Consider the following 60,758-nt stretch of genomic DNA (forward strand, 5'->3'; position numbering starts at 1 on the left):
TGTGAGCATTAAAACATGACATTGTCATAACATTTAAAAATGGTAAAATGTAACATTACTCTAACATTCAGACATCAGAAACGTTCTTAGAACGTCAAGAAAACTGGACACTTTTTGCGTTGGCGGAACGTTTTTGGGAATTTGGGAGCTTTCGGGGAGCGTTCTTGGAGCTTTTTTCTGTAAGCTGGGATTGCAAAAAGTATACAAGAATACAAGAATAAGAGCAAACAATTGAAGAAAATAGAAAATATATGTATAAATAAAAAAAGTATTAAAAAATTATAAAAAAAACAAAAGGAAAAAAAACATTATATATATTTTTTAAAACACACACAAATGAAAGGGGTTAGTACAAATAAAAAAGTACATCTGATACTATTGTAAACCACTGAGAAACCTTGTCTTAGATTTTTGTTGGGGTCAAGTTAAGCCCTATTTGCAGCTGACTATATATAATGTCTATTTCTGCCACTTGCATAAGTTGGATAAAGAGATGGAAATTCATGTTTAATGTATGATAAATTTCCTCATAGCTGTGGATACAACTTTTATGACCTGATTGAAAACAATCATGTTTATGCCCTTTAAAGTACGCTTTATTTCAGAGACAAGTGACAAACAGAGCAGTGCTTCATGTACTGTTTTTGCACATTTAATTTTGAAACCACTAACAGATAAAAAAACTTAACTTCAACTTCTAATACGTGTGCAAATCTTTATGATCTTTCAATCTTAAAATGCGATAAAGTTCAGAGATAAATGACAAACAGAGCAGCGTCTTCTCTCTCCAGTACAGCAGGAGGCACTGCAGCTCTTTAGTATACAGATAAACCCACTAAAGAAAGAAAGAGCGAGCTCGCTTGTGATGTGTTTGTGTATCCTCAGTGTTTTTCTCTCTTAAGTGTTTTATTGAGTGTAAACCGAGTCTTTTCTCTGTGTTTTTTCGTGTTGATGATGGATGTGATGTGCTGTAAATCAGGAACTGATCAGGACTTACAGGATGATGAATCTACTGATCAAACCTCCACAGAGTCTCTGGATTCTGTCTGTAATGCTGGAGAACAGCAGCAGATCCTGCAGACCAAACTCAACATGTTTTCAGTCAAACCGGAGGACAGTGGGAACCAAATGCAGATTATAACAGAAGCCACAGCAGATAAATATGAAGACAAACATCATGATGGCCATGATTTTATTCTCTCAGGTATGTCTCCTCAATTATAGTTTGTATTTTAATTCATGTCATTGTTTGATAAAATGGAGTTTAAAGTCACAAACAAAAAAAGGTCAAAAATCTTAAAAGAGAGACATCTTTTTTAGGCATGTTGGCTTGTAAAAAAGACACAAAAGGTTGTTTAACTCATTCTAGAAGTGTTACCATATTTAATGCGATTTGGGAAATTTTAACAATTGTAGGTTAATAGTGGGAAAGCTATGATCGATTGTTTAAAAGCACCCTGGTTATAAACACATGTATGGTTTAATAGATTTAAACAGGGATTAACAATATGAAAATTAAAGAAGTACAACTGTCATAGTTTTAATAAACTTTACAAATCTTTTTAATCGGATGCTGCCATTTTTTTATCACTATACATGACGTCAAATGGTTGCAATAAAGCTTGTTTTATTAACGCTACAGTGAGGTAATCCCAGATAGCATGCAACTATTGAAACAATGTTAAAAATCGTTGATTTGTCAATGTTAATACCATTGGATCAATATCACGTTTGCACCCTCCATTAATATTGAAAAAATATGAAATTTTCAACAATCACCATTTACGTGATCAGTGTTTGCTTTGGTTGGGCCCTTTACTCTTGTGTTTTAATGGCAAGTTTTCTTTGGCTGCTGAATCAGTGTGTTAAAATACATTTGCTATTGCAAAGAAAACAAAGATCTAATGTTATCAACTAGTTTATATTGTAGATATACCTAAATAATATTAGCAAAATACAGTTAAAGATGTGTAAGAAATGGATATTACAGTACTTGTTGGAAACAGTGTCAGGTCTGTTATTTTGAGGATTACAAAAACACATTACTGAATCGATCTCTGACATCATGAATCGGTCTATGAATGTCATCAATGGTGAGGATCAACAAAAGAAAGCTTTATGCTGCAATGCATGCTGGGTATCATTGTAGTACTAAACTAATTTAAAACTCCCAGCATGCATTGCAGGGTCAGTGCAACAAACACACACTGATGAACTTGCTGAATAAAAAGACTGATAAAGTCATTTTCACTGACCATCAAAGAAACATTTTTAATTGACGCTAGAGTTTAAGAGGCACAAACAACAGCCTATATATAATTTAAATGAAATAGAGTAAATAGAATAACATTTAAATAAAATATTATATAAAATAATAAATATAACACTTAAATGTTTACATTTTTCAAATAAACAAAATTAACAATAATATCTAAAACACCACAAACGAGGTTAATAGTACCTAACATTCGCTATAACAACCGCCTCACTATATATTATGCCTTACGTAAATAGCATAACAAAAGTTAATAGGCTTGTTTGAGATGAGCTAAATCTGACACAAACATAGGTTTGTGAATAATAACAATTAACTTGCAAATAATATTAATAATTGAAGATTAACAATTAACATTGCATTCATAACATTAATCTAACAAAGCTGGCTACTGTACATCATATGCATTGCTATAGTTTAAATATTAAACACTGAACAGTGACATTATACACTTTTGCAAAGGCTAGCAGGTGGTTTAACAACGGTGCACTGTCTGGGCATGTACCACGCAAATGCGCATGAGTTTGTTTACTCTTACACATAAAACACTTTAAATTCAGACGTTTAACAATATAATTACACTAATGACATAAATATGTAGAAATGACAATGGCATACGTGAAATATAAGCGTAACAGAAGTAATTTACCACGTTAAACCGTTTAAATATTAATTATTAAGCTTAATAAACCAATTCACGTTATGATGGCAAATATAAGAAAGAGAAGTCAAACAGAACACAGGTTTGGTCATTACCGAAGTCAAATAAGATCCACTTACTTCGCATTTACGCACAAACACACATAACATTAAAGAAATTGTCCTTAAAGCAACAGCAAAAGTTCGCGTCTGTATCAGCGATCCGGCTCAACTCAACTTTGCGTTCTGTGGGCGGGATGCTCGCCTGCACATAGATCGCGGGCACTGATTGGCTGCTGTGCTGGATGCTGTGTGTCAATCAATCTCTGCAAGAAAGAGATCTTATTAGCGAACTTTCATAACAACTATAATAACAAGTAACAGCCTTTTTAACATTGCCATAATAATTAAATAATTAATATTTATATTTATTTTATGTTACTTTTGATGAATGATTTTTTTCAACCACTAGCTAAGTGACTTTAGGGGGCCCTCTGCTGGCCACGAGGCCCTTTGCAATCGCAAGGGTCGTTTAGTGGCTGGGCCGGCTCTGGGAAGGGAGATGTTACTGGGTATCCTGTTGTACTGCTTAGGCAGCAGCTCCACCTTGTGGGGACTTTATGTATGTATACCTGGGAACAGGAAGTCTTCAGTGTTGTGCTATGAGTGCATGTGAGTTGTGCAAGATATAAACAGATAAACGCACTGTTCTTGACAGCCGTTTGTGTAGCGTCTTTATTAACCGACATACAACAATCACTTTCCTCAAATTCAAAATATCCAAACAATGGAGTAGACTTATATGACCCTTTTTGGGAATTAAACATACATATTTCGTTCGTTCAAGGTGAATGACTGTAAATCTCGTGATGCTAACGTATTTCTACCATAACACAGACTGCGCTTGCAAAGAAACACTCTGTTTACTCTGACTCCGCCCATAACAAATACATTGCTTGATTCTAGACCGTGTGTTTTGTGCTTGGTCTTTGCACATTAATCGCGACGATTGTCAATAATTAATCGTGGGGCACACATATCGTTATCATGATAAAAATACGATTAATCGTCCAGCCCTAGTGTAAATAAAAAATAATTTAATTGTTTTATGTTTCTTTCAGATGTGAAGAGTGAATTATGTTTGGATGAAGAAATAACATCCTCGACCCTTTCCTGCATCACCGGTGGAGAGACATTGAGCTCACAGAGACATTTAGAGAGAAAACACACAGAACAGAAAATCTGCACCAGATCTGAGATCAGCTTTACTACCTTACAAGAGAAGAAACTTCATTCAGAAGAGCACAGAGAGAAGAAGTTGTTGTTTCACTGTCAGCAGTGTGGGAAGGATTTTGACTTCTTATCTAAGCTACAAGTTCACATGAGGACACACACTGATGAAAAGCCTTTCAACTGCACTGAATGTGGCCATTACTTCAGAACCAAAGCAAATCTTGATTCTCATCAGAGAATTCACACAGGAGAAAAACCATACGAGTGTCCTCACTGTGAGAAGAGATTCATACAAAAATCTAATTTGAGGAAACATGTGTTTACACACACCAAAGACAGTCCGTATCAGTGCAGTGAATGTGGAAAAACCTTTAGTGATTCAAGTCAATTAAAATCACACCAAATACTACACACTAAAGAGAAACCCTTTCAATGTTCACACTGTGATAAACGGTTCAATCGTAAAACTAATCTTACAGCCCATCAGATACTTCACACTGGAGAGAAACCTCATTACTGTGAAGTCTGTGAGAAGAGTTTCAGTCGACGTGAACATTTAGTGAGACATCAGAGAATTCATACAGGTGAAAGACCTTACAAATGCTCTCAGTGTGAGAAGACGTTTGCTCATTCGTCTAACTTTAAAGCCCATCAGAGAGTTCATACAGGAGATAACCCTCATCACTGTAGTGTCTGTGAGAAGAGTTTTGATCATAGAAGCAGTTTAGTGAATCACCAGAGAACTCATACAGGTGAAAAACCTTACAAATGCTCTCAGTGTGAGAAGACGTTTGCTCATTCGTCTAACTTTAAAGCCCATCAGAGAGTTCATACTGGAGAGAAACCTTACAAATGCTCTCAGTGTGAGGAGACGTTTTCTCAGTCAGGTTCCTTAAAAGCCCATCAGAGACTTCATACAGAAGAGCACAGCGAGAAGCAGCAGCTGAGGTTTGACTGTGAGCAGTGTGGAGAGGATTTTGGCTCCTTATCTCATCTGAGACTTCACATGAGGACACACAATGCTGAAAAGCCTTTCTACTGCACTGAATGTGGCCATTACTTCAGAACCAAAAACAGTCTTGATTCTCATAAGAGAATTCACACAGGAGAAAAACCACACGAGTGTCCTTACTGTGAGAAGAGATTTAGCCAAACATATAATTTGAGGACACATGTGTTTACACACACCAATGAGAGACCGTATAAGTGCAGTGAATGTGGAAAAAATTTTAGGGATTCACGTCAATTAAAATCACACCAAACAATACACACTAAAGAGAAACCCTTTCAATGTTCACACTGTGATAAACGGTTCAATCATAAAACTTCTCTTACAGCCCATGAGAGACTTCACACTGAAGAGAAACCAAATCATTGTCATGTTTGTGAGAAGAGTTTCAGTCGACGTGAAAATTTACTGACTCATCAAAGAACTCATACAGGTGAAAAACCTTATCATTGTAGTGTTTGTGAGAAGAGTTTCAGTCGACGTGAACATTTAATGAATCATCAGAAAACTCATACAGGTGAAAGACCTTATCATTGTAGTGTTTGTGAGAAGAGTTTCCGTCGACGTGAACATTTAATGAATCATCAGAGAACTCATACAGGAGAAAAACTTTACAAATGCTCTCAGTGTGAGAAGATGTTTACTCAGTTAAGTAACTTAAAAATCCATGAGAGAGTTCACACTGGAGAGAAACCTCATCACTGTAATGTTTGTGGAAAGAGTTTTGATCATAGAAGCAGTTTAGTTTCACACCAGAGAATTCATACAGGTAAAAAACCTTTCAAATGCTCTCATTGTGAGAAGACATTTGTTTATTCATCTAACTTTAAATCTCATCAGAGAGTTCATACTGGAGAGAAACCTTACAAATGCTCTCAGTGTGAGGAGACGTTTTCTCAGTCAGGTTCCTTAAAAGCCCATCAGAGACTTCATACAGGAGGGCACAGAGAGAAGCAGCAGCTGATATTTGACTGTGAGCAGTGTGGGAAGGATTTTGGCTCCTTATCTCATCTGAGACTTCACATGAAGACACACAATGCTGAAAAGCCTTTCTACTGCACTGAATGTGGCCATTACTTCAGCACCAAAGCAAATCTTGATTCTCATAAGAGAATTCACACAGGAGAAAAACCATACGAGTGTCCTCACTGTGAGAAGAGATTCAGCCACAAATCTAATATGAGAACACATGTGTTTACACACACCAATGAGAGACCGTATCAGTGCAGTGAATGTGGAAAAAATTTTAGGGATTCACGTCAATTGAAATCACACCAAATACTACACACTAAAGAGAAACCCTTTCAGTGTTTACAATGTGATAAACGTTTCAATCGTAAAACTAATCTTACAGCCCATCAGATAGTTCACACTGGAGAGAAACCTTATCACTGCTCTCAGTGTGAGAAGACATTTATTAGGTCATCTTCCTTAAAAGACCATGAGACAGTTCATACAGGAGATAAACCTCATCACTGTAGTGTTTGTGGGAAGAGTTTCAGTCGACATAACAATTTACTGTCACACCAGAGAACTCATACAGGTGAAAAACCTTACAAATGCTCTCAGTGTGAGAAGAGGTTTACTCATTCATTTTCTTTAAAAACCCATGAGAGAATTCATACTGGAGAGAAACCTTACCACTGTAGTGTTTGTGGAAAGAGTTTCAGTCGACATAACAATTTACTGTCACACCTGAGAACTCATACAGGTGAAAAACCTTACAAATGCTCTCAGTGTGAGAAGATGTTTGTTCGATCAGGTAACTTAAAAGCCCATCAGAGAGTTCATACTGGAGAGAAACCTTACGTCTGCTTGACCTGTGAGAAGAAATTCACTCATGCCAAAAGTCTTTAAAACCATCAGAAGAAACATACTGATGAACAAATACACTGAAATCATCATAGCATCTAAAAGTCCAGACTGACCGTGTGCAGAGATGGGCATAAATACATGGAAATGTATTTCAAATACAAATACAAAATACTGTGAGGAAAAATGTATTTAAATACAAATACAGTATTTTGTATTTTGAAAATACACAAAATACATGTGAAATTGGTGATTCTGTGCAAGTATCCCTATTAGGCTGAAATCTATCTGGGTCTATTTCTGAATGCCAAAAACCATTTAGATATGTGCAACGGCTTAAAAACTTTCATTTTATTTTCCCCTGCCCTGTAGGAAATAAAAAACTAGAAAAAAAACTAGGTAACACTTTACTTGAAGGGGTGTGCAAAAGACTGACATGACACCTTCATAATCATACATGACTGTGTCATGAACATGAAGAAGATTTTATGCACATTTATAACAACTGCCATTAAGTTATGTAATTTTTAAAGGAATATTCCATTTTCTTAAAAGAAAAATCCAGATTTACTTATTACCATAATTTACTTATGGAATATTCCTTTAACAGCAAAGATGACATTGTTTGAGATATCTTTGTTATGACAACTTGACACATAGACCGATACAGCACAACTTGTTATAAATCATAAACAATCATTATCAAACTTAAGAAACTACCTAGCTTTGTGGGTTAACATTACATTAAACTGTGATTTAAATGTCATTAAGTGTTAATACTATGTCAAATATTATTAATACTCGGTCAAATAAACATTATGAACTGAAGAATATTCATGATGCTCTTATAAAACTATTTAACAGAGTATTAACACTTAATTACATTTTAATGACAAATTCATTTTGTATCACTGGTAAAAAGTGGTCAGTTATGTTGTCTTGGTTAATGTCAAGTTGTCATGACAAGTTATGATGTATGGGTTAATGTCAAGTCAACTGTGTGCTGATTCCACCACTTGCCGCGTCACGTGTGAAAGGGCCTTTAAAGGAAAACACCAGTTTTTCAATATTTTACTATGTTCTTACCTCAACTTAGATGAATGAATACATCTTTTTTCAATATGTGCACATCATCTTTGCACAGCGTGTCATGAATGTGTTAGCATTTAGCCTAGTCCCATTTATTCCTTAGGATCTAAACAGGGAAGAATTTAGAAGCCACCAAACACTTCCATGTTTACTCTATTTAAAGACTGTTACATGAGTAGTTACACAAGTAAATTTGGTGGCACAAAATAAAACGTGATTTTTAAGTGAATAAAAAATGAGAACTATATTTTATGGCGGAAGAGCACTTAGTCTGGCGCAGTAACATCATCAGTCCTGTGAAGATGTTACTGCGTGCTGAGGTCGAAATGCTGCAAACTAAGTGCTCTTCCTCCATGCATTGAAAATAGATAGTTATTATGTATTAATTTGTCCATTGTTGGTATTTGATAAATCAATGTTACTTGCGGTAATTTTTGAATATTATGAACATGTATAGTATGCCTGTATGTATGGTTGTGCACATATACTACTAGAATAATGTTTCTTAATGAGGTATTATTATTACCATTATTTATTTTATGTTTTTTTTCTCTTTTTCTCTCTTTCTTTTTCCATTGTTATAATTGAAGACGTAAGCATTTTGTTCGGTTTGTATAAATTCTTTAATAGACTGGGGTGGGGTTCAATAAGTTTTACTTCTCCCCACTCCATTTCAAGCATAAGTGCTAGTTATTATTATTATTGAGTATTCTTCCATTGTTATACTATTTGCTTGAAAAAAATAAATAAATAAAATGAAATGAAATTAATTTGTCTAAGAACATAGTAAAATATTTTAAAATGGTGGTTTTCCTTTAAGTCAAAAGTGTAGGCCTATTTGTCAGCGTTCCACACTCTGTCTCAGTCGTGCAACTTGCAAGTGTGAATTTGAATTTCCTTTCGTGACAGTTATAATAACACAAATCACATCACACCCAATAATTCAATCGCTCTTGCTTTTTTCCTACTCCAACATTTCAATTATTGCCCACTAAAAGCTGTACAGATATATATGCTTACCTAAACTCTGGTGTCTGGTCTGAACTAGTTGATGCATGAAAACAGCACCCTGACTGGTTGACTGGCTCAAAGTATTTTGAGTATTTTAAAAATACAAAAATACTTATCTTAAATGTATTTAAATACAAATTACATTTAATTTTTTTCAAAGGCTTTAAAATACAAAATACTATTTTGTATTTCAAATACGTATTTTAAATACATGTATTTGAAATACTGGCCATCCCTGCCATTAGAGACCAACAAAAACCAATACACTGTAGTGTGTTTTGGGCCATATTCCATCAGAACCAAAAACATTCCTAATAAAACCAATAGAATTTCTGTAATGGTGTCTATAGTTTTTTTTTAACAGGGATAGTTTCCAAAACCATAGTTAAACCATGGTTGGTGTAGTAAAACTACACTTTTACCCCAAAAACATGGTTAATTTTCTTAAGGGATAAAAGACAGCTGAATACAAACTCATAGGAGAAAAATAAAAACAACTTTTAATAAGAGGAAAAGTCCCTGTATGTATTCTGGTTTGGTGCTGGTTTATTCGCATAAGTTGAATAAAGAGATGGAAATTTATGTTTAATGTATGATAAATTTTCTCATAGTTGTGGATACAACTTTTATGACCTGATAGAAAACAATCATGTTTATGCCCTCAAAAGTACACTTTATTTCAGAGACAAGTGACAAACAGAGCAGTGCTTCATGTACTGTTTTTGCACATTTAATTTTGAAACCACTAACAGATAAAAAAAACTTAACTTCAACTTCTAATACGTGTGCAAATCTTTATGAGTTTTCAATCTTAAAATGTGATTTATTTCAGAGACAAATGACAAACTCTTCTCTCTCCAGTACAGCAGGAGGCGCTGCAGCTCTTTAGTCCGCCAATAAACCAACAAAAGAAAGAAAGAAAGAAAGAAAGGTCTAGATATACAGCAATACATAGACCAAACGTATTATAGTGCAGTACAAATATATACTGAGGGTTCAAAAGATCCAGAATCCGGGAAAACAGCAGTAGCAGTATATATACCACTCTTTAATATCAGAATATCAAAAAGAACTTCAGATCATATTTCTGTATTCACAGCAGAAATAATAGCAATATGTCTAGCACTACAGTGGATAGAAGAAGTACAACCAACAAGGGCAGTGATTTGTACAGATTCTCTTTCAGTTTTGTATAGCTTGGCAAGTGGAACATCATCAGCAAGGCAAGATATGACTTTTGAAGTAATGCAAAGTCTTTACAGATCTAGACAGTATGGATTATTGGTAAATTTTGTTTGGATTCCATCGCATATGGGGGTGGAAGGAAATGAAGAGGCTGATAATTTGGCCAAGCAAGCATTAAATCATCCACAAAAGGATATTGAAGTGGCATTAAGTAAGACAGAAATTAAAGTGATAATAGCGAAACAAATACAGGAAATTTGGCAGAAGGAATGGAATGAAGAAATAAAGGGTAGACATTTTTACGGTATTCAAGGAGAAGTTGGTTCAGTGAGAAGAAGATTCAGAAATAGGAAAGAGGACGTTTTAGTCACAAGAATGCGTTTAGGACATTGTTTATTAAATAAATGTCTTCAAAGAATTGGTAAGCATGACAATGGAAATTGTGATAAATGTGGATTAGCTGAAACTGTAGGACATGTGCTCATAGAATGTGAAGCTTATGAAAGAGAGCGTATCAAGTTAAAACAAGCTTTAAGAAATATTGAGATTAATGAGATGACACTTCCTTTTCTCCTAGGGAAAGGAACTAAGCAATCAAAAATATATCACGAGTTAATTATATTTTTAAAGGAAACAGGATTATTTAATAGGATGTAAAAATCACTTCTGTGTAAACTCTAAAATTTATATATATATTTTTTTTGACAGAGTAGGTTAAGTTTAAATCTTCCTTTCAAATATGCGCTTCACACTCCTTTCCAGTAGGTGGCGGGAATGCACCTTTTAAGTTGGTTTGCCAACCGCCATAAAACCCTAGAAGAAGAAGAAGAAAGAAAGAAAGAAAGAGCGAGCTTGTGTTCTGTTTGTGTATCCTCAGTGTTTTTCTCTCTTGAGTGTTTTAAACAGAGTCTTGTCTCTGTGTATTTTAGTGTTGATGATGGATGTGATGTGCTGTAAATCAGTAGGAACTGATCTGTCCATGCTGGATATTGATGATTTCATGACAGAAATCTCTCAGCTGAAGAAAGAGGTGGCGTTACTGGAGACAAAGCTGAGGTTAAGAGGAGATGAAGGACTGAAGAGAGAGGTTTGTACAGCTTAAACATCCTTTACCTGAATCAGACAACATCAAATCATTTCTAATCTTACTCTGTGTGTGTTTGTTGTGAATCTTCCACACAGGACTCCGAGCTCAGTCTGACTTTACTCTGTTATACTGAGTCAAAGCACACAGACGCTCAGGACACTACAGTGTGTGACAGTAATCAGGACTTACAGGATGATGAATCTACTGATCAAACCTCCACAGAGTCTCTGGATTCTGTCTGTAACGCTGGAGAACAGCAGCAGATCCTGCAGAACAAACTCAACATGTGTTCAGTCAAACTCATCGACAGTGGAAACCAAACGGAGATTAGAACAGAAGCCACAGCAGATGAATATGAAGACAAACATAATGATGGTCATGATTCTATTCTCTCAGGTATGTCTCCTCAATAATAGTTGTATTTTTTTTCATGTCATTGTTTGATAAAATGGAGTTTAAAGTCACAAACCAAAAAAAGAAGGTCAGAAATCTTAAAGGAGAGATTGACATCTTTTTGAGGCATGTTGGCTTGTAAAAAAGACACAAAAGGTTGTTTATCTCATTCTAGAAGTGTTACCATATTTATTGCGATACCTAGGTAAAGTTGGTTTGATATTCAGACATTCGGACCTCCGGGTTCAATAACTTTCTAAGTATACATTCAAGAAGGTTATTCTTAGCAATTTGTAATGACCAATTCTTTTGACTACAACCTACATTATGCACAATCCCTTAAAATATCCTAGTATCGTCGTTGTAATGTCCTGCTTTGTTGCGAATGTCTGTTGAATGTCGAACTGCGTTGTGTAAAAAGCTTAGGGACCGTCTACAAAGTGACATTTTCCTTCTTTAAGTGTGATCACTATGAGATTAAAGCGATTTTATTTCAACTGTACATACCTATCAGCAACTATCAGCTTGATTTTCTCTCTGCTAATGCTTTAAATATTTGTTTTGCAAAAATTACATTACAATAATCCATCAAATGTCTAGAAAAAGAAAGATATCAGCATGAAGAAGAATAGTTATTTGTAAGTAATCCAGACAAGTGGAAAGTCACGTGTAACCTCAAGTACAAAGATAATCTATGCATTTTGCAAATATTTATATATTTCTGTTTGGCTTAAAATGAAGATGCACTGTGTTGGTTTTATTAATCACAGTTTCTGTTAAATAAGTTTTTAAAGAAGAAGCCTGATCACTCTAAAAATGTTCTGGACCTTCGAGAACATTCTACTGGCACATTTGATGTTTAATTAACTTCTAAATTTTGGTTGTAAGTGTGGTAAAGAGCATTTATATTATTAAAACATGTAACAGTGTTCTTTACATTTTCTTGTATTACTTTTATTACTTTACAAAATGCAATTGTCACAGTTTTATAATCTCCTGCCATTAATTGATTTTTGAAAATTTGCTAAACAATCTCTGTCCATGGGACTGAATCCATCATGTTGTTGACAATTACAATTGTAAAAAATTCAAAACTGTGGCATTAAACTGTATGTATATTTGAATGAGTACTTATAATTATTTTTCTACAACATTTCAACAATTTCTACAAATTGTTTATAGTCAACAATTAGTTGTAGTCAGACTAGCATTTTTACTAGCAACGATACAGTTCAATAGCTTTTTAAACATTTAATGTATTCCTTCAAATAATTTTTTATCTTTATCTATACCCTAAATAACATGCTACACTTCTAAATGCAAACTTATTTTATTTAAATGTCCAACACATTTCTCTATGGAATTTCCCTATGCAACATCATCTTTTTAATAGCTCTAGAAACACAGGCCTTACTGCTCAAAACCAAGTTGTAAAATCATCATTGTACACCAAAGAACGTACCACATCTTTGAAATGTACTATTAGTTCTTTGGGAAAGCAACATTTTTGACAATTACGTTTTCCATGGGTTTTCTCTATGCAACACAATCTTCCTCAATAATGGTTCAAACAAGTGACAAACTGACACAAAACAGTTTGGGACATCTTTATTTGAACCCCAAGAACATATTACAACTCTAAAATGTACAAAGATTTTTCTTATAATGTATTATATATGACAGCACATTTCTCTATGGGATGTTCTCTATGCAACTTGATTATCTTCAATAGTTTTTGGGAATGAGTGACATACTGCTACAAAACAGGAGAGAAAATCATCATTGTACTTCAAAGAACATATTACAACTCTCAAATGTACAATTATTTGCTTGGAATATATTATTTATCACAGCACATGTCTTTATAGGAGTTCTCTATGCAATATAATTTTCTGTAATAGTTCTTAAGAACAGGAACATGCTTTTCCAAAACAAGATGAAAAATGTGTTTTGGACCCTGAAGAACATATTACAACTTTTAAATGTACAATTATTTGCCTCAGTTGTTTCATATACAAATCAAAGGACGTCAACCCAGTCTTAATGCAGGCCAGGATAACATGAGGAATTAGCTGACTGGTGCTTTTGGCCACCAGGTCATGGTGGTCACCACTGTATTTTGCAATATGGCGTTTTACAATGTCAAACACCTTTTTTTCCCATGGCAGTTTGTTTTCCATGACTTCTCAGTCTTGATCTTTGTTACTCTTATATGAGCCATGCCTCTTCAGATTTTGTTAGATTTCTTTATTATACTACTTCTAAAGGGAAATAGTGCAATGTAGGTGTCAAAAGTAAGTTTAGAATTTCTGGACAAAGGTACAGATTGTATTCACTTGACATTGGCTTGTGTGACTGCCGTTCCAGGATCTCTTCAAACAGCTGAAGAAAAATGCCGTTAAAGGCGGAGTCCAAGATGTTTGAAAAACGCTTTGGAAAAGAAGACATGCCGACTAACAAAACACACTTATAGCAAATCAAATCAAATAAAATCAAATGCCGGGTTGCGTATGTGTGGGGCGTGTCTATCAACAGAAGGTCCAGATTCTATTGGGGTAGGGGCGTGTTTGTTTAGGTGATTTCAAATATCAACATTTGCTTTCAAACATCATGGACTTTGCCTTTAAAGACAAAAAACAAAACGCATTTCAGCAGTCTTATTCAATAGAGTATCTCTTTTATATGCTTTATTCTTATTTTCTCATTTCATGTTTAAAGGGGCTCTGGCATGAAAATCTGACTTGTTCCATGGGGGGGGGGGGTGAAAATGTGATATGCACCTTCAAATTACTAAAACTCTGGAATTCTTTGGTCTAGAAGCATATTGGTCTTGTTTTAAGTGCTATAATTGGGTACCCAGTGCTTCTATTGAAGAAGTTTATTTTAATCCCAATCTACATGAATATGAGTTTACCATTATAATCACATGCAAGTTGTTTACCATGAAGTTATGCATTATTTGTGTCATGTGTTATGCTGTGTGTGGGTCAGGAGTTTGTTTGCCATGGGATTGCTATTGCAACCCAGCTGTGTGTATTCATTTAAAGAACCATCTGGACCAGCTGTGTGTATTCATGTGTCAGGGCACAAAGGGTTTTAGTATTAGCAAATAGCCAAGGGTCAAATAGTTAATGGAAAGGAGACACTGGTCTGAGGGATGTTATTGTGGTTCTTGCCTGAACAGAAACATATTGTTTTAAGCATGAGGGAGGGAACAAAGACCTATTTATTTACCAAGCCCTGGCTCAGAGGGTCAGACTGGTTTTGGAGGATCCTCCCAGGACTTCACTCTGGTTCTGGGAGGATTCACCAGGGCAGGCTCGGCTTTTTATTTGACCGGAAAATAAAAGTCTATCTCTTGAAATCAAAACCTTAGACTGAAGATTGTTTCATTTGAGGAAAAGGAAAACCACAACACTATCAACCTAGAAAATGTTAAAAAGATCAACCCAGTTACTTAGTTTTGGTAAACTGTCATAAATAATCAATTCTAAGCAAATAATTTTATATTTGAGAGTAGTAATATGTTCTTTGGAGTACAATGCTGATTTCCCATCATGTTGAGCAGTGACCCTACTGTCTCCAAAGCTATAGGAAAAAAATAGAGTTGCATAGAGAATTCCTACAGAAAACTGTTATTATGAATTAGACATATTAAGCAAATAATTATACACATTTTCCAACTTGCTTTGGAGTAGGTGCCTCCTTCCAAAACCCATTGAACTAGATCACATCTCACTGAAGTGAATAGAACACGGTGCTCAAAGACCAAAAGATCTGAGGCATAAATTGTTTACAAAACATTTTATCATTTTATTTTTAATTAGTTAGAATTGAATGATAATTAAATAAACATTATGTTCGATGACATGCTTTCTGTGTAGTCAATAACATGATGAGTTCAGTACCATGGACAGTGAAATACTGTAAATATCAAATAATAAAAATGCACAACACAAAAAATTAATACTGTGAGAGTTTTATGTAATAAATAATTTAAAGAAGATCTCATACAACAGGAAAATATAAAAGATGGTATACCCTGTCATTCAACATTTAACACATGAAGAACACTGTTTCGTTTTATTATAATGCTCACAACTCTTTATTACACCTAACAAAAACAGATAAGAACTCGAAAAACTGGGGTGTAACTTCTTCTGTATGGTTCAAATTAGGATTTCATTGGAGCACTCAGTCCGTCTTTTCCAAACCTATTGAACTTCTTTATGACATTAATAAATCAACACAACACAATGGCAGAAACAAATCTTCATCTAAGGCAAATAGTTATACAATGAAAAGCTCACTGGACATCCTCTGAAACGTTTTTAATCAATACAAGCAGAAATTTTCAGTTCACAATAATTTTAGCAGGTTGTTGTAAAAGTATCATGTAATTTTTTAGGCTGTATCTTTGCCAAACTTAGGCCTATTGACACGAAACTTAATACTTGAGATGCCAGTCAGAAACTGAGGGTGCATGCACAGTTTCGTTGCAGCGCCACCTAGTGGCCAGACGAATGTTTTATACGCCTATAACTTTGGCTGTGATCGACATATTTACAAGGGACTTGTTTCCTCTGAGTTTTGAATAGTTGCCGAGTCCAACGATACCAAACATGCCAGAATTCGCCTTACGGTTAGCCCTGCGCAGCAAAATAGCGCTTAAAAAACACGATTGAATATCTCCGCGAGCGTTTTTCCGATCGACTCGAAAACACCATAGGAAGAAACTTACCTTACCTTCTGAACAAAAAGTTCTATTGGCATTATATTAAAATTTCCATCAGAAATGGCCGAAAATTGCAAAAAACTAAAAATTACCTTTAAATTTTGTGTTGTTTACACATAAATGGTTATAACTCTGCAACAAAATGAGATTTTAACACCAGATCTGATACACTGATGTATGAGCACATTCTGAGGCCAAACAAAAAAATTGTATGCTTGCACCACTAGATGGCCTTATAATTGAACAAAATCTTTGATATCAAGCCAGCCCTATGGCCATACAACTGTTTCTTCACTAAATTAAAGTGTATAGTCATAAAACTAGCTAGATGTAACACAATCATGACCTAATTCTGCATGCACAATTTTGTCATTGCACCATATACTGGTTTTGGCTTGACCCCGGTATTGCTGCTTGCAGCTATATTTGCTTTTTGCAACCAAACTCTTCATATAGGGTTGTCTACCCACAAACTCCATGTAAGCTCAAAACAATAGGTTAATGTTCAGGCTTGAAGAAACACATGACATCACTTTTGTAAGGGTCACCTGAAGAAGCAAAGAAATGCAAAAAAGTGCTGCATGGGGTGTAAAATGCTCTTCTCGGTGCTCTTTGGATGCAAGGGATAATTCTAATCAATTTATAAGAAAAATCCAAGGCACTCGAATGTTGTAGAAATAGTTAAAAAGCCTTTATTTCACATGGCTTTATGTTTAAAAACAGGTGACAAATACACCTACGCGTTGCGGCTAACAAGCCTTCGTCAGAGCTGATAGCATTCCATTCATACTTAAATAACATCAATATAAATTTGAAGTTGAGTCTTGACTTTTCATGTACCGAGATTAACTTCTTGGATTTAAAAATCTCTAAAGATCTTAATGGAGTGTTGCATACCACTATTTTAAGAAAAGAAACGGATAGAAATACTATATTAAGATCAGATAGTTTTCATCCGCCATGGATAACTGATAACATTCCCTTCGGACAATTTCAAAGGTTGAGAAGAATATGTGATAAAGAAGTGGATTTTAACATCAAAGCTCAAGAGATGACTCAAAGATTTCAGGAACGAGGGTACAAAAATAGTGTGATCAACAAAGCATATAATAGAGCAAGTAATATCAGTAGAGATGAGTTGTTAGTAAAAAAAACACAAATCAAATGATTCAGATAATTCTGTTTATTTCGTGACACAATATAGCACAGAGGCGAACAGAATTAAGAACATTATAAAACGTAATTGGGAAATTGTGCTGAGTGATCCTTATCTAACCTTAGGAGTTGAATTTAAAATAATATCATTTATTAATTGCAATACCTCGTTTGTGGTGTAAAGGTTGGAATGCCCGTGTGGTTGCTTCTACATAGGGATGACTACGAGGAAATTAAAGATCAGATTATCGGAACATAAAAATGCAATTAGAGTTTGTAATCCGCTTTACCCAATGGCTCAACATTATAAAAATGCAAATCATGGTAGTCCGAGCACATTAAAGATTATCGCCATAGAACATGTTCCTAGAATGACAAGAGGAGGAGATAGGGTTAAAAGGCTTTTACAAAGAGAGTCCTTTTGGATATATACATTGAAAGCAACAACATTTCCAGGTTTAAATGAAGAATTGGACTTTGTACCCTTTTTGTGATATATGTGTGGAATTATAATACTTTGTATTTTGAGTCGGACATTATTGAACTGTGGAATTTATATAGTTTTTTTTCTCTCTGTATGGTGTTTTGATGAGTATTGTATTGGCTGTGTCTTTGGTGTGTGGGTTACATTGAGCTTTCTCTCTTTAGGCTTCCTTACATATCGCGACCAGGTGATCGCTATTGGACTAATTGACTGCCGTTCAAATGAACTTGTGTTTGCATTTGTTTGTTACACCCTGACGAGGGCTTGTTGGCCGCAGCGCGTAGGTGTGTTTGTCACCTGTTTTTGAACATGGGGCCATGTGAAGTGGAGGCTTTTTGACTGTTTCTGCAGCATTCGAGTGCCTTGGATTTTTCTTATAAATTGGTCACCTGAAGAAGTTTGTTTTAATCCGGTAATCTTTGAAGCCTGCTTAATAATCTTTGACCCTTGACATTTAAACTATGCGGTAGACCTTCACAATGTATGCCTAACTTCTCCAACACATGATTGCAATGCATATTGGTAAAAGGACAACCTAAATACATAATGGTAAACTAATTGATACACATAACTGGTTATATTCATATAGATTATACTTGATTTCTTTATATAAATCCTTTTTCATGACATCCGATAGGTATTCGCAGATTTAATGCCTCACGGTCAGATTGTGAAAGATGTACGACTACAAAATTGTGGATTACTCACTGCATTGAATTTAATATTTTGTCGTTCATGACTAGTTATGTTTTTAGCTGTGTATGTTACCATAATTTGGTTTATTTGATGTGCAATGACCCAGGAATGACAGCTTTCTCTGTGTGAATATAGGAATCTCAATTAATCCTTCTTTGTGTAAATAAAAAATCATTTAATTGTTTTATGTTTCTTTCAGATATAAAGAGTGAATTATGTTTGGATGGAGAAAAAACGTCCACGACTCTTTCCTGCAGCACCGGTGGAGAGACATTGAGCTCACAGAGACATTTAAAGAGACAACACACAGAACAGAAACTCTTCACCTGCAGGAGATGTAAGATCAGCTTTACTACCTTACAAGAGAAGAAACTTCATTCAGAAAAGCACAGAGAGAAAAAGAAGAAGAAGAAGAAGAAGAAGTTGTTTCACTGTGAGCAGTGTGGAGAGGATTTTGGCTCCTTATCTCATCTGAGACTTCACATGAGGACACACAATGCTGAAAAGCCTTTCTACTGCACTGAATGTGGCCATTACTTCAGAACCAAAGCAAATCTTGATTCTCATAAGAGAATTCATACAGGAGAAAAACCATACGAGTGTCCTCACTGTGAGAAGAGATTCAGCCACAAATCTAATTTGAGGACACATGTGTTTACACACACCAAAGACAGTCCATATCAGTGCAGTGAATGTGGAAAAACCTTTAGGAATTCAAGTCAATTAAAATCACACCAAATACTACACACTAAAGAGAAACCCTTTCAATGTTCACACTGTGATAAACGGTTCAATCGTAAAACTACTCTTACAGCCCATCAGATACTTCACACTGGAGAGAAACCTCATTACTGTGAAGTCTGTGAGAGGAGTTTCAGTCGACGTGAACATTTAGTGAGACATCAGGAAACTCATACAGGTGAAAAACCTTACAAATGCTCTCAGTGTGAGAAGACATTTGCTTATTCATCTCACTTTAAAGACCATCAGAGAGTTCATACTGGAGATAACCCTCATCACTGTAATGTTTGTGGGAAGAGTTTTGATCATAGAAGCAGTTTAGTGAGACACCAGATAATTCATACAGGTGAAAAACCTTTCAAATGCGCTCATTGTGAGAAGACGTTTACGGAGTCAAGTCACCTTAAATCTCATCAGAGACTTCATACAGGAGAGAAACCTTACAAATGCTCTCAGTGTGAGAAGACGTTTGCTCATTCATCTCACTTTAAATCTCATCAGAGAGTTCATACTGGAGAGAAACCTTACAAATGCTCTCATTGTGACAAGATGTTTTCTCAGTCATGTTCCTTAAAAGCCCATCAGAGACTTCATACAGGAGAGAAACCTTACGTCTGCTTGATCTGTGAGAAGAAATTCACTCATGCCAAAAGTCTTCAAAATCATCAGAAGGAACATACTGATGAACAAATACACTGAAATCATCATAGCATTTAAAAGACTTTCCAGACTGACCGTATGGTTCTATTTTAACCCCAATCCCATGCAACAATGGCTTGAAATAATGAAAAAAATTGAGTAACCAATACTGAAACTGGCACGAAAAAGAAAGTGGCGCCACAGACACGTGAAAATGCAGTCACATTCCTATCTTACCATATCTGCGCTACTCACCTGACCAACGGTGAGCTCGAACTGCCAGAAGCTGGCGGAAGGCTCGATATCTAGGACCAGTGCTGTGATTGGCTGAAACGCTCAGGGCACGGGGAGTGCCTTCCAGGCAGCGCTGCCTTGAAGGCTTCGTTGAGGGCTTAAAACACCAACGAGGCAGGAGGTCACCTCCTGCTGAAAAATTGTGCTAATTAGCAAATCCAGGTGATTGAAACAAAATACTGGAGATTACTTTTACTCATGGCACATTTTACACCTCTGTCCGCAACAACCCCGAAAAACAGACCAGAAACGGCTTTGGCCCGATGTGCGTTTGGCCTCAGGGGCCTCATTTATAAAGCGTTTTTACGCACAGATTTGATCTTAGACCGTGCGTATGCTCAAATCCACTCCAACGCTCAGATTTATAAAACTCGTCTTTGAAATGGAAAAGTACTTACCTCCACGTCAGGTTCCGAGATGACGTAAGTGTTGCCAGATCTCGCGAGACAAATAAGCAACCAGGCCTGTGAAAACTTTTGGGAGTACTGTGACTCGGCGCAGTAACACTCTCCCTCTCCCATTATGAGAGGGAGAAGGGAAGCAGACTTTTCAGGCGAGTCGAAGTACTCCCGAAAGTGCTATTTCGCCATAAAATATAGTTCCTCTTTTAAATCCGCTTAGAAAAGCGCTACGTTTTATTTTGCACCACCAAACTTGCTCGTATAACTACTCGTCTTAAATAGGAAAAACGTTGATGTGTTTGGTCACTTCTAACTTTATCTCTGATTGGTAGCATTGAATGAATGGGGCTAAGCTAAATGCTATCGAAGCGTCGCAGCGCGTTCCAGCGCTTACGTGCACGCACACAGATGATAGAGGGATGTATGAACTCTTCTTAGTTAAGGTAATAATATAGTTTAATATTGAAAATGAGTAGACTATTCCTTTAACTTGAGTGATGTCAATAAAGTTTCCATGTTAGAATTTAGAAATATTAAAAACTTAAGCAAACGACAACAAATATGTTTTCTTATCTTACCACTCGCCATTGTAGTAGTCAGAGAATTTGGCCTTTGATAATTTAATATTTATATGCTAATGAATTAAATTAGGGGCGTTTACAAGGTGGAGTTCTAAGAGCATTCAGCTGCGCACAATTTTAAGATCATCTGTGATTTATAAACTGCACATCTGGAAAAGAGGCGTACGCACGTTTTTTTGTGCGTACGCTCCTTTTCTCAGAATCACACTTACGATCATTTCAGAAATGGTCTAAGATATAATGTAGGACAGTTCCTACGTCGCACTTTTATAAATGAGGCCCCAGGAACGAGTCCGGCTCTATCGTTTTGCGGTTGCGGTCCTGCTCCGTTACAGCATCCAGTGGCTATCTGGGATTTGATGGTCTTATCTTAAAGCCGAAAGTAAACGCGTTTTTCTCATAAAAGGTCTGCATTCGTTAAAAATAAGCAAATGAAATATATTTCAAATCAATTTTTCTTTTCCAGACTTATGAGGTAAATAGCTGTGTAAAAACCGGGATAGTGTATAGGCAGCAGGTTGTTATCCTAAATAAGCCCCTTTAGTGTGAATGATACATGAGCAGAGTATCTGGAGTTATTTCTGCCATCATAACCTGCTGCCTTTACACTCTCCCTTACATATATATGCATTTTATTCTATCTAGTTATTCTATTCTACATTATTTTTTCTTAATATTATTGAAATCTTATGGTGCCGCTGTATTGTCTTTAAATGCTGATTTGAGTATCCGATGGACTATATAGCAAGATTTTTATTAACCTCATTATAATGTTGTAAAACAAGTGTCCACTCACTGTTTTTGATATAATAACACCTCCTAAATCTGCTTCTCAGACAAAGTTAGTCAGAGCATTGACAATGCAACTAAGATTATTCAATAAAGCATCTTTATTTTATTCAACATCACTTCATCTCCTGTCTGCTGTTTTTCTCCTCATCTGTGTCTACCTCATGGTTGATTTGAAGTATTAACTCTCACAACAGTGCGATCATAAAAAACACCTGCAAGGCCTGAAAGAGATTAAGCCTTAGCCAAGTAAGCAAAAGTAATGTAAGCATACTTTCCATGAAAAGTAACTAAGTAACGCAATTAGTAACTTTTTTGGAGAGTAACTTAATATTGTAATGCATTACTTTTAAAAGTAACTTTCCCCAACACTGTTAGCAACTATGGTATTGGGAAATGCACCCCTGATCGGTACAAAATGTAACTAGTTTTTTCTAGGTTTGCCACCTAAACATACCAGGTAAAGCTAGACTTCATTCAACAATGTTAAATTGTTGAAAATTAAAAACTCAAAGGGATAGTTCACCCCAAAATTAAAATTCTGTCATCATTTTCTCACTCTTATGTTGTTACAAATCTGAATACATTTCTTTGTTCTGATGAATGCAAATGAAGATATTTTCAGGAATGTTTGAAACCAAACCATAGTATTCATTTTTCCATAATGAATAGAGCTCATGAACGGTTTGGTTATAAACATTTCTCAAAATATCTTCCTTCGTGTTCATCAGGGGGTATTCCAAAATGTTGGTTATGTGACATACCTGGATATGTTTGAATTCGAAAAAGTCTTTTATAGGTTGAATAAACTCTTATCAGGTGTTTTGGAACCGACTTGATCAGGGTAAGCAGATTTTGGTTTGATCAACCAAAAGTTCAGGGTTTTGCTGAGGGCATCCATAGGAAACGAATGGAAAATGACAATTTCAAGCATTTATTTTATTAGTCCAATAACCATCAATAAATGCAACACAATGCAAATTTTGCATACACATAAATGAAGGGGTGAACATGTACCAACATTCACACACACACATCCACAACTAAAAGAGTCTATAATAGTGCACTTTAAAAAATTTTCAAATAAAAAATAACTACTCGCATTCATACAATAAAATTGAATGAGACAACAACTGAGCTTTCATTTAAATTGGTGAGAAACCACTGTGCCATGCATTCAGACGCGCACACGCGAGAGATCAAAGTCCCAATGATTTGATGATGCTTTCAGATTGAAGAATTTTGCGTTCATTTCTTTCATGTGTAATCAATGGCCGATGTGTCAAATACATGCCATTACTTATATATTTATATACTAAATAGATTTTCTATTTAATCTTATTGCTGTACTCGAGCACTGTCATTGTTCTTGTACTACATGAAGCAGAATAAATAGTGTATTATTACTGTGTGATACTTATAAATACCAGTTTTAATAAGCGTGTGACAGCTCCAATTATAACCATTAAAACAGGAAACAGGAGCTGGATACTGAGCCGTGGATGTTGAAATCAGACAGGAGGAGATGTCTTAATACACTTGATAAAAATCTCATATGTAAATAAAGTAGTACCCTGCTATTATAAGGAACATACAGAAATGCTAAGATACAACAAAAGGGTAAATATAATCATCATTAAAGTAACCACATAGTTTTTTTAAGACTTATGTGGATTCAGACTTCATGAGCACACCACCAAAAGGAAAATTCTTGGCCAAAGCCGAATAAAATGAAAAACTCAGCTCAAGGCCAAATGCTGAACGTTTTTTCATTTTCCTAATTATTTTGCCAATTTTCTCACCACTGCACAAGTTAAATTTTCAGAATGTCCTTTTAACTATATTTATTTCACATTATTTAACAATGTTTTTTTTTTACATTTCAGCAGTCATTAGAGTCGCATACAGAACGAGCACGTATTCTAAGAGATTCACTCAGCACTCTGCCAGCAACACAGAACCGCCTGTGGACACCTGTCTGTAAATAATGCTGGGAAAAACTATACATTTTTTGTGTTTTTCATCCTCACATTGGAGACCCAAGTACATGTACAACATTTGGTTTCAATACATGGAAGCATTCCTGAGATATGAACTACTTCCTGTTTTGGCGGCTTTGACGCACATTTTGTTTGGCCTGTTCCGAAAATCAAAAATCCTTTAGTAGCTTTTGTGAGGCTTGGTCCAAGGATTATGTGAATCTGTGAACCTGTGAATCTTTTTTGGTTTTCTGTTCAATCCAATATGGCAAAATAAAACATGGATCCGTGACGTCATGTCTTCAAGCAACTTGGACTGGCACTGCCCGAACGTTTATTTTGCAGTTTATATCCGCTGTAGCCTAAACTAAAATTCAAAATTTTACTGTGATTTCTCCTGCTTTTATTAGTGTAGAGCTGCTTTGAAACAATTAAACAAAATTTAATTGAATTGCTTTTTTCTTGTTTGTGTTTATTTGTTTAGTCCATCTTAGTGATTTCTGTGTTTTATTACCCGTTGCTGAATCAGAGCAATGCTGGTGAAAATAACATTGCTACTCATTCAGTTTTCAACTTCTTTGCATTTTCAATTCTATTACTAACGCTGCGTTTTATAATTGTAACCCATATTTAGGGCTGCACTGCAGTAATAATACATTTAGTGTTATAATTGAAATGTGTGTGTGTGTGTGTGTGTGTGTGTGGGAACCCTTTTTGTAGGTCTCTACCCCTCAAGCTGTAGGTTTCATTTTCAAAAGATAGACTTTTATTAACCAGACAAATAAAAGCAGACCAGTCCTGCATAAACACATGGTGGTCTCATTCCTGGGACTGTAGGTTTTTTGTCCCTACCCAATGCATGCTGGTAATTTTCCTATACACACAATGGTACACTATGTGATACATATAACTGGTTATATCCATATAGAAAAACATAATGGTAAAGTATTTGATACCCATATTCGGACTAAAACAATATATATATATATATATATATATTATAATATACCAATGTGAGTCTGACGCTGTTGAGTGTCTTTTCTCTCCAGTACAGCAGGAGGCGCTCTGCAGCTCTTTAGTCCGCCGATAAACCCACTAAAGAAAGAAAGAAACCGCTCGCGTGTGATGTGTTTGTGTATCCTATTTTAGTGTTGATGATGGATGTGATGTGCTGTAAATCAGTAGGAACTGATCTGTCCATGCTGGATATTGATGATTTCATGACAGAAATCTCTCAGCTGAAGAAAGAGGTGGCGTTACTGGAGACAAAGCTGAGGTTAAGAGGAGATGAAGGACTGAAGAGAGAGGTTTGTACAGCTTAAACATCCTTTACCTGAATCAGACAACATCAAATCATTTCTAATCTTACTCTGTGTGTGTTTGTTGTGAATCTTCCACACAGGACTCCGAGCTCAGTCTGACTTTACTCTGTTATACTGAGTCAAAGCACACAGACGCTCAGGACACTACAGTGTGTGACAGTAATCAGGACTTACAGGATGATGAATCTACTGATCAAACCTCCACAGAGTCTCTGGATTCTGTCTGTAACGCTGGAGAACAGCAGCAGATCCTGCAGACCAAACTCAACATGTGTTCAGTCAAACTGGAGGACAGTGCGAACCAAACTGAGATTAAAACAGAACCCACAGAATTAAAAATTGAACCCACAGATGACGACTATGAAGACAAACATAATGATGCTCATGATTTTATTCTGTCAGGTATGTCTCCCCATTAACTGTTGTGTTTTAGTCATAAATATTTAACCAAAAGACAAAAAACTTAAAAGGGGATTATAAAATCTTTCTGAGGCATATTTTCTTTAAATAAAAGACACAAAGTTGTTTATCTTACCAAAAGTTGATACCAAAAGATAGGGATGGCTAACGATTAATCGCAATTAATCTTTATGATAAGTCCAGTAAAAATAGAGCATGCTCATACTGACATATTAATAAAAGTAGATTCATGAGACCAAATACTGCTGGTTTGATCAACCCCAAACAAATAAAATCTAATTTTTGAACATCAAACACGGATACATTAGAGCCAGTGGAAAATGATAAGTGTCCGAGATCAGGCTGCACTTATAAAAAAATAATCTTTAAAAAAACGGATAATGTCCTGGCAGAAAATTAGTACTGATTATGTTCACAGACATTTCCTTTTATTAAAAAACTGAAAATTCTGTAGATTTACAGAACATTGTCTGTAGTCTTTAGGACACTTCAATCCTTCAATGACAATCAACAACAAAGCTTCATGCCGCAATGCATGCTGGGTACCAGGATTGTAGAAAACTCTTTCTTATCATTTACTGTCACCATTGTGGAGATTTGTATCCAAAGTGTTGATGTCTCTCTGAAGCAAAAAAACAACAACTGACACATTACAGCAATCTTATTCAATAAAGTGTCACTTTCAGTTCTTTATTCTTATTTTATCATTTCGTATTTAAATGTTAGGCAGCATAACATAAAAGCAATCAAGCTTAGAAGACATCATAGATTTTTTTCCTCCTTCAAGCAACGAACAAGTTGCTACTGCTAAAAGCAAAATAACACTTTTGTAATGGTTAAAAAAGCAGAGTTAGTTTGTGAAGGTCAAGGGACAAATGCCTAGCTAAAGGGAACACTAATCACCATAATGGTGACTTTTTAGATCATAGATCATAGAGTGTCACTTTTATATATTTTAGTTAATTATTCTTATTTCAGCATTTCATGTTTAAGTAATAGGCAGTCAAACATTAAACAATCAAGCTTAGATGACATGATAGATTTTTCTCCTTCATCAAGCAATGAACAAGTTGTCTTAAAAAAAAACACTTGCAATTGCTAAAAGAGCAGAGCTAGTTCAGTGAAGGTCTAGGGAAAAATTCAGAACTAAAGGAAACACTAATCACCATAATGGTGACTTCAAATGAATCTAAAACAAATGCAAACTGGAGATTTATTGAAATATATTTTGTAGTAAATATCCATTTGACTTACACGTCACGTCAGAAAGAAGATTTGTCTACTGTTGTGGTTTTCCTTTTCCTCAAATGAAACAATCTTCAGTCTTAGGTTTTGATTTCAAGAGATAGACTTTTATTTTCCGGACGAAACAAGAAGCCGAGGCCGCCCTGGTGAATCCCCCCAGAACCAGAGTGTGGTCCTGGGAGGATCCTCCAAATCAGTCTGACCCTCTGAGCCAGGGCTTGGTAAATATATAGGTCTTTGTTCCCTCCCCTCATGTTTAAAACAATATGTTTCTGTTCAGGCAAGAACCACATGACATTCCTCAGACCAGTGTCTCCTTTCCATGACCTATTTGACCCTTGGCTATTTGCTAATACTAAAACCCTTTTGTGCCCTTTGACATGAAACATGAATACACACAGCTGGTCCAGATGGTTCTTTAAACTACTATGAAACAAATACTGCATAACACATGACACACATTGCATAAACTCACATATTCCTGTAGATATAATGGTAAACTGATATTCATGTAGATTGGGATTAAAATAAACTTCTTCACTACTAAGTCACATGTGTGGATGCTGGAATAGTTGAACACTTGTATTTTGTTCTGACAGTAGTTGTTTAGAAGTTAAACATCATCCATGTTTAGAAAATAACTCTACAAGCAAGTTGTAATTGTAGGTTTCAAACAGAAATGGTGATAGAGAGGCAAAAGTGAAAGATTGCAGCAGGGGTTATTGCACAGTTATGCACCGACATTTTATGTAAAACACCTGTAAAACATAAATACGGAAAATTCCTTTATATTTATACAGTACATTGTCCGTTTTTTAAACGAAATTTCTTTACAGTCTGGTCAGTGGGGTAAGCGTACACCGATACCCATCTGGATCTCGCGTCCAAATCTTTCTAAGCAAATGTTCAAATAGGCACTATCTTTACTAATCCACTGTATATATAACACATATTCTTGCCCGAACTAATTTTAAAACTACACTTTGTGACCAAGACACAGTAATATTAAGAAACAGCTATTTTGTCTTTTGAGTTATTATGACATTCAAAACAAACAGTCGAAAGTTTACCTGTTGTTCTGGTCTTCAAATCTATGGCAGAAGAAAGTAGTTCCTCAACAAAGAGGCTTTTAAAAACACTCCAATGTGGTTTTCTAGTTTTCTTTTTCAATCTTGTGCCACCGAACTGTTGTATAAAAGCAATATCATTATCGTAAACATGTGATTTTTCTCTATATCATGCCTGCATCCTTGTGCCACTGACCTAATCATAGCCATGATGATACAGAGCAATATTGCTTCAAAAGTATACAAGTCTTCCTAGTCGAGGTATCTTTCACAGACGCAGTCGTTCTAGCTTGTTATTATAAATAGCTATTATTCTACACAAAACAGTGAATTTTGCCTTGATATTTTGTTATAGAATAATATTTTAATAAAAACTCAATTTGGAAAAAAAGACATTTTATGTATTTTTTTCTGAAACTGTTCCAGCGTGAGTCTTCTGTCTCTGTGTGAATATAGAAAAAAAAATCCCAATTCATCTTTGCATAAATAAAAGTGAAAAGAAAATGTAATTGTTTAATGTTTCTGTCAGATGTGAGGAGTGAATTATGTTTGGATGGAGAAATAACGTCCTCAACATCAGAAGAGCAGAATCTCTTCACCTGCACAAGATCTGAATTCAGCTTTACTACCTTCCAAGTGAAGGAACTTCATTCAGAAGATCACAGAGAGAAAAGGCCGTTTCACTGTGAGCCATGTGGGAAGGATCTTTCTCCAGTAACGTCTCATATTAATGCTCACATCAAGACACACAGTGATGAAAAGTCTTACTACTGCACTGAATGTGGCTATTACTTCAGCAGCAAACAAAGTCTTGATGCTCACAAGAGAATTCACACAGGAGAAAAACCATACGAGTGTCCTCACTGTAAGATGAGATTCAGACACAAATCATGTATGAAGAGACATTCGCGTATACACACCAATGAGAGACCGTATCAGTGCAGTGAATGTGACAAAACCTTTAGGGATTCAAGTAAATTAAAATCACACCAAAATATTCACTCTGGAGAGAAACGCTATCAATGTTCACACTGTGATAAACGTTTCTGTAAGAAAGCTCAGCTGATACGCCATGGTAGAGTTCATACTGGAGAGAAACCTTACGTCTGTAGTATTTGTGGGAGGAGTTTTAATAAACATGACAATTTAGTGATACACCAGAGAACTCATACAGGTGAAAAACCTTACAAATGCTCTCAGTGTGAGAAGACGTTTGCTCAGTCAGGTTCCTTAAAAGCTCATCTGAGAGTTCACACAGGAGAAAAACCTTACCATTGCTCAATCTGTGGAGAGAGATTCTCACACCATAGTGTCTTCAGACTTCATCTGAGAGATCACACTGGAGAGAAACCTCATCACTGTGATGTTTGTGGGAAGAGTTTCAGTCGACATGACAGCTTAGTGACACACCAGAGAACTCATACAGGTGAAAAACCTTACAAATGCCCTCGGTGTGGGAAGACGTTTAATCAGTCATGTAACTTAAAAGCCCATCAGAGAGTTCACACTGGAGAGAAACCTCATCAATGCAGTATTTGTGGGAAAAGTTTCAGTCGACATGACAGCTTAGTGTCACACCAGAGAACTCATACAGGTGAAAAACCTTTTAAATGCTCTCAGTGTGAGAAGACGTTTGGTCAGTCAGGTTCCTTAAAAGCCCATCAGAGAGTTCACACTGGAGTGAAACCTCATCACTGTAATGTTTGTGAGAAAAGTTTCAGTCGACGTGAACATTTATTGAAACACCAAAGAACTCATACAGGTTAAAAACTTATGAACGCTCTCAGTGTGAGATGTTTGCTAAGTCAAGTTACTTAAAAGTCCATCAGAGAGTTCACACTGGAGACAAACCTTACATCTGCTCAGTCTTATAATATCTCATAATGTGACCCCTTCTGCGTCATATATACAACCAGCACTGGGGATTTTGCTGTACATGGCATGCCGTGGATTATCTCGTTTAACTTGTTAAACTTTTACATTTGTGGTCCATTTATGCATTCAGTGATATTTGGAAATATTTTAATTTAAACAAAAGTATGAAAATTTCTAGATAATGGGGCAGGTTCCTGGACAGGGATTAGACTAGTCCTAGACTAAAATAAATGTAAGAGCTTTACAAGATGAAAAAAAAATTGCACTGACATATTTTAAAATACGTCAGTGCCATTTGTTTAGCCTCAAAATGCATGCCAGTAATGTTTTTAGTAAGGCACGTTGTTAATTTTTTTTTATATTTCCTAATTAAACTAAGGCCTAGTCCTGATTTAAGATAATACCTGTCTGGGAGACCACCCCATAAACAGACAAAACCCCATGCAAATTGTTTTATGGTGCACGTTTAAAACACCTTCTGCCTTATTATTTATTTAAGTTAGGCAAGGATAGTCGGGCCTGCCTGTTTTTGTCTGTAATAAGAACAATAATCACTCTACTCCATCTATCTGGCAATCTAGTGATAAATGCTATTAACACAAATTGTCAGATTTCCTCTATAGGCCGTTTGGTACAGCTAAGGTTCTAATAGAAGCAAGCAGACTTTTGTCTTTTATAAGTTTAATTAATACAATTTAGTGATTGTACTTTTATTTTTACTTAGTACAAATATCTGTTTTTTTTAATTAAGTCTAAAACCCTAAATTAAATTAGACAAGCTGCACACTGTCAGGCACCAGAGGTCGCGTTCACTTTCTGTCAGACTCGTCAAAACATCATCCTTACGGACAAGTTGGCAAGTTCAAGTGTTCAAATCCTAAATTAATAAATGTATTATTTCAGTTATTTTACACCGTTGTCTGTGTGTGTATGAATGTGTGAGTGAATGTGAGGCTAATTGTAAACCGCTTTGGATGGCCATAGGTCTGTTAAAAGTGCTATATAAATGCAGTCCATTTACCATCAGTCCATTTAAAAAACAAGCTAAGAGTCAAGATTGAACTCCAACTAAAACAAACACTGATCACCACAATAGTGGTTTACAATTTTTAAGAGATGGTGATAAAGAGGATAAGGTTAAAGATTGCAGCTTTTAATTCTGCTTCAGTGTTACATTTTAAAGATTTAGATAATATACACCCAGTAATGTTCATTTAACACTTGGGATTTTGCTGTGTAGCTCTGTGGAGGGATTTCGTAGACAAATGTGGGTTACTACATTTGAAGAGGTTTGTAGGCTCTGTAGGAACTGCCTGTCCCTTGGATTATTCTGTACCTGTTTTTGTCTTTGTCTGCCTGGTTTGCCTATGTTTGCCTATTGCTCTCCTGTGTATGACCTTTCGCCTGTTTTATTGGATTTATGTTTGTGGATTACCCTTTTAATAAAATCTGCATTTGGATTCTCAACCCTTCGTGTCTTGGAGCAGTCTGTTACACCTTGCATACAAGGCTGTGCAACATTTTTGTTATTGTGATTACTAGATTATGGTAATTTTGTCTGTAACTTGTAAGCAATGTGTTAACAACAAAAACACCACATTAGTGCACGGTTTTCATTCTTTTAAAATTTTTTAAAATTAGATTGTAATTGTTTTAATGTGTGGAATTATAGACTAAATTCACACTATAGACTGCCCAGCTATCAGAAAAAAAGTTCTAAGAACGTTCCCTGAAAGTTCCCAAGGTTCCCAAAAACATTCTGCCAACGTAATAAGTGTCCCGTTTTCTTTAAGTTCTAAGAACGTTTCTGTGTTGTCTGAACGTTAGAGGAATATTACATTTTACCATTTTTAAACGTTATGACAATGTCCTGTTTTAATGTTCACACAATGTTTAAAACAACAACTGTTTATTATATTGACTTGTTTGATTGTTATGTAAATGACAGAGAAACATTGCATTTTATTATTTTATAAAACATTATTTCTGAATGTTCAGTAAATATATTGCTGTAGAAAACACAATTCACTTATTAGGTTTAGATGTTGATGTTTTGTTTCATTTTAATGAAATGATTAGTGTTTGTTTTAGTTGGATTCTTGACACTTGACTTTTTGCTTGCTAGTTTTTTCCCTGGTTGTGTTAACAAATGTGGTGCATTAACACAAAGTTATGAACATGTAAAGTTAAAAGTGTAATTTTGTGGTTGTTGGTACATAATGGTAAAGATCATCACCTAATTAATTACTAATCAAAAGTTTATTTTCTGTCAATAATGTATATTAGATTCAGCACTAAATAATAATAATAATAATAATACGTTTATTTTATATAGAGCCTTTTTCAAACCCAAGGTCGCTTTACATTGAAATAGAAACACACAGTCAGATAAACATTACACATGAAACATAAGAAATTGGAATACAAGTAACAAAACAACAAACATTTAGTAAATGGACTATGAATTGTGTGAAGAGAAGTGATCATTAAAAAGAAATGTCTTGAGATGGGTTTTGAAGAAAGGAAGAGAAGAACTGACACATAGAGGTTGTGGGAGGGAGTTCCATAGTTTTGGGGCCTGGGCAATGAAAGACCTACCACCCACGGTGGAAAGTCTAGTGCGGGGAATGAGGAGAAGGTTTTGGTCGGATGATCTGAGTGAGCGGGGGGGTGTAAGTAGTTAAGAGGTTGCAGATGTACGGAGGACCAAGGTTATGGAGGGCTTATTAACACAGCAGTTTCTCATTAAGGAGTTTTAGAAACTTTGGACAAAAAATTTTCGCTGTATAATTGGGACGCACAAACATCAAGAATCAGAGTATATGAATCTCAACCATGGTGACAAATAAAATTGTTAAAAAAATCCTTATTTATCCATGCTGCAGTGCATGTTGGGAATCCTGAATGAGATTTGTAATTTGTTAATACCCAGCATGCATTGCAGCATGAAGTTTTTCATTTATTTGTCAGCATGGTTGAGATTCATACTCTGATTCTTGATGTTTGTGCGTCCCAATTATACAGCGGATATTTTTTGTCCAAAATTTCTAAAACTCCTTAAATGAATAGTCTACCCTTTTGCCATATTATTCATTACAGCGAGATGGTCTTTCTACTGGGCCTTAGGCCTGTCGCACCTCCTACGGTGCCTGGAGGACTATGCATGGCAGGGGCGTCCTCTTCCCTGAGGCAGGCCTAAACCTGGCAGCATACCACATGGCTTTGCTGCAGGGTCTTCAGCTGGGGACCACCACTAATTAACGTTTCACCCCTTGACCCAGTACGTCTCCTGGTGGCGGGGCGGTGACCAGGGACGTCTCCCTGACACCCCCTGCAGCAAAGCCTAATTGACTCCCCAAGCCTTGTCTTGTCGTCTCAGCCAGAGCCAGTGGCTTGCTTTCTCTGCTTCCTCAGAGAGCTCCTTAGTGGATCTACTCAGTATGGCTCCTCGTTGTCCCAGGTCCCTGAGCAGGCATGATGTTAATCTGCTCACAAAGCCTCTGGCTCCCACTTCCACCGGGTACAACCTCACACTCCATCCGCTTTCTCTACACTCCGCGACCAAGTCTGTGTACTTTGCCTTCTTTCTCTCATATGCAGCTTCCAGTCCCTCCTCCCATGGCACTGTCAGCTCGATCAGTATCACTGACTTTACAGCTACAGACCACAGCACCACATCTGGTCTTAATTTGGTGCTGCATATCTCCTGTGGGAAATGGAGTTGCCTTCCCAGATCTACCTCCATCTTTCACTCCGCCCCTGATGTTAATAACTTGGCGGGTGGTCTCTTGCTGGTATGCCTTGCGGATTCACCCTGCCTGAGGAAGTGGATCCTGGATCGGCTCTTTGTTGGACTTTGCTGGTTTGCCTCCTGCCGACATTTCTCCAGCACCTCTGCCAACTTTCTGAGCACTTGGTCGTGCCGCCATCTAAGCCGACCTTGTATCAGCGCTGTTTTACAGCCTGATAGAACATGCTGGAGTGAGGCGTTGATAGTCCCACAGAGATCGCAGGATTGTTCTGTTCCAAGCCATTGGTGGAGTTTTTTTGGGTACGGGAGGGTGTCGTATGTTGCCCTGATGAGGAAACTGAGCCGAGCCTGTGGCAGTTTCCAGAACTCTGCCCAGCTGATTGCTCGGCTCGCGATGCCCTCCCACGTTGTCCATCGCCCCTGCTGCCCCTGTGTCACAGACCTTACTCTGAGCTCCTCCTGCTCAATCCTGGTGACCTCTGCTACCACTAGGTCCTTCCTCTCCTTCCTACTTGCCTTGGACCATAGAATTGGTGGCTCGCTCCATCCAAGGCCTGCCTGCCCTGTCTGGACCATGCCCACAATTTGCTGATGTTGTAATCTTCCAATCACCTTCTGCACCTCCTCCTTCGCCCTCCATTTCCTTCCAGTCTCAACTCTGGCATTTGCATCAGCCACTGTCCTGTCGGTGGAGTCCCTTAATTCCATCACCAGCCTTGCCTTCTCCTGCCTATAGCCCAAGGTAATGGATTTTAGGGGTAACTGAAGTGCATTACATCCATACAGACCAGCAGCCGAAAAGCATTGTGGTAGGCCGAGCCATTTGCGGATGAAGGAATTGGCTTTTGCCTCCATCCGGCTTACTGCTAATGAGGTAACTTCACACAGCTTCAGAGGACACATCACTCTTGGGACAGGGTGAAGTGATAACACCACACCTTGTACTTTCCAGGTAACTGGCTAGCGTCGATCCTAGACAGGCCTTCAAGCAGCTGCTGAAGGATGATTTTCCCCATATCTTTGTCTGAGAGACCAGATGTGTACAGTCTTCCCAAGCTTCGGATAGGCTGATCCGCGATGCGGGGGATGTCTTCCCCGCTGATGGTGAAGGTGACTCTGTCATTTCTCTCCCCCTTTCTCAATGAGAGGCTCCTCGACTTCTGCGGCTTGAACTTCATTCTGGCCCAGGTGATCAGCTCATCCAGCCTCTTAAGCAGCCTGACTGTACATGGGGCAGTTCGTAACAAGCAGGTACTGTCGTCCATATAGCTCCTTAGGGGCGGGAGCCTCTGGCCTGCAGCCGGACACCACCCACCACCTGCCTAGCCCTGATCAAGATCACTTCAAATGCTGCCACAAAGAGGATTGGAGAAATGGAACATCCCATTGCGATCCCTACTTCCAGTTGTTGCCAGCCAGTAGTGGCATTCATCAGTACAAAGCACATGTACCTTTGTAAACTATGTTATTACCTCAGCTTAGACGAATTAATACATATCTATCTTTTTTCAATGCGTGCACTGTACAGCGCGTCGTGAATGTGTTAGCATTTAGCCTAGACCCATTCATTCCTATGGTACCAAACAGGGAAGCCACCAAACACTTCCGTGTTTTCCATATTTAAAGACTGTTACATGAGGAGTTATACCAGTAAGTATGGTGCCACAAAATAAAACTTTTTTTGGTACCATAGGAATGAATGGGTCTAGGCTAAATGCTAACACATTCACAACGCGCTGTACAGTGCACGCATTGAAAAAAGATAGGTATGTATTAATTCGTCTAGGTTGAGGTAATAACATAGTTTAATATGGCAAAAGGGTAGACTATTCCTTTAATGACAAACTGCTGAATGACAAACTGCTGTGAACGTGCTGGAACTCATTTACATTTTTGACAGAAAATAAACTTTTGATTAGTAAATTAATTAGATGATGATCTTTACCATTATGTACCAACAGCCACAGAATTACACTATTAACTTTTCATAACAAATGTGGTGTATTAACAAAGTTAACACAACCAGAACAAAAACTAGCAAGCAAAAAGTCAAGGGTCAAGAGTCCAACTAAAACAAACACTAATCACAACAATGGTTACTTAAAATGAAACAAACATCAACATCTAAACCTAATAAGTGAATTGTGTTTTATATAGCAATATATTTACTGAACATTCAGAAGTGGTGTTTTGTTGAATGATGTAATGCAATGTTTCTGTATAATTTGCATAACAATTAGACAAGTCAATATAATAAGCAGTTCTTGTTTTAAACATTGTGTGAACATTAAAACAGGACATTGTCAGAACGTTTAAAAATGGTAAAATGTAACATTCCTCTAACGTTCAGATAACAGAAACGTTCTTAGAACTTAAAGAAAACTGGACACTTATTATGTTGGCAGAACGTTTTTGGGAACCTTGGGTACTTTCAGGAACATTCTTAGAACTTTTTTCTGCTAGCAGGGAGGACATACAGTTTAACAAAGCTTGACAAAGACGATAGAAACATGAGTGCAATATATACAGACAAGGAACCAATCAGAACATGACACATCAAGGAATTACCTGTTTTATATATTTCATACTTCAATTCAGTGTTCAATTAATGATGATGTTAAGTCAAGAAATGTTGTGCATTCACTTATTATTAGTATGACATTTGAGCACGCAAATGAAGAGGAATTTAGTGATATCGGCCTTCCAAAACCCTCCAAAAACACATATTGGTCAATCTCTACTTAAAGGGGTCATATTATGAGATTTTTATTTTTAAAAAGTCTTTGGCGTTTCCAGAGTACATATGTGAAATTTTAGATGAAAATAATATTTACTGTGTCATATTCTTGATTTGGTCATAATCATCTCTATTGTTTGTTTAGGTGATTTTAAAAGTCAACATTGGCTTTCAGAGATTATGCACCCCTTGTTTTTCTTAAAAATGTTTTTCTGTACAAATTTTTATCTTTATGATTTTTTCATTTAAAAGCTGGATGTTTTGTCTTAATTTTCTTCCTACAGCACTTGCTTAACTATTTTATCCACCACACCATAAAGGAACATCAACCTTCTTGTGTAATGAAGGAATGAATTGTTGAGCGCCTTCTCACTCCAGTACAGCAGGAGGCGCTCTGCAGCTCTTTAGTCCACCAATAAACCCACTAAAGAAAGAAAGAAAGAGCTCGCGTGTGATGTGTTTGTGTATCCTCAGTGTTTTTCTCTCTTGAGTGTTTTATTGAGTGTAAACAGAGTCTTGTCTCTGTGTATTTTAGTGTTGATGATGATGGATGTGATGTGCTGTAAATCAGTAGGAACTGATCTGTCCATGCTGGATATTGATGATTTCATGACAGAAATCTCTCAGCTGAAGAAAGAGGTGGCGTTACTGGAGACAAAGCTGAGGTTAAGAGGAGATGAAGGACTGAAGAGAGAGGTTTGTACAGCTTAAACATCCTTTACCTGAATCAGACAACATCAAATCATTTCTAATCTTACTCTGTGTGTGTTTGTTGTGAATCTTCCACACAGGACTCCGAGCTCAGTCTGACTTTACTCTGTTATACTGAGTCAAAGCACACAGACGCTCAGGACACTACAGTGTGTGACAGTAATCAGGACTTACAGGATGATGAATCTACTGATCAAACCTCCACAGAGTCTCTGGATTCTGTCTGTAACGCTGGAGAACAGCAGCAGATCCTGCAGACCAAACTCAACATGTGTTCAGTCAATCTCATGGACAATGGAAACCAAATGCAGATGAGAACAGAAGCCACAGCAGATGAATATGAAGACAAACATAATGATGGTCATGATTTTATTCTGTCAGGTATGTCTCATCATTAATTGCTGTATTTTCATTCATAAATATCATAGTTTTTGACTTAAACTCTCTTATAAAAAACAAACTAACCAAAAGACAAAAAAAATTAATGACCAAAATTTAAAGAGGATTATGAAATCTTTCTGAGGCATATTTGCTTTAAAACCAAAAGTTGTTTATCTCATTTTAGAAGTGTAACCAGATGGCTAACGATTCATCGCGATTAATCTATAGCAGAATAAACGATTTGTTTACATCATATATGTGTATGTGAACTGTCTATTATAATTTTGTAGAGATAAATGCACACACCTGCATGTATATATAAAAAAATTTAGTTTATATTATATATAAATACTTAATATATAAATAGACTTCCTGTATATGGCACTGCGCATGCGGTGACTCGCAGCAGAGTTTGTAAGCACAGGTGCATGCGTTTGGTGTTTATGTTTTAGTTTATGTTTTAGTTGTGTGTTTGGCTGTTAGTCACAATTATACACGCAAATTGACTAGCTATTGTTTTGTGGTAAGTGAAGATGGAGTTGCCGGTAATAATCCACACGTGGATTTTACTGCTTATTGCATGTTTTCACATAACACCTGTGAGATCTACCGCGAGGCTTCAGTATATCCGTGAATTTCTGCTTCAGTGGCCTTATTTTGTTCGATACCCAGTGGATTTTATAAGATCACAACATCTTGTGAATGATGGTGACTTTATGAAAGACGTTACCATGAACAATGATGGATTTAAAACATGGAAACTGTGGAAGAGAGGAAAGAAAGGCGGCGTGCGGCAAAGACTGAGGAAGCAGCGCCTTGGCAGGACTCCTTTGCCAACTATCGTAATGGCAAATGTTCAGTCTTTAACTGTGCGTTCAGACCGCCACCGGCGAGAGCATCAAAGTGGCCGGAAGTCATTCATATTCCATGAGAGTCGGCCGCGAGCAGTGGCACGTTATGTACAGTGTGAGCGTCGGGGAGAGTTGAAATTGTAGTATTAGGTTCTTTACGGTAGTTTTGGAATACACAGGAAACGGTAGTGACATATACTGTGTGTGTTACGGTACTGAATATATAATAGAGTTATCAGAAGTTATGGCTGGTTGTCGCATCGTCCTCCATTACAAGGGCTGTCGTTGTGCCTATTAAACAATAAAACATGATGTCAGAAGTGCAGAAATGCAACTATCAATTGAGTTATTGAAGTCGGGACGTTAGTTTCGTTTCAGTTTCGTTATGTCCTGTCGGCCGAAGGGGGGCTGTCTGGACAAGTTCACGGCATCATCATGAATCAGTTTCAGGTTTCTCCGCCTGAGAAATTCACATTTAAAGCAGATGACTGGTTGAAATGGATAAAACGCTTTGAAAGATTTCGAATTTCGTCAGGATTGGAGACGCAGGCAGACGTAAATCAGGTGAATGCTCTGATCTACGTGATGGGTGAGGAAGCAGAAGACATACTAACTTCCATGCATTTAAGTCCAGAGGATGCGGCTGATTACGAAGTTGTGAAGCAAAGACTGAATGATCACTTTATCGCTTGCAGAAACGTGATTTTTGAGAGAGCTAAATTTAATCAGCGACAACAGGCCGTGGGCATGTCTGTTGATCACTTTATAACAGAACTGCATTGTTTAGCCGAGCACTGTGGATACGGAGAGCTCCACGATGAGATGGTAAGAGATAGACTCGTCGTGGGTCTGACAGACAAAAGGCTGTCAGAACAATTACATTTAGACCCTGAATTGACACTTGAGAAAGCTGTTGTACAAGTTTGACAAAGTGAACAAGTAAAAAAACAACAAGAATTGCTCAAGTCCAACTTTAAGGGGAAATCGAAAACTGACAGTTGGACAGCGTGCAGGCTAAATAGAACAGCAATGTGAAATCAAAACAAGTGAAGCCACATTATGGACAATTTGCAAAGAAACCACCTGATGAAAAATATAAAAACGGGATTCAGTGTTCCAGATGCGGAGACACAAGAGGCCATGACCTGCAGCTATGCCCAGCAAGAGATGCAATATGCAACCGGTGTCATAAGAAGGGACATTATGCGAAAATGTGCAAGTCAAAGACAGTGCACAAGGTAAATATTGCCACACTAACTGAGGATGCAGATGAAGACATTGCATTCCTAGGCTCAGTAACAACAAATGACTGAGATAAAAATAGACAATTTGGATGTAGTGTTCAAAATTGACACTGGAGCAGATGTTACATTTGTTTCTGTGACATTGTTCAACCAGGGCCGGTTCAACAAACTGAAACTTGCTGGTAAAATTCTCCAGGGGCCAGGTGGAACATTACTCAATGTAAAAGGGAAATTTACAGCCACCCTCAGTAAAAACAACAAATGCACATAACATATATATACAGGACATATATGTTGTTGATGGATTGTACATTCCATTGCTAGGCAGGCCAACAGTGGCTGCACTTCAAATAGTAGCCAGGCTGGATGATGTTAGCTTAAGTTCAAAAGAAAGAGTGGAGCAGAAGTTTCCAAAACTCTTCAGCGGCTTAGGCAAAATGGAGGGTGAGTACAGCATTGTGCTAAAGCCAGGGCAAAACCTTTTTCTCTGTCAACACCTAGACGCATTTCCCTCCCTCTTTTACCAAAGGTGAAGGAAAAATTAACCCGGATGAAACAGCAGGGGGTAATTTCAAAGGTCGAGGAACCAACAGAGTGGTGTGCTCCCATGGTCATGGTGCCGAAGCCGACAGGGAAAGTGAGAATCTGCACAGATCTCACTAAACTGAACAGATAAGTTATGAGGGAAAAAGATCCTTTGCCTTCGATGGAGCACGCGTTGGGACAACTCGCTGGAGCCAAAGTGTTTTCCAAGCTCGATGCCAATGCTGGCTTTTGGCAGGTTCCACTTTCTAAGGAATCCTCTTTGCTCCACCTTTATTACTCCATTTGGACGATACTGTTAAAACCGTCTATGCTTTGGAATCTCTTCAGCACCTGAGCATTTCCAAAAACGCATTTCCAGAATTCTTGAGGGTCTGAAAGGTGTCGTCTGTCAAATGGATGACGTGCTTGTCTGGGGTCCACTCAAAGTGAACATGACGAGAGGCTGCGAAGGACGCTCTCAAGACTTCAGGAAGCGGGTGAAATGAGCTGCTCACCCTCAATGAGAAATGTGAGTTTTCCAGGAGTAAAATCAAGTTTCTTGGACAAATCATTGAGATCATTTCAAAGAAATTGGATGAACTCCCTCCACGCATTCAGCGGCTTCGCCTGCGTTTGTTGAGATTTTCGTACACCATATCACATGTGGCGGGTAAAAACATTGCAACGCCGGATGTGTTGTATAGAGCTCCCATAAGCAGTACAGCAGAAGGGATCTCTGAAGAGGACATCAATCTGTATGCTGATTCTGTCATGTCGAGTTTGCCGGCTACAGAAAAACAACTCAGAGAGATCCAGAAACATCAAGACGATGATTCCTTACTCCTGCAGCTAAAGAAATATTGTGTGTCAGGATGGCCGAGTAAATTCTCAATTGACACAGTTTTTCAGCCTTACCTGTCATTTGCAGGGGACCTTTTCTGTGCAAAATGGACTTTTGTTGAATGCAATCAGAATTGTAATTCCAGCGTCACTCCAAGCCGAGATGCTACAGAAACTGCATGAGGGACTAAACAATTAGTTTGGTGGCCAGGTCTTAGTAAAGACCTGACGAAAATGATTGAGAACTGTGACACGTGCGCACGAGAGAGAACTAACGTCAGAGAATTGATGTTGCCTACTGATTTTCCGTTGAGGCCATGGTCCACAGTTGGAGCAGATCTGTTTCAGAAAGACAGCAAGATGTACTTGGTCGTTGTGGACTACTTTTCTAGGTTCTTTGAGGTTGCAAAACTGACGTTGACAACTTCAGAGGCTGTGGTTGAACACTTTAAATCCATCTTTGCACATCATGGAATCCCTGAGGTTGTGCGCTCCGACAATGGCCCACAGTTTGCTTCGGAGTGTTTCCGTGTATTTGCACTAGACTGGGGTTTTAGCCATGTGACGTCCAGTCCTCATTTTCCGTAAAGCAACGGACAGGCGGAGCGTGGGGTGAGGACAATTAAAAATCTTCTCAAAAAGGCAAGTGATCCCTACCTTGCACTAATGGCTTACCGTGCATCTCCTCTGGCTAATAGTTACAGTCCTGCTGAGCTCCTCATGGGAAGGAATATAAGGACGCTGGAAACAGAAACAAAATTTCGACAGAAACAAAATTTCGACAGAAGACACAAAGCACATAACATGACACACTTGGAGCCTGGGGAACATGTATGGGTTAAAGACATGTCAGAAAGGGGTACTGTGGTGTCTGCGGCTGGCACACCCATATCTTACCTTATAGAGACGCCAAGGGGTACACTTAGGAGAAACAGGTTTCAACTCTCTCCGACTGCTCCTGTGGTCTCTTCTGATCTTCCTGACACGACGGAGAGCCAGGCATCTCCACACTCTACAGATTTAATGGTCACACCAGAAAGTCAGAAGGTTTGCCAGCCAACGGCACAAGCTGCCAGAAGATATCCTACCAGGATTAGAGCACCTCCTGGGTATCTAAAGGACTTTGAATGTAGTTAGAGATACCCTGGATAAACACTGAGTGACCAATGGGGCAGAATAATCCCCACACTCAGTTGAAGGTTTTGGGCAGTCTACCCCATCCTTCTAGTTATGGAAAAACAAATACAGAACACATTTTGCTGTGGTAAAACAAAAAGTTTTGTTCAAAATGTTCGGATTTGTTATTTGAACTGTATTGTTTGAGAATGTTTATTGTCTGTTGAAAAGATAAATATTTCTTCATTTCATGTTTATGTTGCACCCCTAAAGGATTAAAAGAAAAGTATTCTTATATGGAAAGGGGAATGTAGTATTAGGTTCGTTATGGTAGTTTTGGAATACACAGGAAACGGTAGTGACATACTGTGTGTGTTACGGTACTGAATATATAATAAAGAGTTATCAGAAGTTATGGCTGGTTGTCGCGTCGTCCTCCATTACAAAGGCTGTTGTTGTGCCTATTAAACAATAGAACAGAAATCAGCTCAACTTTATGGTAATGAGATATGACATGGTTCGGCGGCAACCAATCGGAATGCGGAAATGTTTTGCGGCAACCAATCAGAAGGCGGAAACCTCCGCCTGAGTGGAGTTAAGAGAATGCATTCAAGCGTCAGAGCGTCCACTACACCTTTTCTTTAACGGCGTTGGCAGGGCAGTCAGAGCTTTTATTGACGCTCTCGCCGGTGATGGTGTGAATGCAGAGTTAGGAACAAAATTGATGAACTGCAAGCAGAAAAGTGGGTATTCATTGTATGCGGTGCATAGGGGCGCAGCACTATGGGGAAGCCAAAGCGATTGTATAAAAAGCGTTTTTTGTTTGTATTTTCTACATGTAGTTGCTGTTGTGCGTTTCTGAATCATCAGTTTAACAAATATTTCTGTGATAAAAGATGAGAAGCACTTTTTTTATGTTTGTCCTTTGTACATAAATTTACGTGAGAAATATTTAAGTGAACTTACTCTTGTAGGTGATGTCTGCAAAGATGTCTCAAATATTTGTGATTCTGTGTATGCATGGCGATTGGCATTGTATATAAATCAAGGAATGAAAAAGAGATTGTCTGTCATTGTATGATATCTGTTTTTCTAGTCTTTTTCAACTTTGTGCTGTCAAACTGTTGTATAAAAGCAATATCGTTATCGTAAGCATGTAATATTGCTCTATATCAAGCCTGCATCCTTGTACCACTGGCCTAGTCATAGCCATGATTGATGATATAGAGCGATGTTGCTTTAAAACTAAGTCTTCATAGTCGAGGTATCTTTTAAAGACGCAGTCTTTCCAGCTTGTCATTATGAATCGCTATTTTTCTGTTAAAAGAAAATTTTTCATGTTTCTTTCAGATGTGAGGAGTGAATTATCTTTGGATGGAGAAATAACGTCCTCAACATCAGAAGAGCAGAATCTCTTCACCTGCACGAGATCTGAGATCAACTTTACTACCTTACAAGTGAAGGAACTTCATTCAGAAGAGCACAGAGAGAAAAAGCCGTTTCACTGTGAGCCACGTGGGAAGGATCTTTCTCCAGTAACGTCTCATATTAATGCTCACATAAGGACACACAGTGAAGAAAAGTCTTACTATTGCACTGAATGTGGCTATTACTTCAGCAGCAAACAAAGTCTTGATGCTCACAAGAGAATTCACACAGGAGAAAAACCATACGAGTGTCCTCACTGTGAGAAGAGATTCAGACACAGATCTTGTATAAAGAGACATGCGCTTATACACACCAATGAGAGACCGTATCAGTGCAGTGAATGTGACAAAACCTTTAGGGATTCAAGTAAATTAAAATCACACCAAAATATTCACTTTGAAGAGAAACGCTATCAATGTTCACACTGTGATAAACGTTACTGTCAGAAATCTCATCTGAAACGACATCAGAGAGTTCATACTGGAGAGAAACCTTACATCTGTAGTGTTTGTGTCAAGCGTTTTATTAAACATGACAGTTTAGTGTCACATCAGAGAACTCATACAGGTGAGAAACCTTACAAATGCTCTCTGTGTGAGAAGACGTTTGCTCAGTCAGGTTCCTTAAAAGCTCATCAGAGAATTCACACAGGAGAAAAACCTTACGATTGTCCTCACTGTGAGATGAGATTCAGACAAAAATCTTGTATGAAGAGACATGTTCTTATACACACCAACGAGAGACCGTATCAGTGCAGTGAATGTGACAAAACCTTCAGGAATTCAAGTAAATTAAAATCACACCTGAATATTCACTCTGGAGAGAAACTCTTTCAATGTTCACACTGTGATAAAAGTTACTGTTTTAAATATCAGCTGATACACCATCAGAGAGTTCACACTGGAGAGAAACCTTATCATTGTAATGTTTGTGAGAAAAGTTTCAGTCGACGTGAAAATTTAGTGAATCACCAAAAAACTCATACAGGTTAAAAACCTTACAAATGCTCTCAGTGTGAGAAGACATTTGCCAAGTCAAGTCACTTAAAATCCCATCAGAGAGTTCATACTGGAGAGAAACCTTACAGTCTTATAATATCTTATAATATGACCCCTTTTGCGTCATATATACAACCAGCACTGGGGATTTTGCTGTACACGGCATGCCGTGGATTATCCCTTGCTTAACTTGTTAAACTTTTACATTTGTGGCCCATTAATGCATTCAGTGATATTTGGAAATATTTTAATTTAAACAAAAGTGTGAAAATTTCTAGATAATGTGGCAGGTTCCTGGACAGGGATTAGACCTACACTAAAATAAATGTAAGAGCTTTCCAAGCTGAAAAAAACGTTGCCTCAAAATGCACACAAGTAATTTCATTTCATTAATTTCATTTAATTTTTTTTTATTTGCGCATCTAATTACATAAAAATCAACATAATAATACATTTCATTACAATACAAGTAAGGGAAAAAAGGAAGAAAAGGGAGAAAAAAATAGAAATGATGCTGAAAAGGGGTAGGCAGAAGCTTAAGCTTATTAACACCTACCCCCTTTTATACCATTGAGCGCAATTACATTTATTAAACCAATAAGACAGTCGTCACATGTTTATGCTATCCTGTTCCAGTGACTGTACAATCAACAATATTTACTCACAACCCTTCTATTAAGACACGAAAGAAAAGAAAACCAAAAACTCTTCAATAAGTACAAGAAAGAGAAGAAAAAAAACATTGCTGTAATAAATAGTCACCAATCTTTTAATTTGATCTTTTGTTACTTATTGTTAAAAATTCAATGTCTTTTTTAACTACAAATATTCTGAACTATAATATATAAATTATATTATCTTTATTAACTTACATTCTCTTTTTCTCAAAAATACAACATAAATAAATAGCTCTATAACGTATTCCACTTAGGGCCATTCTTCCATCCTATACTTAGATAGTATTATTTGTTTATACTTTGCTTTGAATTGATGAATGGATGAGCACTGCTTAAGTTGGGCACTCAGGGTATTCCAGAGTCTGGCACCACACACAGACACACACATACTTTTCCTTGTCGTTCTAAAAGCAGGTACTTTAAAATTGGCATAACCTCTCAGATTGTAACAGCTATCCCTTTCTATGAATACTTTTTAAATATTCGATGGTAAAGTAATGTTTTTAGTAAGGCACATTTGTTAAAATTAGTTATATTTCCTAATTAAACTAAGGCCTAGTCCTGATTTAAGATAATCCTTGTCCGGGAAACCACCCCATAAACAGAAAAAAACCCATACAAATTGTATAACGGTGCAGGTTTAAATCTATTATTTATTTAAGTTAGGCAAAGATAGTTGAGCCTGCCTATTTTTGTCTGTAATAAGTACAACTAGATGGGTACATTTTCTGAAGAAAATGTGAAGTGGTAAATTTCGGGGGACAGTATCATGCAAGAATGAATGTACTCCAAATCCAATTAAAATAATCCAACCCCCGTGACTCTACAATGTTCTGATGCGGAGATATAAGACTTTGTTTACTCGGTTGCTAGGGTACTTTATATGGTTGCTGGGGAAAAATCCACTAGTGATTACACTCCGAGTCACGATTCAAACGGTCCAAACCCCGTGTCTCTACGATGTTCTGATGCAGAGTTAAAAAGCTTTGTTTATTTGGTTGCTAGGGGCGTGGCTTAATACCTCTGTAACTTTGCGTTCACACCAGACGCGGCAAGTGTGAGTGATTTACATGTTAAGTCAATGCAAAGATGCGATTAGGCATCCTGCAGCGTGGTAAGCTCGGAACGCGCCCTCCGCATGCCTTCCGTGGATTCAATTGAGCTTTGCCGCGGGAAAACGCATGACTTGAAAAATCGGAACTTCGGCGGAATTCCACACGGCATTAACCAATCAGGACCTTGCTGTAGTAGTGACGTGATTACAGGAAGCGAGCGGAGTGGTGTAGTCGCAGAAGGTTCTCCCATGACGTGAATTTCCCAACTGGAACCGTTTTATTCTCTTATATGGGTGTGTTCCCTGCCCCATTATAAGTCAATGGGAAATTTTGGGCCCCTCTTACACCCCAGGGGTACAACTTACACCCCAATGTGATGTATGTTCTTACAGAGCCTATCACCCTCTTCAAATGTTGAAACCCACACGTTACTACAAAATCTTCGGGTGGAGCTATGACTCGTCAAAGTTCGGCGCAATGTTAAGTCAATGGGTTTTTTGGGTGATTTTTCGCTCCCCTTACGAAAATCCTGCACCCGATTGCTTATAAAAGTCATAGCATAAATGCAAGCACCACTAATAATCACTCCCGCATCTATCTGGCAATCTGATAAATGATATTCAAACAAATCGGCAGGATACTTTCTCTGTAGGTCGTTGGTTACAGCTAAGGTTCTTATAGAAGCAAGCAGACATTTTGTCGTTTATAAGTTTAATTATTACAATTTAAGGATGGTACTTTTATTTTTACTTTATTTGAAAAACTGATATTTGTATGTAATGTAAGTCTAAAACCCTAAATTAAAGTAGACAAGCTGCACGCTGACAGGCACCGGAGAAACTTAGGTTGTGTTCAGTTTCTGTCAGACTCATCAAAACATCATCCTTATGAACAAGTTGGCAAGTCCAAATTCAAGTGAGCAAACCCTAAATTAATAAATGTATTAATTCAGTTATTTTTTTATTTAAATTAATAAAGATTATGTTTCTAAATTATGATGTTTGAGATTTTGTACTATCCACCACTAAAGACTTGCGCAATTTAATTTTTTTGCCATACATTTTTTTTATTTAACACAGTGTTATAGCAGTAAAAAACAAGCCAAGAGGCAAGATTGAACCCCAGCTTAAACAAACACGGATCACCACAATAGTGATTTACAATTTTCAAGAGATGGTGATCAAGAGGATAAAGTTAAAGATTGCAGCTTTTTAATTCTGCTTCAGTGTGTTACATTTTAAAGATTTAGATAATATACACCCAGTAATGTTCATTTAACACTTGGGATTTTGCTGTGTATCTCTGTGGAGGGATTTCATAGACAAATGTGGGTTACTACATTTGAAGAGGTTTGTAGGCTCTGTAGGAACTGCCTGTCCCTTGGATTATTCTGTACCTGTTTTTGTCTTTGTCTGCCTGGTTTGCCTATGTTTGCCTATTGCTCTCCTGTGTATGACCTTTCGCCTGTTTTATTGGATTTATGTTTGTGGATTACCCTTTTAATAAAATCTGCATTTGGATTCTCGACCCTTCGTGTCTTGGAGCAGTCTGTTACACCTTGCATACAAGGCTGTGCAACATTTTTGTTATTGTGATTACTAGATTATGGTAATTTTGTCTGTAACTTGTAAGCAATGTGTTAACAACAAAAACACTACATTAGTGCACGGTTTTCATTCTTTTACATTTTTATTTTTGTAATTGTTTTAATGTGTATCGAATATTGGAATTATAGACTGAATTCACACTATAGACTAGTGTCTGTTTTCAGAATTACTATTATTTTATTTTTTTATTATTCAGTTTAATTGATTTTTATTTCTAAAGTAGTATTTATTTTATTTAAATGTATATTTAAGTTTACATTTATGTTCCAATGTAAAGTAATCCACTGTGAGGTGAGCGTTTTAGAACCCAAGTGCAGTTTTAATAAACATAAAGAAACATAAACTTAAACAAGAACTAAACTTGACATGAACAAAAACTAAACTTGACATGAACAAAACAATGGCATGCCATGGACTCTACCATACAGAAGGACATACAGCTTAATGAAGCTTGACAAAGACGATGGAAACACGAGTGCAATATATAAAGACAAGGAACCAATCAGAACATGACACATCAAGGAATTACCTGTTTTATATATTTAATACTTCAATTCAGTGTTCAATTAATGATGATGTTAAGTCAAGAAATGTTGTGCATTCACTTATTATTAGTATGACATTTTAGCATGCAAATGAAGAGGAATGTAGTGATATCGGCCCTCCAAAAACACACATTGGTCAACCTCTACTTAAAGGGATATTGTGAGATTTTTTAAGATTTAAAAAAGTCTTTGGTGTTCCCTGAGTACATATGTAAAGTTTTAGCTAAAATAATATTTACTGTGTCATATTCTTGATCTGGTCATAATCATCTCTATCCTCTATTCCTGTCATATCCTGACTCTTTTCTTCACTCAGTGTCTTTCTTTAAATTATAATATATCCCAATGCAGTTGTTTCAAGGTGGGGTGCGTGATTTTTGAAAAACTCTTTGGAATAGGAAGTTGGGCCGACTACCAAAACACACTTGTAGCCAATCAGCAGTAAGGAGCGTGTCTACTAACTGACATCGTTGCCTGGGTTGCGTATGTGTGGGGCGTGTCTATCAAAAGAAGGTCAAGATTCTAATGGGGTAGGGGTGTATGTGTTTAGGTGATTTTAAACATCAACATTGGCTTTCAGAGATTATGCACCCCTTGTTTTTCTTAAAAATGTTTTTCTGTACAATTATTTATCTTTAATATTTTAAAATGTAAAAGCTTGATGTTTTGTCTTAATTTTCTTGCTTTAGCACTTGCTTAACTATTTTATCCACCACACCACAAGGAAACACCACGTTCTTGTGTAATGAATGAGAGATTAATTAAATGTTGAGTGTCTTCTCTCTCCAGTACAGCAGGAGGCGCTCTGCAGCTCTTTAGTCCACATATAAACCCACTAAAGAAAGAAAGAAAGAAAGAAAGAAAGAAAGAAAGAAAGAAAGAAATCCAAAAGAACAGATGGCAATTACGGAATTGGACATTCCGGATTAAATCAATCATTGCACAGAACAGGGAAGCATCCTACTGGATTATGTGATTATTGTAAAGCTCAAGAGACTGTAGAACACATTCTGATACACTGTAAGGAATATGAGGAGGCTAGAAGGAAGTTGGAAAATCAAGTTGGACAACAAAACATGACAATGGAGTATTTATTGGGGAAATCAACTTATAAGTGTGTAGACTGCCTAATAACATTTCTTAAAACTACTGGATTAATTGACAGACTATAAGTTTTTTTTTATTTTTTAAGTTTATTTATTTTTATTTAATCTGCTGCTCACACTCCAGTCCAGTAGGTGGCGGTAATGCACCTTTAAGTTGGTTTGCCAACCGCCAATAAAACAGACGAAGAAGAAAGAAGAAAGAAAGAAAGAAAGAGCGAGCTCGCGTGTGATGTGTTTGTGTATCCTCAGTGTTTTTCTCTCTTGAGTGTTTTAAACAGAGTCTTGTCTCTGTGTATTTTAGTGTTGATGATGGATGTGATGTGCTGTAAATCAGTAGGAACTGATCTGTCCATGCTGGATATTGATGATTTCATCACAGAAATCTCTCAGCTGAAGAAAGAGGTGGCGTTACTGGAGACAAAGCTGAGGTTAAGAGGAGATGAAGGACTGAAGAGAGAGGTTTGTACAGCTTAAACATCCTTTACCTGAATCAGACAACATCAAATAATTTCTAATCTTACTCTGTGTGTGTTTGTTGTGAATCTTCCACACAGGACTCCGAGCTCAGTCTGACTTTACTCTGTTATACTGAGTCAAAGCACACAGACGCTCAGGACACTACAGTGTGTGACAGTAATCAGGACTTACAGGATGATGAATCTACTGATCAAACCTCCACAGAGTCTCTGGATTCTGTCTGTAACGCTGGAGAACAGCAGCAGATCCTGCACACCAAACTCAACATGTGTTCAGTCAAACTGGAGGACTGTGGGAACCAAACTGAGATTAGAACAGAAGCCACAGCAGATGAATATGAAGACAAACATAATGATGGTCATGATTCTATTCTCTCAGGTATGTCTCCTTAATTATAGTTGTATTTTTATTCATAACTGTCATTGTTTTATAAAAGGGAGTTTTAAGTCACAAACCAAAAGACGAAAAAGGCTAAAAATCTTAACGGAGAGATTATGACATCTTTTTGAGGCATGTTGGCTTTTAAAAAAGACACAAAAATGTCTTCATCTCATTCTAGAAGTGTTACCATAAGTGATGCGATCTGGGAAAAATCATGACATGGTGAAATTAATTGTAGGTTAAGAGAGGGAAAGCTATGAGCGATTGTTTAAAGGTACCCTGGTTATATAAACACATGTATAGTTTAATAGATTAACACAGGGATTAGCAATATGAATGTGAAAATCAAAAGTACAAAGGTCATAGTTTTAATAAACTTTTAAAATCTTTTTAATAGGAGGCTGCCATTGTGTTTTTCATCACTATACATGACGTCAAATGGTTGCAATAAAGGTGAGGTAAACGTGATTAACGAGTCTTCAATCAGTAGATAAAATTAAATAATGTAAAACAGTAGATGAGAGTTATAAACGCACACAGACAGCATGTGGCCGTATTTGGTCCATATTTCATAAAAAATACATCACATTTTACAGAGAGTAATATACATGAAGAATACTACAGAAATCATACTAATGAAAGATCAAAATAAAGGTAATAAGAGAGGTAAAAGTGTGTGGAAAATAAAAATTCTTACATGAAAAACTATAGTTTTAACCATAGTTAGCTGTTGTTAAACATCATATAAACATAATGGCGGCCTCCATAGGTTAAAATGAGTATAGAGACAGAGCGCAGCGCGTCACAACCTGAAAACCACGCCCACCGGGGGGGAAAGCAATCCAACAGTCTCCATTGACTTTGTATTGCAAAAGGCCGCCTCCTTGTCATTTCTGGCTTATAACAAAAAACTGAATAATGTCTAAAAGCTGCTTTGGGACAATATGTACAGCTAACAAGCCAAAGAACACAGAAATAAGTTTTTATAAGCTGTCGAGCCGTAAAACCCAGTCTTTAAGGAGAATAAAGTGGATCGCCGATTACGTTTCCCCCTATTGGACGCAGTTTTACTAACAGGAGCACCATGAAAAGTTGCCTGCCTCCACCTCCGTGTCCAAACGCTCGCCCCCTGAAGTCGACAGCTTACAAAAAATTATTTATTTATTTTTTTGGCGTGTTAGATGTACACCTTGTCACACAGCAGCTTTTAGGTATTATTCTGTTTTTAAGTTTAATCTGTAAATAAGTTTTTATAAGCTGTCGACCCCAAAAAACGAGCGCCTAAAGACACAAAAATGGACACAGGCAACCCCCCACAGCACTTCCACCAGTAGAACTGCGTCCACCAGGGGGAAACGCAGTCGGCGATCCACTTTATTCTCCTTAAAGACTGGGTTTTACGGCTCGACAGCTTATAAAAACTTATTTCTGGCTTGTTAGCTGTACATATTGTCACACATCAGCTTTTAGGCATTATTCAGTTTTTTGTTATAAGCCAGAAATGACAAGGAGGCGGCTTCTCGCAATACAAAGTCAATGGAGACGGTTGGATTGATTTCCCCCCCGGTGGGCGTGGTTTTCAAATTTGCATAACGGCGCTCTGTCTCTATTAATTTTTTTAAGTAATGAAAATATTAATGTGTTTCTATCAATGAATTTTAAGTAGTTAAATGCAAATATAACTCTTCTTTCTGGTACTTGAATCTGATTGGGTAAGAGCCTTTTCTAGCCATGCAATATTCAACAAGTATCATCACAGTAACGGCATCCTGTTTGTATCATTCTGACACCTCCTGTTTATAGATCATTAAAAATAGTTGAGCCATACGCTCGCATATCTTTGACTGAAGAGGATGGTCATTGGTCACGCACACACACATCCACGGGCACAAACTCTGATTTTAAACACTTCACGTGTGTCTATCAGTTCCCTAGCACAAAATCAGTCTGTCAATCCCAATCGGAAGTGATTATCCCTGTGCCCTAATCCCTTCGAAGATCAGAGCTCCTGGATGTAAACTTTTGAGGAACTAGTGCAATAATGTCACATCATGTCATCCTTGTGAATAAGGCAATGAAAATAATTGTTTTCTCTTTATCTGGAGCGTATGTTTTATCCATGGTGGTAGAAAATAGTTGCTCACCAAAGAGGCTTTAAAAACATTCTGTTGTTGTTTTCGTTTTTCAAGTTTGCACCGTCAAACAGTTATATAAAAGGAATATCGCTCTTGTAAGCGTGTGATATCGCTCTATATCAAGCCTTCATCCTTGTGCCACTGGCCTAATCATAGTCGTGATGATATAGAGCAATATTGCTTCAAAAGTGTACAAGTCTTCATAGTCGAGGTATCTTTTAGGGCCAGTTGTTCAAAAGTAATCCATTTGGATTTCGGCTATCGGATTAGATCAAAATTTCAAAATGGGTTGTTCAAAACAAGAAAATGGATTCTGAATTTGGATTGGATCAAAAAATCCAATGTAGGTTTTGATCTGGATCAAATCGTCACTTTGTGTTGTTCAAAACTTTTTTGTAAGATTGGTATTTGTTTGATCCCAAAAAGTAGGATAATTTTGTTCCCAGCAGAAGGGTGGTTTTCAGGAACAAATATGTAATTAAACTTCTAAAAAGATTTTACTAAAACATACAAACCTACAGTATCTAGAGTCTACAATACAACATTTCTATCATGTAATATTTATAAATGTATCATTTTTTGTTGAAATGTTGCTCTTGATAAGTTCAATCCTTATAATGATAAAGTATAACATTGAGCTATACCATTTCAACGTTCCAGTCAATTAAGAAAGAAAAAAGTCCATATAAATCCCTCATAGAGCAGTCAATAGCAAATCATTTAATTTTAAGAAAAGTAATCTTTAGCTATCATTGGGCACTGTAAAGTATATTGATTACAATCACAATCATTAGAGACCAAACAGTCAAAAGTAGTTTTAACAACCGACATCTCTACAAATGTAAACTACCAGACATTTAGCTTCTTTATGACTTAAAATTCACGTGTTTGGGTATAAACTATATTTGTTTGTTTTTTGTGGGCCAGAAGAACAGACAATGTTCAATTAAAAAAAATTAAGAGAAAAATTAAGGGAAAGTTGTGTTTTATTGTCTCTTCAAGTAAAACACTTAGTGACATGTTGTATAGCTTTTAGTCAACATTGACATGTGATCCCATTTAAAACAATTGTAATCCAGATTTGCTAATCTGAAAAAGTGTGAATCTGGATCAGGTTGATCCAATCCTATTTTGCTTTGAAAAACCAAGACGAAAGTGAGATGGTTTACCTGATCCTGGATAGCAAAACATGGGATTTCCAAATCTGGATAATTTTGATCCAGATTAAACTTTTTGAAAAACTGGCCCTTAAAGATGCACTCTTTCCAGCTTGTCACTTTAAATAACATTTTTTCTTTGTCTGACATTTGATTAATTTATTCTGAGACACGTTCTGTTCTTTTTCCTATCTCATCCTCATCGCCAATGTTGTGGTTTTCCTTTTTGGGTTCTTTAAGAATAAAATACTCAAGCTGTAGGTTTCATTTTCAAAAGATAGACTTTTATTAACCAGACAAATAAAAGCCGAGCAGTCCTGCAAAAACTCCAAGACTCACCGAAAAACTTTTGCTTGTACCACAGTATTTAAGCCTGTCTTCGCACGCAATCCATGACCTTTACATTGACCTTAGCATATGCTTCTATTCCCAAGGGTTTGTAACATGAAGAAACATATGGTTTATATCATATAGAAACACATGGTGGTCTCATTCCTGGGACTGTAGATCTTTTGTCCCTACCCAATGCATGCTGGTAATTTTCCTACACACACAATGGTACACTATGTGATACATATAACTGGTTATTATATCCATATAGAAAAACATAAAAATATAATGGTAAAGTATTTGATACCCATATTCGGATTAAAACAAACCACTTCACCAATTGTTGTGGCATTTTCCAGTCCTATCTGGGGTGCCAATTGTTGTGGTTTTCTTTTTGGGTTCTTTAAGAATAAAATACTAAAGCGGTAACTAAGTTTCATTTTCAAAAGATAGACTTTTATTATCCAGACAAAAAAAGCAGAATCCGTCCTGCTGAACCATCTCTGAACCAACTGTGGTCCTGAGAAGATCCTGCAAGATCAGCTTGCCTCTCTCTGTACTATGGCTTTTATATATAGGGTTGGTTACCCACAAACTCCATGTAAGCTCAACACAATAAGTTTATGTTCAGGCGTGTAGCATAAAGAAACACATGACATCACTTTTGTAAGGGTCACCCTAGGTCATCGTTTCGGAGACTGAGTGTCTCTTTCCCATGCCCCATTAGCCCGGGGGCTACTCATTATATTAAGACCCTCTTTGACCCTTGACATTTAAACTATGCGGTAGACCTTTACAATGTATGCCTAACTTCTCCAACACATGATTGCAATGCATATTGGTAAAAGGACAACCTAAATACATAATGGTTAACTAATTGATAAACATAACTGTTTATATGCATGTAGATTATACTTGATTTCTTTATATAAATCCTTCTTCATGACATCCGATGGTTATTACCAGATTGCATCATATTTAATGCAATACGGATTGTGAAAGATGTACAACTACAAAATTGTGGATTACTCACTGCATTGAATTTAATACTTTGTCGTTCATGACTAGTTATGTTTTTAGCTGTGTATGTTACCATAATTTGGTTTATTTGATGTGCAATGACCCAGGAATGACAGCTTTCTCTGTGTGAATATAGGAAAAGATATAGAATCTCAATTTATCCTTCTTTGTGTAAATAAAAGTGAATTTAATTGTTTCATGTTTCTCTCAGATGTGAAAAGTGAATTATGTTTGGATGGAGAAACGACGTCCTCGACTCTTTCCTGCATCAGCGGTGGAGAGACATTGAGCTCACAGAGACATTTAAAGAGACATGAAAGAAAACACACAGGAGAGAAACTCTTCACCTGCAGGAGATGTAAGATCAGCTTTACTACCTTACAAGAGAAGAAACTTCATTCAGAAAAGCACAGAGAGAAAAAGAAGAAGAAGAAGAAGAAGTTGTTTGACTGTGAGCAGTGTGGGAAGGATTTTGGCTCCTTATCTCATCTGAGACTTCACATGAGGACACACAATGCTGAAAAGCCTTTCTACTGCACTGAATGTGGCCATTACTTCAGAACCAAAGCAAATCTTGATTCTCATAAGAGAATTCACACAGGAGAAAAGCCACACAAGTGTCCTCACTGTGAGAAGAGATTTAGCCAAACATATAATTTGAGGACACATGTGTTTACACACACCAAAGACAGTCCGTATCAGTGCAGTGAATGTGGAAAAAGTTTTAGGGATTCACTTCAATTAAAATCACACCAAACAATACACACTAAAGAGAAACCCTTTCAATGTTCACACTGTGATAAACGGTTCAATCGTAAAACTACTCTTACAGCCCATCAGATACTTCACACTGGAGAGAAACCTCATTACTGTGAAGTCTGTGAGAGGAGTTTCAGTCGACGTGAACATTTAGTGAGACATCAGAGAACTCATACAGGTGAAAGACCTCACAAATGCTCTCAGTGTGGGAAGACGTTTGCTTATTCATCTCACTTAAAAGACCATCAGAGAGTTCATACTGGAGATAACCCTCATACCTGTAATGTTTGTGGGAAGAGTTTTGATCTTAGAAGCAGTTTAGTGAGACACCAGAGAATTCATACAGGTGAAAAACCTTTCAAATGCGCTCATTGTGAGAAGACGTTTACGGATTCAGGTAACTTAAAAGCCCATCAGAGACTTCATACTGGAGAGAAACCTTACAAATGCTCTCATTGTGAGAAGACATTTGTTTATTCATCTCACTTAAAATCTCATCAGAGAGTTCATACTGGAGAGAAACCTTACGTTTGCTTGATCTGTGAGAAGAAATTCACTCATGCCAAAAGTCTTCAAAATCATCAGAAGAAACATACTGATGAACAAATACATTGAAATCATCATAGCATCTAAAAGTCCAGACTGACCGTGTATAGGTCCTATTCTGCATGAATGTTCAACGCTATAACAGTCTATGAAAACAATAGCTTTTATTATTAATAATTTTTACATTGACCTCAGTTATTTGCAACGAAAAAAACAAACAAAATTTTAACCATCATGTCAAATTTGGTTGACCAATGAGATCTGAGCATTACGTCACATTCCCGGCGCCACTGTAAATCTACAGCAGAGCGTGTCAGGTTGTTCTTTGTCTCTGTGTCATGCATTTAAAAACCTTTAATGCACGAGTCGTTGATTATACATATTCATTTGTTTTATCATTCACCTTTATTTTAATTATTGTGTTTTATTACACGGCTCTGTAAAATACCAGATTCTGATTGTTCAGTCATGACATTCCAATGTTCGTTCTTTTCAGATAGCCTATAAACCCTTTTACTGTTTGTACAAAATTATGACGTGGCAATGTATGCGCGCGCAGGTATATACATATATTATGTTAGTGCAACCAAACACAACAACCAGACAAAATATGCATTTTATTCTATCTAGTTATTCTATTCTTCATTATTTTTCTTAATTTTATTAAAATCTTATGTAATGGACTGGATCGCAAGGTTTTCTTAGCATCACGATAATGTTATAAAACAATAAGTGTCCACTCTCTGTTTTTGATATAATAACATCATCTAAATCTGCTTCTAGTCAAAGTTAGTCAGAGCATCGAGAATGCAACAAAGATTCAATAAAGCATCTTTATTTTATTCAACATCACTTCATCTCCTGTCTGCTGTTTTTCTCTTCATCTATGTGTCTACCTCATGGTTGATTTGAAGTATTAACAACAGAGCTGATATTTGAGCACAGATTTAGTGATTTCCTGACAGGACATGGGAACTATGTCTAAACTAAAGGAAAATTATCCATATATTCCTAATCTGGGATGTGTTTCCCAAAACCATATAGTTGCTAACTAAGTTGCAATTTCCCATTGCCAACCAGCTACGTTGCTAACCAGTGTTGGGGCTAACACATTACAAGTAACGTGCATTACGTAATATTACTTTTTTAAAGTAACGAGTAAAGTAACGCATTACTTAAAAAATGTACATATTAATATTTGAGTTACTTTTTAAAAAAAGTAATGCGAGTTGCTTTTCAGTTTAATTAATTCTATAAAATAATGTACTGAATTACAATTTTGCGATCATAGAAAACACCTGCAGAACTTTTTACAATTAACTTAATATTGTAATGCATTACTTTTTAAAGTAACTTTCCCCAGCACTGTTGCATACTATGGAGGACCACAAGAGTCATGCAAAATGTAATAAAGAACTTAATAACTTTAATAAATACCTGGACAATAAAAATAGCAATTAATACATTGGTTTAAAAATGCATTAATTAATCTATAAATAAATAGACAAAGTAACAAAAAGAAATCATTATGTAACATTTTATTATGCAATAAAAACTGAGATTATAAAAATAACGTAGAAATGAAATATTAATCCATTAATAAATAGTTCAAATTAATATAACATTTTGCAAAAACAACATAAAACACTCAATAAGTTCATCATTTTAACTTGCATTTACAAATTCTTAATTAAATAATGGAATTTCAAAATGTTTTTCAAAAAGCGAAAAGAGAAATAAATAACTGTAATAATAAATTGAACTACAAATACAGGTTTAAATTAGGCATTTTAAAGGGCATTTCCGTTTAACATTTCTGTTTTCATTTTCCCGTTGGTTCTCTTTATTCTTTTCGCTATTCGATTTGCTTTTCGTTTTAGCCTCTCTATTTAGCTTTTCCGTGACTCTTTGGGTCCTCATCCGAGATTTATAAATCTTCACATGATGTACAATCAGAGCCAATCAGCGAGCTTGTTACATCCACCTGGCCATAGTTAAGAGTCACAGAAAAGCTAAATAGATACCTTTAATGATTAGTGACTCCAGATTATGAGCATGAACTACAAACAACATCATGTGTGATACAAAATCAGACTTTATTGACTAACTAAACACATAGGGGCGGTTTCCCGGACAGGGATTAGACTAGTCCTAGACTAAAACATTTTTAAGAGCTTTCCAAACTGAAAACAACTTGAACTTACATATCTTAAAATCCATCAGTGCCCTTTGTTTTGCCTCAAAATGCACACAGGTAATGTTTTTAGTAAGGCATGTTTGTTAAAACTAGTTATATTTCCTAATTAAACTAAGGCCTAGTCCTGGATTATGCTAATCCCTGTCCGGGAAACCGCCCCATACTACTCTAAACATACAAACACACACACATACATACATACATACAGTTCAGCATTGGAAGAAGGTAAAGGTTTAAGTAGAGAAAAGAATAAAGCATGAAGTTATGGCAGTATTTGTAATTCAGCAGATCAAAGCCTAAAACCAACCGCATCAGTTACTTGATGCGAATGCACCTTAGTAAAAAGGGAATAATGATGCGTGATGCATCAGTGAATAAAACTAAGTATGATACTTGCATGTCTTGCCCATTAAAAGAAAGTGTCCTGATGTAGTTTGGTAAGGCTTCAGTTGATCTTGGCTGAAAGGATTGATGATAGAAAAACCAGCTTGATGCAGATGATCCTTGGTAAATGAAAAAGACAAGGCCTTAGGCCTGGCACAAACTTAGAGGTATGCTGGAAACGTCTAGTTTAGCATCCTCATCCTGAAAGGACTCGAATGTATCCAGAAAGAAAAACTTAAGAGATGTGTGTGCTCCACACACACAACTCAGATAAGAACTCAGATAACAACTCCCACAACAGAACTTCATCTCGCAACTCAACCCAAGACTCAGAACTCGGCAGAACTCTCTGTGTGTTCTTGGGTAGGGGTTTTTAAGCTGTTAAGAGGTCACACCTTTAAGATGTGTCTGACCCAATCAGAGGTCACACTTTCAGAGGGAAAGTCAACTGTCTTTGTCTTCCAACATGCTGTTTTGCATATGGAATTGGATTCGATGTTAAGGTGGAAATGTTAAAGAGTTTCATAATGTTATTATGAAGAAGAGTTTCCTAAACATAAAGAATATTATCATTCAGGAAATCAAAAATGGATTACATAGATACCAAACAAGGACTAGATATGATTTGGATTAAGTAAGTAATACTAAACATTCATTTTAACTAGTTTGGGTTGATATACTAATATAACATAAACACCAAGAACATAATCCATGATGAGATTAGAAATAGTTGATTAAGACAATTCCCAATACATTTATTAGTGAATACATGCATGACTAAATAGAAAGTTTCTTTGTCTGTCCCAGAATCTTCCACATTCTTTTGTGGTCATAAAACTCATAATCTTGATGTGTTGCCATAGTCACCAGAGGTCTGTTCTGCTTTGAAGTGTTAAAAGCAGTTTTGGGGGTAGTGTTACAGACCTGCTTGTTGGGTGAGGGTCTGCAGTTATATTTATGAAATACAAGAAGTTATTGTGTGTCTGATCTGGCTCAGTCGTTACAGTAGCAATATTGGCGCAGCGATACTTCTGTAAAGCGGTCTGAACCGTGGGGTTACCGGGATATTTTATCACGGCTTAGAACGCGTTCCAACCAATCAGAATGAAGAACCCGAACGAGCCATTTTATAAGTTGTGTTTTAACACTGAGTGATGCTTTGTTTATTGTTACACTTTAACATTGAATTCTGTTGTTGTATGAGACCATTGTACTACTTGCACTGAGACATTTCAAATGATATAAAACTAGACCAGATTCAGATTCTTTGTGGATGCAGCATTTCTGTTAGGAGTCCACTGTAATCTTTAGAAAGATCTAAATCCTGAGAAGAGTTTTTTGTCTTTTTCACAGATCAGATTGTTCTTCAGTGTGTTTCATCTGATGAGTCTTAAAAGGTCCTACATTAGCGAATCTCTGTGTTAAGGTTTCTCTCCAGTATGAAGTCTCTTATGGGCTTTTAAGTGACAACGTCTCCTCAGACTGAAAGCATTTGAAAGGTTTCTCCACTTGTATGAGTTCTCTGATGATTGATGGTTTTTATAGCCAATCTCAGTGAATTCTGTGTTTTACCCATTGCTGAATAAGAGTGTTATAACCGTTTTGTAGTTCTTGGTACTGGTGCAGGTGCTGTACTCATACAAG

At 36.8% G+C, this 60,758-nt stretch overlaps 2 protein-coding genes and 1 non-coding gene across 3 annotated transcripts; all 3 read left to right on the forward strand.

The window, feature by feature from the left end:
• Nucleotides 1-844: 844 nt before the first annotated feature.
• On the forward strand, nucleotides 845-7,013 carry LOC129445297 (uncharacterized). The gene is made up of 2 exons (XM_055206474.2): nucleotides 845-1,204; nucleotides 4,036-7,013. Exons 1-2 carry the CDS (start codon nucleotides 952-954, stop codon nucleotides 7,011-7,013), a joined length of 3,231 nt encoding a protein of 1,076 aa, XP_055062449.2. The 5' UTR covers nucleotides 845-951.
• Nucleotides 7,014-11,085: 4,072 nt separating this feature from the next.
• LOC129445201 (uncharacterized) lies at nucleotides 11,086-47,997 on the forward strand. Its single transcript, XR_012361054.1, has 11 exons — nucleotides 11,086-11,340; nucleotides 11,436-11,736; nucleotides 19,003-20,234; nucleotides 25,337-25,534; nucleotides 25,630-25,951; nucleotides 28,811-30,154; nucleotides 33,536-34,379; nucleotides 35,054-35,158; nucleotides 37,053-37,340; nucleotides 37,436-37,736; nucleotides 43,663-47,997. It is a non-coding gene; the product is annotated as an uncharacterized protein (transcript).
• A 1,466-nt stretch (nucleotides 47,998-49,463) lies between these two features.
• LOC129445307 (uncharacterized) lies at nucleotides 49,464-57,385 on the forward strand. Its single transcript, XM_055206493.2, has 3 exons — nucleotides 49,464-50,187; nucleotides 50,283-50,583; nucleotides 55,440-57,385. Exons 1-3 carry the CDS (start codon nucleotides 50,035-50,037, stop codon nucleotides 56,600-56,602), a joined length of 1,617 nt encoding a protein of 538 aa, XP_055062468.2. The 5' UTR covers nucleotides 49,464-50,034; the 3' UTR covers nucleotides 56,603-57,385.
• The last annotated feature ends 3,373 nt before the right edge of the window (nucleotides 57,386-60,758 follow it).

The sequence above is a fragment of the Misgurnus anguillicaudatus genome, chromosome 3, assembly GCF_027580225.2.
Source record: "Misgurnus anguillicaudatus chromosome 3, ASM2758022v2, whole genome shotgun sequence".
Lineage (NCBI taxonomy): Eukaryota > Metazoa > Chordata > Actinopteri > Cypriniformes > Cobitidae > Misgurnus > Misgurnus anguillicaudatus.

Bases quoted from the DNA above. Each gene is read 5' to 3' on its own strand.
- LOC129445297 (XM_055206474.2), top strand. From the start codon at position 952: ATGATGGATGTGATGTGCTGTAAATCAGGAACTGATCAGGACTTACAG. The intron at 1,205-4,035 runs GTATGTCTCCTC...TGTTTCTTTCAG, and splicing joins CCATGATTTTATTCTCTCAG to ATGTGAAGAGTGAATTATGT.
- LOC129445307 (XM_055206493.2), top strand. From the start codon at position 50,035: ATGATGGATGTGATGTGCTGTAAATCAGTAGGAACTGATCTGTCCATG. The intron at 50,188-50,282 runs GTTTGTACAGCT...TCTTCCACACAG, and splicing joins ATGAAGGACTGAAGAGAGAG to GACTCCGAGCTCAGTCTGAC. The intron at 50,584-55,439 runs GTATGTCTCCTT...TGTTTCTCTCAG, and splicing joins TCATGATTCTATTCTCTCAG to ATGTGAAAAGTGAATTATGT.